The sequence below is a fragment of the Pollicipes pollicipes genome, unplaced genomic scaffold (genome assembly GCF_011947565.3).
Source record: "Pollicipes pollicipes isolate AB1234 unplaced genomic scaffold, Ppol_2.1 Scaffold_4740;HRSCAF=5597_pilon_pilon_pilon, whole genome shotgun sequence".
NCBI lineage: Eukaryota > Metazoa > Arthropoda > Thecostraca > Pollicipedomorpha > Pollicipedidae > Pollicipes > Pollicipes pollicipes.
In genome coordinates, this window is record NW_023596545.1 from 968,321 (window position 1) to 1,037,968 (window position 69,648).

At 53.3% G+C, this 69,648-nt stretch overlaps 6 protein-coding genes and 1 long non-coding RNA gene across 7 annotated transcripts; 5 read left to right on the forward strand and 2 right to left on the reverse strand.

The window, feature by feature from the left end:
* Positions 1–171: 171 nt before the first annotated feature.
* On the forward strand, positions 172–3,898 carry LOC119098580 (endothelin-converting enzyme-like 1). The gene has a single exon (XM_037221546.1). The coding sequence runs from the start codon at positions 259–261 to the stop codon at positions 2,554–2,556; it is 2,298 nt and encodes a 765-aa protein (XP_037077441.1). The 5' UTR covers positions 172–258; the 3' UTR covers positions 2,557–3,898.
* A 9,649-nt stretch (positions 3,899–13,547) lies between these two features.
* Positions 13,548–15,078, forward strand: LOC119098584 (tubulin beta-4B chain-like). Its single transcript, XM_037221550.1, has one exon. It carries the CDS (start codon positions 13,614–13,616, stop codon positions 14,955–14,957), a length of 1,344 nt encoding a protein of 447 aa, XP_037077445.1. The 5' UTR covers positions 13,548–13,613; the 3' UTR covers positions 14,958–15,078.
* A 15,319-nt stretch (positions 15,079–30,397) lies between these two features.
* LOC119098590 (chorion protein S38) lies at positions 30,398–34,300 on the forward strand. The gene is made up of 3 exons (XM_037221557.1): positions 30,398–30,413; positions 33,203–33,881; positions 34,203–34,300. Exons 1-2 carry the CDS (start codon positions 30,408–30,410, stop codon positions 33,854–33,856), a joined length of 660 nt encoding a protein of 219 aa, XP_037077452.1. The 5' UTR covers positions 30,398–30,407; the 3' UTR covers positions 33,857–33,881; positions 34,203–34,300.
* Positions 34,301–35,343: 1,043 nt separating this feature from the next.
* Positions 35,344–37,048, reverse strand: LOC119098844 (gastrula zinc finger protein XlCGF71.1). Its single transcript, XM_037221891.1, has 2 exons — positions 36,233–37,048; positions 35,344–35,371 (listed from the first exon to the last, which is right to left on the reverse strand). Exons 1-2 carry the CDS (start codon positions 36,919–36,921, stop codon positions 35,344–35,346), a joined length of 717 nt encoding a protein of 238 aa, XP_037077786.1. The 5' UTR covers positions 36,922–37,048.
* A 1,741-nt stretch (positions 37,049–38,789) lies between these two features.
* On the reverse strand, positions 38,790–40,769 carry LOC119098594 (uncharacterized). Its single transcript, XR_005094267.1, has 3 exons — positions 40,668–40,769; positions 39,468–39,573; positions 38,790–38,945 (listed from the first exon to the last, which is right to left on the reverse strand). It is a non-coding gene; the product is annotated as an uncharacterized LOC119098594 (long non-coding RNA).
* Positions 40,770–41,814: 1,045 nt separating this feature from the next.
* fh (frataxin) lies at positions 41,815–44,886 on the forward strand. The gene is made up of 4 exons (XM_037221893.1): positions 41,815–41,822; positions 43,064–43,199; positions 43,610–43,716; positions 44,408–44,886. Exons 1-4 carry the CDS (start codon positions 41,815–41,817, stop codon positions 44,538–44,540), a joined length of 384 nt encoding a protein of 127 aa, XP_037077788.1. The 3' UTR covers positions 44,541–44,886.
* A 4,758-nt stretch (positions 44,887–49,644) lies between these two features.
* On the forward strand, positions 49,645–57,545 carry Dus2 (Dihydrouridine synthase 2). The gene is made up of 10 exons (XM_037221897.1): positions 49,645–49,974; positions 50,220–50,358; positions 50,722–50,873; positions 51,762–51,942; positions 52,559–52,732; positions 52,986–53,099; positions 53,600–53,741; positions 54,080–54,219; positions 56,682–56,980; positions 57,541–57,545. Exons 1-10 carry the CDS (start codon positions 49,824–49,826, stop codon positions 57,543–57,545), a joined length of 1,497 nt encoding a protein of 498 aa, XP_037077792.1. The 5' UTR covers positions 49,645–49,823.
* Positions 57,546–69,648: the final 12,103 nt, after the last annotated feature.

Sequence of the window (69,648 nt, forward strand, 5' to 3'; positions counted from 1 at the left end):
CGGAGGGTGGCAGTGCGCGACTCGGTCGGCGACAGGTGCTTACGGCGACCGTGCGCGCGCAGCGACTGGAGGCCGACCGGTGACTGGACAACAGTGACAGCAGTGACGGCAGTGACGGCAGTGATGGCGACAGCTGCCGCGGAGGACTCTATGGACGCCATCGAGACGGCAGCCAGTCCCAAGGCCGGGCCGGCGGCCGGGCCGGCGCCCGAGCCGGCACCCGAGCCGGCACCCGAACCGTCCGGCGAGAGGGAGCTGATGCTCGCCGAGCAGCCGGCGCAGCTTGGCGGCCCGGTCTGGATAGTGCGCGGACACCGCCTGTCGAAGCTGCTCATGTTCCGCTGGCTGTCAGCGGTGCTGTTCGCGGCCATGGCGATCTTGGTCATCTTGCTGTTCTCCCCGGATTTCCGTGGCCCTCCGTCGCCGCCCACATCAGAGGCGGCAGGACCGGGGGCGTCGGCGGCGGCCGGCGCGGAGCTCCAAGTCTGCCATCTCGCGGGCTGTGTGGAGCAGGCGGCACAGGCGGTCGCCTACATGAACCGCTCTGTCGACCCGTGTCAGGACTTCTTCCACTACGCGTGCGGCCGGTTCGATGAGGTGCATCCCACCGAAGTCCTGCGCGGTTTCGGCGTGGCAGAGGTGGTGCAGGAACGGAACCGACACCATCTGATGTCGCTGCTGCGCCGCGAGGAGTTTTTCAACAAGACGTCTGCAGCCAGCAAGGCACGCACGTTCTTCACCTCCTGCACGGTCAACTACCAGTACAACTCCAACTTCGTAGCCAGCCTGGTGGCACTACTCGACGAGTTTGGCGGCCTCGACCTGTTCGGCACCTGGAAGCCGGCCCGCTGGGACTTCAACCGCGTCTACCGCGAGGCCAGTGCCGCTCACCTGATGGAGGCGCTCTTCGAGCTGCGCTGGCGCCCGGACACGAACGAGCTGCGCATGGTGCTGCCGACGCTCGCTATTGACGCGCGTCTGGGCCTGCAGCAGGACGTCGACAAGTACAACAAAGTGCTGAACACCCTGCGCCAGTCGCTGCGCACCGCGCTGCAGCTGCTGGAGCGCGACGCGCGCGTGGTCGAGAGGAACGTGACGCGCACCTGCGGCCGGTCATGCGTGGACGAGCTGGCGGACGACGTGGTGGCGATGGAGGCGGCCATCGACGACGTGAAGCCAGTTCTGCCGCACAAATACAGCGCGGCGCTGAGTCGCATCTCGCTGGCCTCACTGCAGACGATGGCCGACCAGGTGGACTGGCGCCGCCTGCTGGACGCCCTGTACGGCGAGGGCAGCGTCCCAGACACCGTGCACGTGGTGCTGCCCAGCGCCGAGTTCGCCACCGGCGTCGGGCGCATCATCGCGAGCACGCCCGTCAAGCGGATGCATCACTACCTGATGTGGTCGCTCATCCGCCGCTATCTGGTGGCGCTGGGACCGACCTACAGCGTCCTGGACCAGGACTTCAGACACAAGTTCAACGAGCAGCTGTTCAAGACGCGGGAGGAGCAGTGCCTCGAGATTGTGAGCGAATACATGACTCCAGCAGTGCATGCCATCTTCGTCTCGGGCTACATCGGCAAGCAAACACTGGAGCAAGTGACTGGACTGGTGGGAGACTTGTTCCGCGAGGTCAATGACAGCTTTGGCTGGATGACTGACGCCTCCAGAAATCGATCACGCGATTTTCTCTCAAAGCTGCATGTAAGGTATGGCTCATCAGACCTGGTCACCGATCCAAGGAAGCTGGATGACCACTACCGCAACCTGACCATAACAAGGCAGAACTTTTTTGAGAACCTGAAGGCGGTGTACGGTTTCGGCACGCCAGGGCAGATTACCCGGGGCTTCGCTTCAGAGCCTACGGCTTCAACACCGGCAGACGTTCGGATCACGTACGACCTGCGCCGCAACTCGCTCAACATCCCCTATGCGATGCTCCAGGTGCCGTGGTACCACCCCGACCTACCACGGCACCTAAGCGTGGCGTCCTTCGGGTCGCTCATGTTCGCCGGCCTGGCCATGCCGCTGCTGTTTATCCACCGCCTGTCGAGCCTGGAGGACCTTTGGGATACCGAAACCGCTGGCCGCTACGACCAGTTCCACGACTGCACGCTGGAAGAGCTCAGCAGAACGCAGACCGTACAGCACAGTTACCAGGCATACGTGCAAGGTGACGAACTGTACGTCGCGCCGCGAAAATTTACCATCGACCCAGCCAACTCCATGCTTCACGTGGTGAGCCAGTACCTTGGCTACCACCTCTCCCACAGGCTGTACAAGAAGCTGCAGAGCAAGGCGCCCCACGTAGTCCTGCCTGGGATGCAAAACATCAGCTCTGAGCGGGCTTTCTTCCTGGCGTTCGCACACTCCCGGTGCAGCAACGACTTCATGTACTGGGGGGCCTTGAGAAGGGAGTCCTTCATCAGGGTTCCGGAGTCGGCGGTCATCAACAGGCTCGTCAACGGCGACCCCACCTTTCGCGAGGCGTTCGGCTGCGCCCCCGTGCCTGCTGAAGTGGCGGCCAAACAATGTTCGCTGCTCCGGTGGCCCTGAGCGCACAGTGCCCGTTGCTCCGGTGGCCCTGAGCGCACAGTGCTCATTGCTCCGGTGGCCTTGAGCGCACAGTGCTCATTGCTCCGGTGGCCCTGAGCGCACAGTGCCCGTTGCTCCGGTGGCCCTGAGCGCACAGTGCTCATTGCTCCGGTGGCCCTGAGCGCACAGTGCCCGTTGCTCCGGTGACCCTCAGCGTTGCCCCGGTGGCCCTGAGCGAGCAGTGTTCGTTGCTCCGACGGTCCTGAGTGGACAGTGCTCGCTGCTCCGACAGTCCTGAGCGGGCCACCTTTTTATGCCGGCCGGTAATCTGCCGGCTGTGCCGTTGGCTGTGGGTCAGCCATGAGCTGCGTGTACGTGTGTCCAGTGTCAACCGGCCGAGAGAGAGAGAAAGAGAGATGTATTTACGTCTGTATAAGGTCATCAGGCTTGTCATGCACGCGGTGGCCGGCGGCTGGACCGGGCGCGGTACGCTAGCATCTTTTGTCTCTTAGCGGGACATGCGGCTGCGGACCAGATGCTACCTTTGCGTGCTGATTCCTGGCCGGCTGCATGACTCTGGGGCTTTGCAGATGCTACCTTTGCGTGCTGATTCCTGGCCGGCTGCATGACTCTGGGGCTTTGGGTAATGTGGTAAGCTGGCGTGCTCTTGATGCATCTCCTATGGGCATGCGTGTCGCGCATGAATTGTGCGTAAGAAGCGCAGCTAGGCTTTTGCTCGACACAGGCGGTGGCCGGAGGGAAAGAAGGAATGGGAGTATTCGGGCTTGGGTTTAACTGTTGTCATTTGGCTGTGCTTGGGTTTGTCATGGTTGACGTGCACAAATTTCTTGCATAATAAAAGATCTGAAGAATAATTCTAGGCATGCGAGCAAATAATTGGCGAGACTGCTGAAAAGTGAGCGGGGTTTGTGTCTGTTGTGTGCCTGATGCTTTCCGAATTTCCCCGTCACGTGCTGCCCATCCGCGCCGGCGGCTGCTCGAGGCCCGTTCGGCTGCAGCTCGAGAGTTCTAGCCGCTCGCCCTGTCGCAGCATCTGCGTTTCATACCAACGGCTGTTTTTGATATTGCCGCGATTTTGGCCAGTTTTGCAGAACAGGGCCCACGCTGGGATTACAATTGCACGTGGACGAGGACTTTGTCTCGTGAAATTATGAACTTTCGTATTTGTTGCAAGGTGTCTTAATTCATCTTTTTGTATTTCTCGGCCAACACATATCCTGTGGTATTCCGTGATGCTCCGTGATATTTTAAAAGCTGTGGTTCAGACTGTCAATGATTTGGACGTAAAAATATGAGGGCAGTTGGAATGTCTTTGGTTTCGTTTGCGTAATACATAAAAATGTCTTCAGACTGAGTTTGTTCCCACAATGTTCAAACATGTGGAATGCATAGTAGTAAGTGCTGGACCATGTCTACGACGGCTCGGCCGAGCTGAACAACCGTTTGGATGCAATTTCACTCATGCGTCCAAGAGTTACGCCCTCTGTGTCAGCCCGAAAATGATTTCACGCATTCCTTAAATGTTAGCACGCGCAGATGTACATTGTAAGATAGCTGAGTTATGCCAGGTCAAAGTCAGACTATGCCTTCAGCGAAGGAAATTTCTAGGGAATCGTTCAATCTAACGTGCCGACGAAGTGTTAGACGAAGCCATACATCTCTGAAATGCTTTCTTAGGGTACAAAAATATTGAACAAGCAAATTGCGTTGACCTATGATCAGGTATAAAGGTCAGACTAAGGTCAAAACCAACCTGTTTTATCACTCTAGAGCTTGCTGTACGGGATAGTTTCTGGTGCTCATTTCGAATTCATTGACTGAAGGAACCACATAATACATCTTCTATTGATTTCTAAGAGGTCAGAATAGGTTATTGACCTAAAATGACTTGAGATCGACATTTTGCTATTAGAAAGATACTGCCAAGCGTACTCTTTGTTGCTTATGCAAATGCAAAACTCAGAGCAGTCTTGTATTATCTTGATCACCATGAACTTTAAAAGGTCAAACAAGACCACTGACCTTAAATGTGCTCGTGACCTTTTGCTTAGAAACAGTTACCTAGGTTCTGAGGGCACTCTGGAGACCAACCAGGAATTTGACCCGAAGGTCATGACCTAGGAACCTCACACTTTTGACCTAAGTGAAACGGTGTATTATTCGAGTACACCAAATTCCAAGAGCGAATTTGTTAAGGAGCAGTCCGTTGAGACCACGCACCCTCGGTTAGCGGATTGGTGGACCGTGCGGAAGGATATCGTGCATGATTTCGGATGGACGAAGCCTGGACGATTGGAACTTAGCCAAGCGCTTTGGGCGAAATCATCTGCGGCTCTGTTCAAGAATTTCTTCCGCGGCACACGGTGATATTCCGGCGACGGAAATGTGTGGTAAATATGTGCTTGGTGTGCCAGTCTCGAACAAATAGATGTGGTGTAGCATGATAAAGTATGTCACGGTGTGGTAGGACACACAACTGGTTCGACGCGTATCGTTAACTGCAATAGACACTACTGCTTGCGGAGACTTATATGTTCTGCCCCGTGTCCGTGCGTGGATCCGTGGGTTAAAAGAACGACGGGTCGCGAAAAGCAAGCTGGTGAGAAGTGATGGAAATTGCATGAATCAACCCATGACCGAAAAGCTGGGGAGAAAGGAGAGGATCGAAAGAAATAAAGGAGGGAAAGGAGAGGGGAGGAAGCAAATGAGAAAGGGGAGAAGGGGGGTGAGAGAAGAGGAGGAGAGGGAGAGAGCAGAGAGAGAAGAAGAGTGAGAGAAGGAGTGGGATAGAAGGAGGTGAGATAGGAAGAGAGAAAGAGAATAGGATAGGATAGATATATATACTAGAGATGACGAGATGCATATAGAGGCGAGATATAGAGAGAGAGAGCAGTATGAGTACTTAGATCTCTCTTCTCTCTCCTCCTCTCTCATCGCTCTCTTCTATCTCTCTCTCTCTATCTCTATCTCTCTCTCTCTCTCTCTCTCTCCTCTCTCTCTCTCCTCGCTATCTCTCTATCTCCTCTCTCTCTCTCTCTCTTCTCTCTCTCTTCTCTCTCTCTCCTCTCTCTCTCTCTCTCTCTCTCTTCCTCTCTCTCTATCTCTCTCTCTCTCTCTCTCTTTCCCTCATTCTTTTTTCCCTTTTTCCTTCCTCGCCCACCCTATTCATAACCAACGATGAACTGCAAGCTGATTCTTGCCTTAAGTTGAAAATGTTAATTATTGTGTAGCATAACGGGGTCAAGTCCCCAATTTATAGGTGATGACATTACCCTTCAAAAATTGTTTGCTGGCAATAACGCAGGCAGGGGCCACAGGGGACACATGCCCCCCCCGCCCTTAGGTTCCGTGGGGGCCGAAGGGCCCCTCGAAACTTTACGATTAGGGGCCCGATTCAAGGGCCCAAGGGGCCCGACAAGCCAGCCGTAGCTCTTATTCACGGTTCCCAGCCCGCAGGACCGGATTCTTCAATGCCAGCCAGAGGGCCCTGCGCGCTAATCAGGGGCCCATAGAGTCGATAATCGCCTATATTTCGGTCAGACACCACCAGTCACGCAGAGCCGGCCCCGTGGCAGCATGGGGCTTAGGTCCTGTTTCCCAAGCAGGGACAAAGTCGGAGCCAGCGATTTACCTTGCTTGGGGCCGCCACAGCGCCTAGCAGGAACCATGTGCTGTCAAGGGGGCCCGAGTCGGCCAGAGACAGTGTTGAATGAGGCCCGAGGAGCCCAAAGAGCCCGCCGGGTACGACGATCAGGGCTCAATTAGAGGGCCTAAGGCTTAAAGGGCTGGTCGGAGTCTTATTGAGTTGCCCAGACCTGCAAAGACGGACCCTCAAATAACGGTTAGAGGGCCCTTTGCGCCGATCGAGGACCCACTGGGTCGATATGGGCCTAAATGTCGGTCAGGTACCACCGTGCCACATAGTCGGTTCTGTGTCGGTATGGACCTGAATACCTACTTCCCAATCGGGTATAAAGCCGGGGTCAGTGATTGCCACTGGTGTGGGGAGGGGGGGGGGCCTTGTATATGATGGGGCTCACAGCACCTAACAGAGGGCCCTGTGCTCGCGAAGGCCCTGAGCCGACCAGGAAAGGTGTTTGATGAGACCCGAAGAGGGGCCCGGGAGGCCCACCGGAACCAACAATCAAGGCCCTTTTAGAGAGCATAAGGGCCCGGAGGACTAGCTGTAGGTCACATAAAGAATCTCGGCCCGAACGATCGTGACCTGAAATATCAGTCAGAGGTCCTTTTCCATCGTTTTAGGAACCCTCAGACAATGTGGGCGTCTAAATCGGTCACAGACCACGAACACCGAACAGCCGGCTCCACGTCCGTCTGAGCCGTTGAGACCTGAGACCTCTATTCTTATTGTGTTCCTCTATTTTGTCCAGAGATCACGACCAACGAACAGACGGCCCCGTATTGCTGCGAGCTCTGGGGGCCCATTGCCCAAGCAGGGACAAGGCCGGGCTCCTGTAACGTTCAGGGACTCACAGTACCCAACAGGGCATTTTGTATCAACAAGAGGCCTTGATTCGGTCAGGGAAAGATTTGTTCAGCAGGGGCGAGGACGAAGCCCGAATGGCAAAGGGTCTGTTGCGTCGGTTGGGGTCTCTGGCAATCGACGGAAACATGATAACTTATAATGAGTGTTCACGTTGAGGTGAAATAAGAGTCCTGAGTCAGTCAGGGTCCCCAGTACAGAACAGTGTGCTCTCCAGCTCATTTCCAGTGTGGGTCCGTTAAGCCCAACTGGAGTCTTTGTCCCAATTACTTGACTACCTGCGGCAAGCAGGGCTGTTGTGGCGTTAACAACGGTTCATGCGTCGATTCGGGGTCAACTGCGCGGGTCAGAAGGTTTCCCCCGTCAGGGAGAGACCCAATTTCACACGATGTATCCTTCTAGGGGCCTCCGGATCGGCCAGGGGATATCATCCTGTGTCGCCAGAATGACGGCCGGAAAACACACCTCGGTTGGACAGAATGGCCCTGCAGCCTTTGGCCGGGAACAACGTGTCCCGTAGTGTTGATCTGAAGAGGAACCCTTTACGGAAAAGAAATAAGGGATCTCATCAGTGTTACATGGCGTGGGGCAAAATTAGTTCAAAACGCACAAGGTCATCCCATGCTTGCCTGACAACGTTCTTGTTGTTGTTTATTGGAGTTTAGGGGCGCGCCGACTGCGGTGGTCATTTGGCGCCCATAACGAGTTTGGTTTTACCTATCTAATGAGCCGCATAAATGGTCCCAAAGTTGATGTGTTTGAGAAACAAAAAGATCTGTTGAAATTCCAGAAATGGTGATTTATCTCCTAACATATCACAGAGGGTAAGGGACAAGTCATGCTGTCCAAAATAGCGTTGGCGTTCTTCCGCGAGGCGCGGACAAGAAATAAGAATATGGCGAACGGTGAGGACGGCACCACATCGATGACAGATCGGTTTATCGGCTCCCCCCAACATATAGCCGTGGGTTGCGTATGTGTGCCCGATGCGCAATCTGCAGAGGATCACCTTCTCTCGCCGCATTTTCCGCGAGCAAGAGAACCACTGACCTAGCTTAGGTTTTATCTCTCTGAGCTTATCACTATCCATCCGATCCCAACAACGCTGCCACTTGTTGTGCAGGAATGTTTTTATTGCAGAGTAGAAGTCTCTGGCAGGAATAGAAAGAGAGTGAACACATGGAGCCAGCGCTGCTCGCCTGGCAGCCGCGTCAGCCAACTCGTTGCCCGCGATGCCGACATGACTAGGAACCCGACATAGCATGATTTTCTTTCCGGCCTCATCCAGTTGAGTCAAACGTATTAATATGTCCTGTATAAGGGGACATGACGGATAAAAAGACTTCACACTCAGAACGCTGCTCAGAGAGTCCGTCAAAATGAGATGCAAGGGTTCGTCACCGACTTCAATGAAACATAGTGCCTTAATGATTGCTATAAGCCCTGATGTAAACACCGAAGTGTTTGGGGGCAATGAAAACGACCGGGTGACGCCACCGCTCACAAACGCACAGCCTACACCATCAGAAGTTTTAGAGCCGTCCGTGAAAGTGTGTGTGTAACCCTCATATAACGCAATACGCTCAAACGCTTTGGACCTCATTATATCTGGCAGCGAGACACCTTTTTCATTTCAGTCAGAGATGTGTCTGTGAAGGGTGAGATCAAATGCCAGGGAGGAGTGCACAGGTGACGTGATCGCTTCACCTTTCGAATGGGAATTTCGGTTTCCCGCAGTAAGGCTTGTTTCCGGGAGCCAAAGGTCACTGCATGCCCCCGAGGTGCATTGCGAACAAACGGCACAGCAGGCCGCGGAAAGACTGCGTGATGTGCGGGGTGACACGGAAACTGTCGTAGCTTAAGTGCATAACGCATGCCAAGCATTTTCCTCCTCGCTGACAACGGCGGCTCGTGCGATTCTACCAAGAGGCTTTGGGTAGGAGATGTACGGAACGCCCCTGTGATGGCACGTAAAGCAGTGTGATGGATGGTGTCAATGATCCGTTTCGTGGACTCACATGCGCTGTCATAAATAAAACATGCATAGTCCAGCTTAGAGCGTATGATTGCCCGATACAGCAGCAAAAGTGTGCTCCGATCTCTGCCATACGACGTGCGCGAAACACATTTTAATACGTTCAAAGATTTAAAACAGCGTTCACGTAGCGTTTTAAGATGTGCCTTATATGTAAGTCGGCGGTCAAAGTATACCCCAAGGTATCTAGCCACAGGCTCAGTTGGGATGCATTGTCCATACATACGGATAAAAGGTCACCGCATTGCCGGCTACGGCAAAAATGCATGGCTACAGTCTTGCTACGTGAAAACCTGAACCCGTTCATGGTACCCCACTTCTCAACGCGGTCAACAGCTAACTGGAGTTGGCGTTCCATCGATGGTGGTCTTGCTGCGCTAGTCCAAATGGTAAAATCATCAACAAAAAGCGCACGACCTACAGACTGCGGAAGCCGCATCCCGATGTCGTTGATCATAACGGCGAACAAAGCTACGCTGAGAACGCCGCCTTGGGGCACACCGTTAACCTGAACATGCCTCTCAGAGAGCGCGTCTCCAACACGGACACGGAAAGAACGGTCAACTAGAAAGTTTTGAAGAAAGGTGCCCATATTGCCACGTATACCATACCTGTGTAGCTTGAGAAGGATTCCTTGACGCCATGTGGTGTCATAGGCGCCCTCTATGTCAAAGAACACTGCGCCTATGTGTCGGCTTGCTTTAAATCCCATACGAATCGCAGTGTCAAGAACTAAAAGATTGTCAACTGTGCTGCGATTCTTTCTAAAGCCACACTGGGCGTTTGTAAAAACGCCTTGGTGTTCTAAAAACCAAGTTAAACGGACATTAACCATCTTTTCCATCAACTTAGAGAGCGATGAAGTGAGAGAAATAGGTCTATAGTGTAAAGGATCCAGTCCACTTTTATCCGGTTTCAAAATAGGAACGACTATAGCTTCTCGCCAAGAGGCTGGAAAGTCTCCACTGGCCCAAAGCGCATTAAATACCGCTAAAAGAGCACGAAGCACGCAACGCGGCAAATGCTTGAGCATGTCGTTGTGTACAGTGTCCGGACCATCTGACACGCTGCGAAGCTTGGCAATCGCCCATTCCAACTCGACCAGGGTGAATGGATCATTATAGGAGTGCGGCTTACTCGTTGAAAAATCCACTGCGGATTGTTCACATTGCGCTCGGTGCCGCACAAACTGTGGGTTAGTGTTGCCACCTTCGCTGCGGCAGGCCAGCGCCCGGGCAATCTCGTTCTCAACTTCCAACGGGCGCGTCACGGCCTGTCCGTTCCCACATAGTACCGGAAGAGCCATGGGTGAAAACTGCCCAGATATACGCTTAATTCGAGACCAAACCTGCGATGTTGGCGTGAAGCGTTTCAGCGTACTCACGTAAGCATGCCAGGAAGTACGCTTCCCCTCCCGTACGGTGCGCCGAGCAAAAGCTCTCGCTTTCTTAAAGGCTATGAGGTTTTCTGCACTGCTCCTGGCGTCAAAGGCCCGAAATGCACGTTTACGCGCCCGGATGGCGCTCCGACACTCCTCCGTCCACCATGGAACAGGAGTACGTCGGGGAGCGCCAGACGTGCGTGGGATACAACTGTTGACGCACTCTAAAAGTCTGTGGGTAAAATCCTCAATAGAGGGTACAGTCCTCACAGCCTCAGTTACAAACGATTCGTCGAGCCGAGTCTCAAATTCGCGCCAGTCCGCTTTCTTAAAATTCCAGCGTTGTAGTCTAACATTCAACGCTCCACCTCTCTTAAACCGGACCCACACTGGGGAGTGGTCACTTCCCATCATCATCTCCGACACTCCACTCAAGGTGTTGGACAAGCTGGGGACTGGAGAGGCTTAAGTCTAGCGCGGATGTCTGACCGGACGGCATTGTAAAATGCGTACGAGTTCCTGTGTTTAAAATACATAGTGAAGCACCGTGGATAAAATTCTCGCACAGCCTCCCACGAGCATTGGTGACGTCACACCCCCATGCGGTGTGATGCGCATTAAAATCGCCTAGAAGAAGAAGTGGTGGAGGCAGTTCGGCCAGCAGACATCTAAGGTGCGCCAACGGAAAAGCGATGCCTGGTGGAAGGTAAAGCGAACAAACAGTGATGTGACGATGGTTGAAATAAAGCCGCACGGCCACAGCCTGAAGTGTGGACCGCAAGCTTAACCTCCTCGCTGGCACGCTATGGTGAACTGCCAGGAGGACGCCACCGTGAGCGATGCTATCCGTCAACACGTCGTTGCGAAACATCGCATATCCTTTCAAGGAGCAGAAATGTTCAGGGGCTAGCTTGGTCTCTTGCAGCGCCACGGCTGCAGGAGAGACCCTGTTGACGACAGCCTCGAGATCGAGGGCGTTCGCCCTTACTCCTCTACAGTTCCATTGTAAAAACGCCTGTAAAAGGGCGCATTAAAAAAGCGGTAAGACGTGAACGGCTAAAACAGGTCCAGGCTTAAAAGAATTCGGCTGCGCCAGTAAGAGTCATGGAGGAAGCCCTTCAATCACTGCGCAGCTGGTTCGCATGCAACAGTATGAACGACAGCCTATTGAAGACCCAGGTAATAACTATTTACTTCAAACATGTCAGCACATCAGAGGCACTTGAACCCGGGCAGATTAACTTTGATCGACTCATCGCCGCAGTGAGTGAGGTGAAATGACCTGGGTGCTATTTTCACGAAACGCTGTTTTGAGCATCACGCCGTCATGCGATCCAGTCATTATTGCTGCCGAAAGTTTTGTGCTGCATCGCTGTTGTAGGCGCGGCGAGAGCTGCACATGCGCTGATGCTCTTCAATCAGTGATATCAAACCTTCAAACGTATCATCATTGCCCATACTGCCCGGAGGTAGTTAAGCCGACTTAGCGTGGGTGAGCTCTCTGAGCACCGAGTATGTGTACATAGGTACACACACACACACACACACACACAACACACACACACACACACACACACACACACACACACACACACACACACACACACACACATATATATATATATATATATATATATATATATATATATATATATAACTGAAGACCCAGACCCACTAGCAACGTGTTCACAATCAGCCTGCGTTGCGCGTGACACTGGCACGAGAGGCGCTTCGTTCGTTACACGTTTGGACTTAAGCGGCCAAGGGTTGCTTTTCGTTCAGAGGCACAACAGTTTAACGCTGTCCCCTGAAATGCAGCAGGCTTGCGATGCATGCTCGTTGAAACGAGTGGCGAAAAAGTATTCTCAACAGGAGGGCATCTGCCGAAGGGTATTTGGTGAAAAGTCGGGTGCGATTGTTCCGAATGGGTTGAATAAGTGTTTTTAACTGGTTTTATCTTAACTTAAGCACATATGCTTTTCCGACGAAATTCTGAGGCTACCGAGAGCGTGCGTATGAGCGGGCATTAGCGATAGCTACACACGCCTCGAAAATCCGCCATTGTGAATTCGTAGAAAACTACCTTATAAGTCACCGAAGCACATCATGGTAAATTAAACCAAGATCTCATATCTAAATAGGCAAGAGAACAGCGCAACTACATCGACCCAGATCCACAACGCTGGTGCGTAGATGCCTTCATTGGTACGCTTTCTTTCACCCGATCCACCCGCTACACATGACACTTTATCCATACCCATCTGTTACCCATTCCTAATTATTTGTAATCACCCATCCACCGTCATTTTTCTAAAATTTTAAATAGTTTATGAAGGAGTTTTAGGAACCTTTACACCCAAACTTGCTCTTTTACGTTCAAAAATGCAGGAGAAGTGAATGAAGCAACTTGTGACTAAAGGAAACGCAAGCAATCACACTATGTGAGACCGCGTTAAACATTTACCCGGTATTTCACAAACGTGTTACCCACACCCTTAACCATACTCGTAATCTTTAAGGACTCTTAACCCAACCCAGCCCGCTACCTACTTGTCCTCTATCTGTACGTCTAGCAAGAGCAAGCCGTAGATACACACATGGTGATGTGCATCCTGCAGATATGCTATGGGTCTTTACAAAATGTTCTGAAAGTACATATGTATACATGTATATATATATATATATATATATATATATATATATATATACATATATGTACATAGATATATTCAAGATGCACTTTTTGTGGTTGAAGATAGACTGGACAAAGAAGGACGAAATACGCCAAGTGTTTTGTACCTGCCCTTTTTAGTGATGTCCACAACTCATTATAATAACTAATGGTTTTTAACTCCAATGCACCATTGGGTCAACTTCGTCAGAAAGACCGCGGGTGCACTGCAGCGCAAGGCAGCTCAATACTGATTTAGATCCCAGCTGCAGACGGTGGGGAAAACAAATACTGCGCTGAGGAGTATCTTCTTGCGAGTGGTGCCAAGATAGCGAAGCGCGTGCTGCCACGCGAGGACTTAAAAATATGTAGCAACGGAAAAATGAGCTGATTTCAAACTCAAGGGACCGGGGCGGTTTGCAGGTAGCTTTGTTCTTGTCTTCACAGCGTAGGCAACAGCTTCAAGATGAGAGAAATTGTTCACTTACAGGCTGGCCAATGCGGTAACCAAATTGGTGCCAAGTTTTGGGAGGTTATCTCCGATGAACATGGTATCGACCCCACAGGAACTTACCACGGTGACTCGGACTTGCAATTGGAACGAATCAACGTCTACTACAATGAAGCTAGCGGCGGAAAGTACGTTCCTCGGGCCGTCTTGGTGGACCTCGAGCCGGGAACAATGGACTCAGTGCGAGCTGGACCGTTCGGGCAGATCTTCCGACCGGACAACTTTGTTTTTGGACAGAGCGGAGCGGGCAACAACTGGGCAAAAGGACATTACACAGAAGGTGCCGAGCTTGTCGATTCAGTTCTTGACGTGGTGAGGAAAGAGGCCGAAAGCTGCGATTGCCTACAAGGGTTTCAAATGACCCATTCTTTGGGCGGCGGTACTGGCTCTGGTATGGGGACGCTACTCATTTCCAAGATCCGAGAAGAATATCCGGACCGTATTATGAACACCTTTAGTGTCGTACCGTCTCCAAAGGTATCTGATACCGTTGTAGAGCCATATAACGCCACGCTTTCCGTGCATCAACTCGTGGAAAATACAGACGAAACTTTCTGCATTGATAATGAAGCCCTGTATGACATCTGCTTTAGAACTCTGAAGCTGACGACTCCAACGTATGGAGATCTGAACCATCTCGTGTCCGCCACCATGTCTGGTGTCACCACCTGCCTACGGTTCCCCGGCCAGCTGAACGCTGACCTCAGGAAGCTGGCTGTGAACATGGTACCATTCCCTCGACTCCACTTCTTCATTCCCGGTTTCGCTCCGTTGACGTCCCGCGGCAGCCAGCAGTACCGAGCTCTTACCGTGCCTGAGCTGACGCAACAGATGTTCGACGCCAAGAACATGATGGCGGCCTGCGACCCCCGGCATGGTCGCTACCTCACTGTCGCCGCCATCTTCCGAGGTCGCATGTCCATGAAGGAGGTGGATGAACAGATGTTGAATATCCAGAACAAGAACAGCAGCTATTTTGTTGAATGGATTCCGAACAACGTCAAGACGGCAGTTTGCGATATTCCGCCTCGCGGTCTCAAGATGTCTGCCACATTCATCGGCAACAGCACTGCCATCCAGGAGTTGTTCAAGCGCGTCTCGGAGCAGTTTACCGCCATGTTCCGGCGCAAGGCCTTCCTCCACTGGTACACCGGCGAGGGCATGGACGAGATGGAGTTCACCGAGGCTGAGAGCAACATGAATGATCTGGTGTCAGAATACCAGCAGTACCAGGATGCCACTGCCGAAGAGGAAGGGGAGTTTGATGAAGAGGAGGAGGAGGAAGGGGCTGAACAGTAACAAATAGTTCAAAACAGCTGTCGCCCATGTCAGTCCCTTGAGAACAAATTACCAGTGAATGTTTAGTCAATGGCATAAATTGTGGAATCATGGACACCGAAATAAAACTTCCCTGTCCGCATCATGTGTTTTAGACCAAGTCATGAGTTTTTACGATAATCAGTACGGCGTAGAAATCATACCTGACACGGGTGCAGATGGACACACGGCTGCAGGAAGCATCGCTGGTGTTAGCTAGGCTTTAGGACTTGGGCAATAACGTCGCTTCGGAAAATGAGGGTAGAGACGTCGCCCCTGACGAAGATCCCCTACCATGACCCCCATCAGCGGGAGCTCCGCGTCGCTGCAGATCACGTGACTGACGCCGGTGCCGTCGGGCCTAAGGTCACCTTTGAGGGTGGGTGGAGGCGAGGGCAACACTAAATCACACTTAGGCGTTCAACTGAGAACAATCTGATCTAAGCCCGCATACCAAGTCGAAATCCAACCCAGCCGTAGATCTGTTTATCCAGAGTCTATGTTGCATCGACCAAAATATTCCTCTACACTAAACCGTGGCAATCCATCAAATTGGGATAGAATGAAGGGACGAATGATTATACCTGTCCACGATGTCAAAACGCAACATTTCCATTGTATATGCTAATTGAGTTTTCCCTAAACTACCCATCAAAATCTACAATCGCTCCAATGATTTTGACACGAAAGCTTTTTGTTAAAAATGGTCCTAAACGGTGCGTGTCTTAAGCAGTTGAAAGTCAAGACCAGTTCAATGTATGGATTAATCCAAAATAACCATGCTGAACTCTCGGGATATGCAAGTATGATTGTGCCACTAGTATCAGTTGTTATTTGTTTCAGGGTCTTGAGTTGTTGGACGCTGATTTATTTTTCGCAGATCTCACGCAAGAAAATCAGGGAATTTCGAATAATGTCTCGCGCGTTTCTAGTGCCACGCCTGGCCCAGTAATGTGTCAAATGTTAACAAAAAGCTTTCCGAAACAAACAAATTAATGAAGAGGTTCCAGAAACAAGACCCATATGTGCACGTAATTTGACCTGTTAAGGTTATCCTGCGACGCTGGTCTGACGCTAGCACGATAAACGAATACATGTGTTAGCAACCCTGTTGGTGTTATGCAAGTCAATGTGCCTTGCTTTGTTAGCTCGTTTTAAAACGCATCATTTGGACTGATACGTGGCCCAAACCATGTCAGTATAGAGCCAACTAAAGCTGATATTTTCAATCTTGCCAACCACGGGAACGCGCAATTTTTTTGAAGACATTGTTTTATAACGCTTTTTAAGAAATCGTTTTCGGAATACATACCTATTAATACGTGGCGTTATCTAATTGGCTATGCTGTGTTATTTCTTCTCAGGGTTCATTTTGTACAGTACGTCATATTACTTATCATCTGTACATATGGTTGGTGTATTCGGGGTATCGACGGTGCAGTGATTAAACAGCGCGTCTGCGAAAGCAGAGGTACGGGGTTCGATTGCTCGCGGTACTCGGCGATCCTGCCACGAACAGCTGTCTCTCCACGCATGGTTGTCCGCCCTCAACCACGAGATCCCACCTCCATCGTTTGACTGGTCATAGACAGTATTTAATCTGTTTGTACTATTTCGGTTGAGGATACACGGCAGCTGAGCGCGTCGTAATGCCCAAATGACGACGTCGACGATTTATACGTGGAGTATGAGCTATGAGTATGTTCAATAGGGTGTGTCATCGAGGGGGTGATCTCTTGGAATCAGCTGATACAAAGGTTTTCCTTGGCGCACGGATTAACAATAAACTTTCAGGTGTGTGGCACCGCACCAATGTTGATATTCGTGAGGCGAGAGCAGTTTTTTTCTTTGATAGGCACAAGAAAACCGTATTCGATGCTAGCGCCACCTATTTTACGCACTGGGATAATCCTCCAACAAACCTTAACAGCTGTCACTTTTCACACTATTGGTACTTGGTGGATTAAGTATGAAATATATAACATGAAGAGCACCAGAACATTGCCAAACAGCTTTTAAGCTGACTTTTTAGTAAATAACATTAATTTTGGTAAAACCCAAAGCTGTGCAGTTATGAAAATGCTCCATCACACCGGGTTAGGTTCAAGTTTGTTATTGCTGACACATTTTTGTGATGTTCATTTACAATTCATGTGCTTTTTGCGTCAGAGAGATGGGTTTATTAGTTTAGTTTTGCCCGTACTGGAATATTCATTTCGAGCAATTAATTGCATAAGTATGCCGAAGGCTGCACGGTCGCACACAAAACGTTTTGTGATAGGCCACCCGGCTCTTCTGTCCCACCACCAACTGCCGACCACAGGAAAGCATTGAGCTACATCAGGTGGCTGAGCGAATCGAAGAGGAATCTCACTGATACGATCTTCAAGACCGCGACGGTAGAAATCAGGGTACTGTGGACCAACAAAGCGATCCCTGTTCATGATCTGCAATATGTGACAAAATTAATTGAGAGGAATTGATATCATCCCAACAGAGCTGTCGACAAGAAATCAAAGAAAGAAAGAGAGTGACACAGAAACGCTGCCACCGCGAAATTCAACAAGCTTCTTGATGTTGCGAAATGCAAGTGCAAGCCTCAGTGCATCTTTCCATGCCCAGTTGCCTGCACAGTGTATCAGGAGGAGGTCGCCATGAAGGACCAGTGCAGGCACCGGAAGCTTCCCTGGGGTCATATGACCTGGATACGATTGTGGCTAGGAAGGCTCGCGAGGTGCGGAGGATGGTCAGACAACTCCAGGGGCGTCGTGGCTCGGCCGTCAGTGCGGCGGTGTCTGCTGCTGAACCTGAGTCGCCTTCCCCGCCGGATGCTGAGCCCGCGCCGCCTGCTGAGCCAGCGCTGGCTACTAGTGCTGACCCTGAACCTGCTCCGGGACCAAGTGGTTTCAGCGCTGGCGAGTCAGCCGAGAGCACGGATTCTTGCACGTTTCCGTACGTGGTAGAAGGTGACGACGACGCCGATTGTTCGTTCCGGATGAGACCACTGTCACTGCAGGTTATAACGTGAAAGATCTGACTAACACCGCTCTGGCGGTTGCCAGCTACGATGACTCGAACCGGGCCGCTGCTGCTATCATCATCGCCATTCGACAAGACAGCAGAGACGGACTGGCTACTCATGAAATCAAATATCGTAGGTCCTAAGAAGATCCGCTGCGCAAGAGACAGGGCGAGAAAGGAGACGGCATCGTTAAAATTTTGAAGCAATCCATGAGTCAGGTTCGACATCTTCTACTCTGATGGCCGCGAAGGCAGGAGCTATATGAGCCACAAGGAGCCAGACGAACGCCGTCGAAAAGCACGTGGTTGTCATCACTGAGCCAAGCAGCCGCTAGGTGACTTATTTTACGTCCGAGTTCGGCCGCGCCCTGTACTTGTTCAACGAGCTACACTCCGTGAACCCGCGGTGCGACGGTCACATCAATATGCTCGGCTGCGACGGCACGACCGTCAACATCGAAACGACAGGCGACGTGTTCTGCCACGTGTTGAGCGTGTTGAGCTGGTCACTGAGTCACCCGTACACCGGTTTATCTGCCAGCTGCATGGCAACGAGCTGAACCTCCCCCATCTGCTGCTGAGATTGGACGGCACAACCACGGGATCGATTTTTTTCTGGACCCACCGGCAAGACCTGTGCCGGAGAGGTCTGGGAGAGAACGTTGTGGCATTCAAGCTTAGGTCGGGGCAAGTGCCAAACCTGCCGGTCGACCTGATTCTGCATCTGAGCACCAACCAGCAGCTGCTGTACCTTTTGGTCTCCGGCATTCAAAATGGCTCTGTCCGAAACGTGGCAGCCCAGCGGCGAATCGGACCATGGAACCAAGTCAGGTAAATATGAATGCGCATTATCTTCGAATTTATGCAATGAGTGTTCAAAGTATCAACTGATATTTCATGTGCTCACAGCTAAGCATTTCCATATTATCATGCTTCGTGTCGTAGTATGCATATCATTTGTTGGTTGGTTCATGCTTATTAGCACGTTTGTTGATATCTGTTCCGTCACATTTAAGGACTCTGGATATCGGCATAATTACATGCACTAAAGAGGCGCAACAACTTGTGTATGATCAAATGTTCAGTTCGTAGCGAATTGTTCTAATATTTTCGCTTTTGTTTTCAGATGATTGACACCGGCCGCTCGCCTCTAGTTTACATCTCTACCGAGACCGCCAGCATCGTTCTGAAGGACCTCGTCCAGTGCCTGGTCGACCGCTACGTACCGGTATTGTCCTCCATCCGGCAGAACAGCAGCTGCGACTTTGGCTTACGCAACTTGTTCCGGAGCATCGCGCTGCTTTGCGAGCTGCCGGAGCACTTACAGGACACGGTGCAGCCAGTCCTCCAGCGTAACGGGTACTGGGTCCATCCGGGACAGCTGCTGCTGGACTTGGTGTGGGATGAGAACCACATGGTCCGCGAACAAGCGGTTTCGATCGTCGCGCTGTTCGTGTGCGGTAAACCGAAGGTCTTCTTCAGCCCAGGGTCTTCACTATCTCAGCGGCCGTGAGGTCATCATCGTGAGGCTCAGCTGTCATCTCATCTTCGAGGCTGTGAGGTGCACCGAACTGATCTCCTGGCATGGACCAGTCACACAGCCTCCACTACGAAGCCTCACCGACTGCGAGCTGCGGAACAAAGTGCAGGCACCGCTGGCCATCATGCCCTTTCTGGTGCACGCTAGGGGTGCGACGCAGCACCGCTCTGCCGAGAACGTCTGCGGCTGGAGCTGAAGCTTCGGCAATATGTGAAGCCCAGCTGCGACGGTATTTCTGCTACCGTGCGATATCCTCCAACACGCGTTTTGGGTTTCCAGTCTGTGGGCAGTTGCTGTTTGGATCAGTGCATCGAGTTTACGGGCTCGACAAGGAGCAAAATGTACATGGGGTCGCCCTACCGCCCCTCCCCCCTTATCTACGTTCTTGGTGCAGGCTGCAGAACTTGCTGTATGCATTAAGTTGTACACCAGACAATATATTCTGAGTCATATGCTATACATAGTTTTGTTTGCATCACATGAGCTGTCTTAGGGAGGTGAAAGTCTAAAGCAATATTAACCAGCATACTCGTGCAACAAATTATTCGGACAATGTCTGATCCCCATATTAGACCTTAGACGGGGGCATTCTCGTACGACGGCTCAAGGAGCGCTCGGTAGCATCGTTTCTATACGCAAAGGTATTTTGTGTCGCTTGCCGCCCACGGCTTGGTGTTACCTGCGGCGGCGGACGCCGCCCATCATGGGGTGACTGCAACGCCGGCGTTGGCTTACGGCGATATTTCGATCGACTCGCGTCTCACGAGTTTAAGTTTTTGGGAAGAGCTTCTCCTAGGTCGGGTACTTTTGGACTCATACGCCAAATAACGTCTTTGTCTCACTTGGTTTTGTTACTGACGACACACCCTAATGTTCAACCTTCTGCAACGCGTTAGCTACTACATGATACACTGCTGACATCGCGATTTTATCATGCAAAAAACCCACAGAACTTCGAAATTTTATTCATTTGTGGTGTACTATGACTAATTCACGTTACTTTTTCAATCGAAACTTTAAACGCACGTCAGGCAGGCTGTCCGAAACCTGCGCGGCTAACGGCATATCCACACAAACTGATAAGTCTTGCCCTGTCCGAGGCAGCGGTAGGCTGAAAGAGTCGACTGTTTTCAACGTAATCGGTAAGAATAGCAATCTCGCGCATAATTTGCCGCAGCTGTGCTGGCCGTCTACACCATCCCTTGTTGAGAATACGACGCCAGGGAATAGCAAGCCAAGCCCAGTCACGCGGCTCCGCACCATCACATGCGAAGTGTCGTTAACCTAAAAGAGCGAAGAGCAAAATCCTCGGTCCTATATTGAGTACTATGTTGCACCTCCATGCGTACACTCTGCCGCCCATCACGCACCATTCGCCTACCGGCTAGCTCCACGTCTCCAGTTGGCGAGCCCGGTGTCTCCAATCGGCCATTCCCAGGGCAGCAGAACACTGCTACTCCCGGGTCTCCGGCCTGGAATTCTGCGTCTCTAACCGTTATAGCCCAGGTCTGCAGTCGTCAAGCCCCGGACCTCCAGCCGGTGAGTGCCAGGCCGCCACGCGGCGAGACCTGGGCCTCCAGCCGGTGAGTGCCGGGCCGCCACGCGGCGAGACCTGGGCCTCCAGCTGGTGAGTGCCGGGCCGCCACGCGGCGAGACCTGGGCCTTCAGCCGGTGAGTGCCGGGTCGCCACGCAGCGAGACCTGGGCCTCCAGCTGGTGAGTTCATGGTTACCATGGCATAGAGTCTTGCGCGCTGGCGATGATGAGCAGGCTCAATCGCGTTTTCATGCCCTAAGGCTTCCGCCATTTGAGTGAGGTTAGAGTCAGCAGAAGCTGAGGGGTCTTCCAGGCGTACGGCCGAACACACGTGCACATGCAAACGAATTCAGGCCAATAGGCATCATGCATTACGCTTCATTAGAACATGCGAGCGAGTTGAATTAAACATGTATCACACATCTCGCATTAATTATGCATGCAAGCGATTTCAATTGAACAGGCATTGCACATCACGCGTCAGGCACTACTTACACATGTAGGCGATTTTAAGCTAGCACACATCACACATAAAGGCACGCATCACGTTCGCATAATCAGCTATCATGAGCCCTGTATGTTAAGATTTGGTCGCCGACTTTTTATAAGAATGGATTCACTTATTTTCCTGTTTGGGTAGTCCTGTAATCTGAAGATGACATTGACGGAGCACAGGACCACCCAGACATGAAAATAAGTGGATCTTTTCTTATAAAAAGTCGGCGACTAAATTTTAGCATACAGTGTTCATCGTTGCCGATCATGCGAACGTGATATGTGCCTTTATGTGTGATGTGTGCTAGCTTAAAATCGTTTACATATGTAAGTCATGCCTGATGCGTGATGGGCGATGCCTGTACAATTGAAATCGCTTGAATGTGTACTTGGTGCGCAATGTGTGATGCCTGTTTACTTTCAACTCGCTCGCATGTTTGAATGAGGCGTGATGCGTGATGCCTATTTGTTTGGTTTCGTTTGCATGTGCACGTAGTTCGCTCATTCTAATTCTTAGATAGGAGCTGTATCGTGGTAATGACTGGCGATCGCTCTTTGTGTAATCCCCTTAATGCTGGTGTCCTGAAAAACTGTAGCTTTTTGTTAAAAAAAGAACCGAAAAATCGAGTAGGATCACAGGTAGGCAATTTTGAATTTCACTTCTGCTCCTTTTTCGATAAAGGCATGTTGCTGAAATATCAACCCAATTATACTTCCATTCTTCTGGTTTTTCTCCGAGGAATAAGGTTCTTACTACTGTCTTATTTGTGTGAATAATGCTCCTCGCTAGTACACTGAACGGCTTACGTAATTTGGAAGCCCATCTTACTGTGCGCATCACTAAAAAGCTATATGCGCTATATATGCACATACCTAGAACTTATTCATTTTCTCCGGATCATGGATAATCCTGTCATTTCGAGGCCAAGTTTTTCGGAAAAAACTAGCACAGTAAGCTAAGTTGCCTGCTAAATGCCATTTAAATGAAGTACGAACTCGATTCCTAGCATATTTACAGCTAGCCGGCTGGTCGATGTGATCAGCTGATGGCTGATGACTACCGCAAATTTAGCTTTTTTGGTCATGAATGCGCACAAGATATCCTAGCATTAAAATGTTTTACATAAAATAGATACGAATGCGTTGCGCAAGCATAAAAGGTGTTACAAATTTGAAAACCAACCGAAATGCCACATGCGACGCCGGCGGCACGTAAAATCATGTTCGACAATGGCGCGTAGAAATTTGTCGGCGCATATCCTGCAGTTGCTGCAAGGCACAGACACCAAAGCCAACAACGACGAAATATGTGCGTTCATATGTGCCGCCGCAGGCCAATAAGAAGGCTTCCGTCACCAGGTATGGGGTCCTTAGAGGGAGCGAGAAGCGCCCAAGACCAACGTGATAGGCCTCTGAACGACCGGGCATGCCCCGGAAGGCTGACATAGGACCTCGGTTAGATCATAGAGCCCTTTGAGCAAAGGGGCAAATGTGCTTGTGCGCACCCAAGACCATTGTGCGTAAATGAACGCCCCTGCGCGATCAAGAGTGCTTGGGCAGACTAACGAAAAGGGCCGCGATGAGAGTGAAGGGTCATCCGCAAACGAGATCAAAGAGAAAAGCCCCTAGATCTATGTAGATGGCCCCTGAGGATCTAGTGACTCAGTGCCATACCTTATAGTTACCCCATCAACAGCAAGTGGAGAGAACCCGGGACCGATAGACCAATATGAAGGGCCCCTGAGCAACTGAGAGCACCCCGGCGTATGGGCCCCTACAAAAGCATATAGAGCCTTTCGGGCAAATAGGAAGAAACCATGGAGGGCCCCTGATCGATCAGAAGCGCCCAGGCATGTTGGCAGATAGTGCCACATTAGGAGCGCAGGGCCCTACGATAAAATGCAAAAAGATCAAGGGCGCCGCAGAAGGCTGCTCAGCGATCGGATTGACCCGGCAAGTAGACATATAGGGCCCGGCAACAGAGTAACGTCCCTAGACAGCGTAGCGAGTTGATCTACTAACGGGCGTTACTTTCGCTTGTGGATGTTCTTGGTTGTCTGGAGGCTCACGGACGCCCTATCTTGTTGTGTTTATTGTTTGAAAACTGGGTCCGTTCGCCTGGTCATGTACCTCTTCAGAGTCTATAGGTTCACGTAGCACGGTTCCGTGTCCCCCCCCCCCTCCCCTCTGAGTCCGCCGTTGGCCTGGCAGTTTGATAGACGGGGCGCCGGCAAGAACAGAGGGCCATCCGCTCAAATAAAAAGTACCCAGGACACAACGTGGAGGGCCCAGGAATGATCGAATGTGTGAGACGAGCGTGGGACGCTCCATTCAAGTAATAAATACCCACGTCACAATGAGAAGGGGCCAGCGATCGAGTGCGCACGAGCACGTTAACACTTAGGGTCCTCGACAAGGGCGTAGGACCCTCTATTCAAATAGGAGGTACTCAACATCCGATGTAGATGACTCCCGAACGATCAAATGTGCCAGAGCAGATTATCAGACGGGGCACCGACAGAGCGTACGGCCCTCCATTCAAATAAAAAGCATCCAAGACGCAGTGTGAGGCCCCCGAAAGATCGAGTGTACCCGTGCAGGATGTTAGATGGTCCCTGAGAGGGGCGCAGGGCCTTCCATTCAAATAGGCGGTACCCAAGACCCAATTTGGAGGGCCCCGAACGAATGAGTAAGCCCAAGTAGGTTAACAAATGGACCCCAGATAAGAGCGTAGGGCCCTAAGCAACGGGCAGGAAATTGGAAGGGCCCTAGACTAATGCAGAGGGCCAATGGGCTTATCGTGAATGTGCCGGTGGGTTAAGTGTGACCAACGGAAAGGGTGCCTGAGTGGGGGAGAAATACAACGGGATGTAAACATATGCCCCCCCCCCCCCCGGCTCTAGAGTGTAGAACATTTCGGGCGAATGGAAGGAATCCGTGAAAGGCCCATGATTGGCGAAGAGTGACCCGGCACGCTGGCAGGAAGGGCCCAGCAACAGCACAGGGCCCTCCGAGCCGATGCGGTGAAATCAAGGGCAACATAGAAGGCTCCGTAACGATCAGGTTGACCCCGCAGGTGGACATATAGGTCACCTGGAAACAGCACAGGGGCTTCTGGACGGCGTAAGCAATCTAAAGCCTTTCAGACATCACCCTCTCAATCAGTGAAGAATAATGTGTGGCTAATCGTGGGCTCTTCACTCCTCACTGCTACTGCTATTGGACGTCTGTAAGCCTAAAGACGTTCATTGTTGCTTGTGTTGTGTGCGAAAAAAAGAACACTGCGTCTGTTCGGCCGGTTATGGCCCCCTCGGAGCCCATGGGCCCCTTCGGGACCCAAGGGGCTCCATAACTCCGTGCCCCCTCCCCCTCTGGATCCGCCCCTGATACTGACGCAATTGATGCATGGATGGTGCAGGACATGCGCAATCGCGTTCATTTTGCATTCACAATACCCGACGCCGCGCAGTGCTTCCCTCCTTAGCTGCATCTTGATGAACGGGCTAGGGGTAATTTGGAAACACGGAAGTGCGCCGTAAGTTCTAAGCATCAACTGCACAGACACGCCGCCTATCTGGGAAGATGGCAGCTTGCGACAGCGGGTGCACGCCCTTTGGAATGCCGCATTTCATCAGCTCAACGTGCCGGTTGGAGCCGGATGAGACTGGCTGGTGTCTGTGGGACAAACCTCATTGTCATGCACCCCGGTGTCTAAATACTGTCGCTGCAGTGCAGGCCCCTGTGATGCACATCTCGCCACGCCACGCAGCTCCGCCGTATTAGAGCATCGGCGGGCGAAAGTGGCGCCGACGCCGGCGTCCGAGCGGGCAGCAGCGCGTGCAGCGCGTGATGGATGGACACCGCGCGCTGCTGACGGGGCGGCGCAGCGGCGTGACGCGACCCTTTCCGCCGGAGCCGGGCGCCTGCGGGACAGGCCGTTGACGAGGACGCGGACACTTTGGTCCTCAGCGCGGCCGCTCCTCCCAGGGGGGGGGGGGGGTCGCCCCGGGAGGGATGACGGCGCTGCGCTCGCGCCTGGCGTGGCGAGGGCGGTCACTGACCGGGCGCGTGCAGCGGGCGACAGTCAGCACACATCTCTCGGTGCGGTGCTCTTATTGGTGGACCGGCCGGATGAAGTGGAAGGACAGTTGCTTTCGAACACGGAAAGGAATTGTTTTTTGCTTTTATGAAATATTATTAATTTAAGCTGCAATGCGAATTGCTGAGAACGTTGCATTGCGTAATTTATTACGCATGATTCAGTTTAGCTTTGAAGAAATACTATCTGAACTTTTGCGCTGGAGTGAGTTCAGAAAGCAGTGCCCACGCCAAGCAGCATTTGTTGAGTGAACCCTTGACCCCGCCATTCAATCGTGAAATTCCGGGTCAACGACAGAATTTTGCAACGAAGCTTATGGCGCGCCGCGATGCCCGGCACGGCTTGTCTCCGGGCATCACCTGGCCTTTACCTAACGCGGTCGCTGCCACCGGCCGCAGGGCATTCTACTCAAGGGAGGAGCGGGCGCCTGAAGCGACTAGAGCTCACGCTGCCAGGGCCTTGTGAACAGCCGCAGGGCACGCGCTCCAGCCGGACTGTCAGGACGGACAAGCATGAAATGGCTGTGGGGGGCCGTAAAGCTAGCACAACTAGCACAAAAACTAGCACAACTGTTCAGCAGGCTTGAAAAATGGAGCAGTTACATCCACGTCGACCAGAGCGGTCGTCCATCCTTTAGTAGCGGCCATTGACCAGCTGAATTATCGTATGCCCCCCCTCCCCACATACGTGCGCTGCTCGGGACTGCCAGCAGCGTCGCAGGCGGGAGGGCGCCCAAGGCTACAGCTCCGCGATCAAGTGTGTGCCGAGAGTGTGCCCGAGGCTGAAGCTCCGCGATCAAGTGTGTGCCGAGAGGGCGCCCGAGGCTACAGCTCCGCGATCGAGTGTGTGCAGAGAGGGCGCCCGAGGCTACAGTCCCGCGATCAAGTGTGTGCCGAGAGGGTGCTCGAGGCTACAGCCCCGCGATCGAGTGTGTGCAGAGAGGGTGCACGAGGCTACAGCCCCGCGATCGAGTGTGTGCCGAGAGGGTGCCCGAGGCTACAGTCCCGCGATCAAGTGTGTGCCGAGAGGGTGCACGAGGCTACAGCCCCGCGATCGAGTGTGTGCCGTCCGTATCCGGGCCACCCGCACCGCACGACTAGGCTTGTCTTACCGCACTACGGGTCGTTGGGTCACTCATTGCCCAGCCTTTGTCAGGGCTGCTGAGGCGTCAGATTACAACGCATGCAGGCAAACATTTGTGATCGCTCGTACAACCGGCATCTCCCGGAAGATGGTCTGCCGTGGTCATTGGGGCGTTGTGGCATCGCAGTGTGCGTCGTCATCATTGGAACTTAACGGCATACTCAGCTGCCGAGACAACATGACGTCGCCTGCCTCTCACCCTGGGAAAAAGGGCGGGCGCTGCGGGGAATCGAACCCGTACCCCGGCTTCCCAGACACGCAGCGGTTAACGCAGACACGTTGGTGCAAGCGTATCCTTCCCACTGAATCATCCGACCGCACTGGCCGGCTGAAGTCTTGCCGCCCCATTGAATTGGAGCATCCTCCAACATCTGGTCGGTTGAATATGTTTCGTTTGTCGGGAAAGGAAACTGCACAAACATTCCGACGCTACGCTTTTTGTTTAGTGCAGGCCGTCGCCACATGTACGAACAAGTTTGTAAAATGGCCCGCCCTGCCACACGTTGCAATGCAGCTGGGAGGGGGGGGGGGGATGGTAGCACACCATAACATCCCAAGCCACAGCTGCTGCATCCAGATGTCATGAGACCCAGTGGTCAGCTTTAAGGTTTCTATTTTACATAGTAAACCCCTTAAATTATTCACGCAAATTCATGCCGGCCAGCTAGCAAGGCAGATCACCACACAACGCCCTTCGGCAAGATGAAGACCCTCAGACCAGTAGGTGACAGATTATGTCGGCTTTAAACGTTCAGGGGTTGTGCAGATTTGAGCCTACGAAGGAAAGGCGTTTTGCTGCATTTTTCAGCTCACGAAGAGTTATTTTCATAAATCATGTGAACTCACGGGTCGACGTAACCACTGACCGGCATACCAACGGGTCGTTACGGCTGGTTTCGGTGAGTTTGCTTGGTGGTTGACACTACCTGTAGCAGGGGTGTCAATTTCTGTAAATTATTGGGAGGGCCGAGGCGAAGGTCCGACAACCTACCCCCCCCCCCCCCCTCCCCCATGTTGTTCTCACCTGACGGGAGAAAAGCACTCTCATGGCCCAAGTCCCATGAGGGACTCGGGCCATCCCATATTTAAGAGCTTTTCACTTTAACCTTATAAACCGATGCGTGTCTTATAACCCCAGGTATGTGAAGTTTATTGCATTGTTTATCCACTCAGCTGTCATGATTTGTATCTGGTGGTGAGAGCAGCCATGACTTTTGTTATGAGAGCAGTACATGACCCCACTTCACGGAAAGGTCAAAGAAGGAAGTCTTTTTGCTGTGGTCATCTTCTACCTATGTTTTTTCTGGCATTCCAGTCAAAAACATTGGGGGGGGGGGGGGCTCAAGCCAACAGGGGGGGGGGGGGGGCGACTCAACATGGGGAGGCCAGGGCCCTTACAAAAGAATGCTGATCGACACCCGTGACCTGTAGGACGTACACGGTACGTGTCTGTAGGACGTACGCAGTACGTGCATGCAGGGTCTGCTTTATGAGGGCTTAAGCGATGCTTATGAGGTGATGTCCACGAATAACGGCCAACGTCTCAAAAGCCCACTCGACGACCATTTCCCAAAGCGCTCTAAATTACCAGATTGTGAAAGCTTCAGCAGTGAGACCGGCCGTCCGTCGATGCACTGCAGCGAAACTGTGACCCGCGGCCCGGCTCGGGCCGCGACTACGCGCCGTGTCACCGCATGCATAATGCGCCCCGCCGGCCCTGCGCCGGAGCGGACACCGCCGACCAGCGGCCAGGACTGACTGCAGAGGGGGTGCTCGGCGCCCGGCTCCCAGCTTTCTCCGGCGGAGCTCTGGCCTGTCGGCCCGGCACACGTCCGGCCGCCCGGAAAGGGTAAGGCGCCATGACTCGGTAGCCCCGCCGCCACCGGTCCAGTCTTGTTATCTCCGAGCCGGTGTTTGAGCACGTGGGCTGGTCCCGGTATGTCCCGGTATGGTGCCGTCACCAGGGTCCAGCGGTGGGGCACCGACTGGAGGGGATCGGGGCACTGTCGCTCTGCTACTGCACGGGGACGCCATGGTGATGGAGGCGTCTTCAGAAGACGACGTCCGGGGGCAGTGGGACGACTGCCGCGGGCGTGGTTTGTACCCCTCGGAGAGGCAAAGTTGAAGTCCGGTAGCGATGTTCACAAGCTTTTCAGTTGTTCCCAACACCTAGATTCGGACATATGCATGTTTGTTTATTTATTGTTGAATCTGCATTTTTGTTTGTTTGCTGTTGAACATGTATGAATACATAAATGAAGACATGTCACGTGTCTCTCGAGCTCCAGCACAAAAAAGCACGCCTTTAGCAAAACGTCATCTTGATTGCTTTTCGGCAATGTCGGCGCATGCCTTTCGCTTCCTATTCCGTTAAACATCGCAAACATAATATTTTTTAAAGTTTCAACGCCCACGAGCAAATGTTGCCTGTGATTGCACGTCCCGATATTGCACGTGTCTGGAAGATTGCCCAAGAATTGCCCAGCGCCGGGGATCAGCAAACGCTAAATTGCGCGAACCAAATTAATTCTGACACCAAATCATAAGTTGCGCGCACTGCACAGTTGAACAGCAAGAGCTAACGCACAAGCACGCAACAGCACCGCTGACCGCAGCTAGTATATTCGTAAGGAGCGCGCGCTTGACACTTGCTGCGCGACGGCGACGGCTGCGGCGCGTCTCAGCCGCCGGGAGAAAGGATCGGAGCGAGCTTGCCTCCGGTACTGATCGTTATATGCGGTAGCCATCGTGTCGAGGCGCTGAGCCAGCCATTGCACACCACCACCGCTTGCAAAGTGAGCCGGTGTACCAATCCCTTTTGGGATGGCGTGAACTGCGGTGCGTGCAGACAGATGTTTGGACCGGTGTTCCTGCCCCTGACGCTGACCTCTGGCTAGGTATTCCGTTTCCTGATTTCCCCGAAAGGTGCTCCAGTAGTGGTGCTGATGTCCGGACAGGTGTTCCGGTCGTGGTGGCGGATGTCTGCGCTGGCGTTCTGACCCTCTGTCGCTGAATGTCTAGACCACGTGCCCAGCCCTGGCATAGGGTGTGTGAAGCGCCGCTCCGCCACAGCGCCTGGTGTCTGGGCGGCCGATAAGCCGGCCCTGGCGCTGATTGTCTCCGCAGGTGTCTAGCTCCTGGTGCTGGCCGCCTCGACAGACACCCGGTCTGATGCCGGATGTTCGGCCAGATGCGCGCCGGATGTCCGGCCAGGTGCGTGCCGGATGTCAGGGCAGGTGTCCAGGCGCTGGTGCAGTGTGCTCGCGCTGTGCTACCGGCTGCGTCGGCAGTGTCCCGGCCCCCGGTGCCGGATGTCCGCGCAAGCACTCCGACGGCAGGCGTGTCGTCTCGATGGGTACCACAGAAGCTGGCGCGCGCCTTCTGTGCGGGGAACGTAACCGTGCCCCTAATTCGCGACCTAGGCAGGTATCCGAGCCCATGGTTCCGGATGTCCCTGCAGAGATTCTGGTCCGGCCCCCTCACCGCGACCTGTGCCCCACCTGCACGGCAGTGAAAGTGCAGCACCCCGCCAGTATGGTAATGCTGGCTATATATCGGCCGACCGAGCTTCGCCCGTCGTCAGTGCCTCCCTCTGCAAGATGAAGGTGCGTTGTCGGTTCACCCGACCGCGCGCGTGCGGTCCCAGCAGCGCGTGACCTCCCCTGACCTCTGCTGTGGTGTACCGCTCCGGCGCGCGCAGGTGTACCCGTACCAAGCTCCGTGACATTCGCACCTCGTGATTTGCCGGTGTATATTAAGGTCGTGCAGCATCCGAGTGTAGTGTTATGTCTGTCCGAGACCAAATCATTACTTCTAAGTGTCAACGCGCCGGCAAGTTCGGGAGAGTAAGCAGCTTCTTGAACTTCCCTCATTCCCTGTTTAGTCTCTTTTGAACTTCCTTTATAATCGAAGCTGATAAACGTCCCGGGATCCTGTCTTCTCACACTGATTACGCCATGCAAGGGTCCATTGAACCATAGGCGTAGAAACAGGAACGGTGGGTGGGAAAGAAAGGGTAGGATTGGGGAAGGGAAGGATGTTACGTCCGCCCCTTCCCAAAAAAAGTTTAGCATCGACTCTATGGTGATGCACGCAGACCATTCACTCAAACGGGCTCTGTCCTTACCCTCCCCCCCCCCACACACACACTTTCTGGGCCGCGTCTCCGTTCGTGCAGCGATTACGTTGAGTTACGGCCATCCGTCTGAGAACGTCTTTGATAAAAAGGCATCTCAAACCCATAAATTCCACAGCGAAGAGCTTCTACCCAATTGGTCTGTGATTTATTTGTAGATGCCTCGCCGCATGGCCACTTCCTTAAGCCGTGCTGAGATCAGTAACCTCGCTGAGCAGGGCCGTCGCAAGAACCCTGACCAAGCAGCATCCCCCCTCCCCCCCCCCCCCCCCCGGTACAGTCACACGGCCGCCGGTGGTCCTCATCTTATGGCCAGCGGACCTCGTTTTGGTAAACGCAACAGGCTTTGGTTTTCCCCAAATAAACTTTTCCACATCCACTGACCGTCCCAAAAATCCACCATTGTATCTGCCTCCTTTGCACACTGACCGTATCCAGTGCTCTGGGTTCCCTGTTACGTCATGTTGTTTGGTTTTGATAATTGATTTTTCAGCTCGATATCATTGAATTTAACAAGTGAAAAAAACAACCCGTACGAACTCTTCTCAGAAAGTGCCGAAATTCGGACAAAACGCGCGTCGATTTCCCAAAGATCGCAATGCAGTCCATGGGGGGGGGGACCGGCCCGGTCGGGGCCGGGACGTGCCAGCCCTTAGCCGGCGCGCACACCGGCCAGTGGGGCTGGCCGGCCGCGCTGCAACACGGCCTCTATCCAAGTGAAGGAGCTGCATTATGGCCCAAGGAGAAACTTACTTGCTGTCCCATTGACAGACGTCAGTGCGAGCTGGCATCGGGAAACCATGCAAGCCATTAATTTAAACACACATACTAACATGTACTCGACACACTATTTCGAAACACACCGCAATGTTTTCGTTAACCTCACACCTCCACGAGCGCTGCTTTTGTCATCATTTTGTGGGTATCTTGGACAGACAAGAAATGCTATTGGTCCGTATTTGTTTCATAGAAAGATATACAGCACGACCGGATGTGCGGTTTCCTTCTCAGTTGGCGCAGGAACTTCAGGCTCCTCAACTTTGTGAAGAAAACTTCAACCCCGTGGTTTCGGGAAAAACGTGAGCCAAATCTGGTGAAACGTGCTTTTTGGCACATTTTGGTGGTAGGTTGGGCCATTTTTCACTGTCCATTCCGCCAACTCATCTTGTGAAACTATGCCGCTGGGCACTGCTATGAAAACACTGCGCTGTATCCCAACATTGCGAAACAGGATGCCCTGAAATAATAATTTACTTGTTAATTATTACAGCTTCGCTGTAAGTACTGTGCATGTGCAGTGCCAGAGGAACCAAATTATTTTTCCCAGTGCATTGGAAAAAAACCGTGGGTACAGGCAAAGTCAAAGTGCCCCTCTCCCCACTGCCGCGTGAGGGTTGAAAAATTGACCCGGGAGGTTTCGTTTTCAGCACCAGCAGTAAGGTCCTGGAAGTATGAATATTCCTACGCACACTTTCAGCACAGGCCTCAAGCTAGTGGTTCACTGAAGACCAGAACTACCCGGCTTGGCGCAGCTTGCGCGCTGGTGTAGACAGCAGCGTGCAAAATATCCAAATACAATTTCCGACTGGAATTATATTAATTTGTGACAGGTTTCTGGTGAACGTTAGCGCTACATGCTCTGCGTCACATCTTCCAGCTGCTCCGCAACACACCATCCCTTTGAGTCGCTGTCCTCACTAGTTCTCAGCATCCGCTGCGTGCTGGCTGTTGAGCTTTGTGATCATCATGGCACGCCGACGACGCCATCATATGAAAGAGAAAGCGTTGGGCCCGAGGCCAGGCTGGACCATGGTGGCGAATCAGTCCAGTTGCATGCCGCTATACGGATGCAGCGACCCACGCTACGTTCCGGTGCCAGGCCTCGCTCAAGTCAGTAGCGTTTCACTCCGTTGTAAGCTTCTGGATCAGATCAGCAGACACGTTAGAAAAGCTTATGCGTCCAACTCTCCGCAGGCAAGCGCGCTTCGTCAAAGACAAGGCCATTCATGGATGAGTATGAACACGGGCTGCCAGACGTGAACCCGAACCGTGGGGCCATTGCTGCAGGTCTCTCATCATTCAGCGGTCCACCTTCACCTGGCAGCGTGGGCAAATGTACCACAATGCTTTACGAGCATCCAGTGGGCTGCCCATTGCAGGTGTTCGGTCTCTGATGCGTTCCTGCAAGTGCCAGTCCGTTTCGGTGACGTTTGCTGCGCGTTTTCCGCTACGCTGACCGTTGTTTGTACTTTGTGACAGGTGTTCGTGCTTCTAGTGATGGTGGCGGCTGCCCTCGCCGATACCGGCGGCGGCTACGGCAGCCACCACGGCGGCGGCTACGGCGGCCACCACGGCGGCGGCTACGGCGGCCACCATGCCAAGGGTCATAGCTACAAGCCCTCGTACTCAATTGTGCCTAAGATCCGATACCTGCCGATCTGGCTTCCCAAGCTCAAGTTCTTCACCAAGACGGTGGTACTGCCGATCCCGAAGCCAAAGCCCGTGGTGGTGCCGATCAAGGTGGCAAAGCCGTACCCCGTGCCGAAGCCGTACCCGGTGCCAAAGCCCATCCGTATACCCGTGCCCGTGCACTACGAGGTGCCTGTGTTCAAGCAGAAGGGCTACGGCGGGCACAAGGGCCACGGCGGGCACAAGGGCCACGGCGGGCATACTAAGGGCCACGGCGGGCATGGGGGATATAGCCAGCCGGAGAGCTACGGCGCGCCGGAGAGCTACGGCCAACCGAAGGGATACAGCCAGCCAGAGAGCTTCGGCGAGCAGGAGAGCTACGGCCAGCAGGAGAGCTACGACGAGCCGGAGAGCTACGGCGAGTCGGAGGGCTACAGCGGGCAGGACGGCTACGGCAGTGGCGGACATCAAGAGACCCACCAGTCCTCCTACACCAGCTACTGAGCCGACAGTCGCCCGCCATCGCACAGTACGTCAGGCTCTCCCCAGTCACCGACACCATCGTTAAATGCCGCCATACGATAGCGTATCGCTCGGACCTTTGGCTTCATGCGAGAGCACTAGTCAGACACGCTTATTCGAAAGGAACGTCAGGGGACTCGAAATCCACAGGGGCCGAGAGCAGGCTGCCGTCGAGACACAGGAAGTTCAGGTCGCAGTGTACTGCTGCAGCCATCTGCTGTTATCCTGACGCACTGACGTCTGTAGAGGCATCGATATCGCACCGTCGGCTGCCATCCAGTGTGGCACTGAACCGCTCACTAACAGCCGTTGTTCTCCTGACATGCAGGCGCAGCAGTCCGCGGTCCGGGCGCCCGCCTCCTCGTGCGCCGGCCGAGCCTCCGAGGGCGGTCTGCACGCAATCCTCGCAGTGAGGACGAGCGGATCGATCGAGGATCGACCGCAGTGTGACGTCGCCGTGCCCCCTTTCCAGTGTACCGTGTATTGCGCGCCCGCTGCTGGCGCGGTCGTGACGTCACGCGGGTCACGCCCCACTCGCCGAGTACAATCACAGCCGCACCTCTCAACAAGCTGAGCCAATCCCCTAGTCGTGCGGCGGCGGACGCACCGCCCGTCATTTCTGCCGGGTCGCCAGCGCCCCCTGCACACACCACAGCCTATCCATAACCCCGCAAACGGTGCGAGACGCGTGGCTCGCGCGTCCCCATCAAGTAAAACACAGGCCAAACGCCGTCCACATCCTCGCAAACGGTCACAAGCATGAGCCGCTGCTCGCAAAAAAAAAAAAAAAACAAAAAACAGGGGGCCGTCGAGCGAGGTCCGTGCACACGACTAGCGCGTTATTTCTTGTTGAGCCACAAAGGCGATGCCGTTGCGAGTAATTGTTGTTTGATGCTTGGATGCGCTTGACTGCCGGCGCTCACGCCACATGTCGTGGCCGCTCGCACACTCCATCGTTCACGGTCACAGCTGCGGGCTGACGTACGGGTTGTTCCATGTTATATCATGTCATGCTGCATGCCCATTACCCAGCGGTTGTTCGGCCAGTGCAAATACATGTGAGACGAAAACTGCCGACAGCGTCTTCATAATGCGGAACGGTTCTGACCACCAAAAAACCTGCCGCTAAAAAAAACCAAGAGTTCAGAGGGCATGTCATCAGCTGCCCGATGTGACCATGAAACAGTGAAATGCAGATGGACCAGCCCCTGTGCGCCAACTTACTGAAGGAGGACGTAAGTGAGCTTAGTGAGTCACCTTGCGGCCGAAGATCTGCCCTACCGGTGCCTCGTGAGCCGCCTCGCTAGCCGCGAGGAGTGGCGCCAGCGAGCGCCCGCCGGCGGACGCTCGTTCTAGTGCGCCACCTTCGCCGCCGCGGACGAGCCGGGTCCCGGGCCGCGCGCCCGGCCAGTCTTGGTCTTCCCCAGGGCTGGCGGCGAACCGACCGGCTGCAACGGCGACATCACCCGTCAGATGCAGCTGTTGCACGCTGCAGCTCTGACAGGAACGCCGGCGCCACAGGCTGGGGTCGCACACAGGCTCACTGAGGCCACACAGGCTACGCAGCAGCCCGCTGAGGTCACACAGCAGCTCACTGGGGCTAGATGGTAGTTCACTGAGGCCACAGAGCAGCTCACTGGGGCTATACCGTAGTTCACTCGAGGCCACACAGCAGCTCACTGGGGCTACACAGTGGTCCACTGAGGCCACACAACAACTCACTGGGGCCACACAGCAGCCCACTGGGGCTACACAGTAGTTCACTGAGGCTACACAGCAGCCCACTGGGGCTACACAGTGGATCACTGGAGCCCCACATTAGTTCACTGAGGCCACATGGCAGCCCACTGAGGCTACACATCAGTTAACTGGGACTACACAGTAGTTCACTGCGGCTACACAGCAGCTCTGGGGCAGCACTAGAGTCAGACAGCAGCTCTGGAAGCAGCACTAGAGTCAGACAGCAGCTCTGGGGGCAGCACTGGGGTCAGATGGCAGCTCTGGGAGCAGCACTGAGGTCAGACAGCGGCTCTGGGAGTGATACTGAGGCAAGACGGCAGCTGTCGGGCAAAATGCGGGGTCACGCAGCCATGTGCGGTCATTGCCAATGCACCCAGGGGCTCTGGGGTGTGCGCACACGTGCAATGGCGCCAGCTGGTCACCTGCAGCTGGTGAGGCGGCCGCGCTGGCTCGGCCGGCACCAGCTGATAGACGGCGGCCGACAGCCGCGACGAGCCCGAGCTGACATCGGGCGCCGAGTCCCGGCCGGCGGCGCCCTCCGCGGACAGCACCGCCTCCCCCGGCAGCAGCGACTCGTGCACGCGCACCACGTGCTGCTGCGGCTCGGCCGGCGGGGACGGAGCCGAGGCCGGCGCCGGCGCCGGCGCCGGCCGGTCGTCGTGCTCCTGCATGTGGCGCGTGTATGCAGAGCGCTGGATCGTCTTGAAGATGCAGTGCTGGCAGGAGAAGACGAGGTCGGCCGCCGCGTTCGGGTGCTTGGTGCGCAAGTGCTTCTTGTACGTGGTCGACTGGATGCAGGAGTAGCTGCAGTGCGGGCACTTGTAGGGCCGCTCTCCCGTGTGCCGCATCCGGTGGCGGCGCAGCGTGTTGTGGTCAGTCGTCGCGTAGTCGCACTGCTCGCAGGCGAACGGCTTCTGGCCCGTGTGCTGGCGCGCGTGCATGACCAGCGAGGAGCGACAGCTGAAGAGGCGGCCGCACGTGTTGCACTGGAAGCCACGGCGCTTCTCGTGCACCATCTCGCGGTGCAGCTGCAGGGCGCGCCGGTCGGAGAGCACCAGACCGCACAGCGGACAGCGGCACGACTCGACGAACGACGGGTCGTCGCGCCGCTTGTGCTTGGCGCGGTGGTTCTGCAGCTGCTTGCTGCTTTTGAAGGCCTTCTGGCACGTCTCGCAGACGTGCTCGCGCAGCTGGCTGTGCGTCGGCAGGTGCTGGCTCACCAGCTGCGAGTAGCGCGTCGTCTTGTAGTCGCACAGGTCGCAGTGGTAGAGGTCGCAGTCGATCCGGTGCGCGCGCCACAGGTGCATGGAGAGCGTGCGCCACTGAGCCGCCAGCTGGCCGCACTCGGGGCACGCGAAGTCGCTCGGCCGCTCCGGCAGGTGGCAGCGCTGATGCAGCTCCAGCTTGGCGCGGTCGCGCAGCCGCAGGCCGCAGTCAGCCACCTCGCAGGCGAACAGGCCCAGCGCGCGCTCCGCCAGCCGCTGCGGCCGACGCGCGCCGCGGCCCAATCCGCTGACGCCGAGCGAGCGCGAGTCGCGCGGCCGGCCCTTTTTCTTGAGTGCCGCCAGCTGGCGCTGCTGCGCCGGCTTCAGTGCCGACACGCGCCCCAGCAGCCGGCGACTCTCGCTCGCCGTGGACTCGGTCGCGGCCGCCCCCGCCGTCACCGCCGGCGGAGGCGGCGGGGGCGGCGGCGGCGGCAACGACGGCGCAGGCGGCGGCGGTGGGGACGCAGCAGTGGCAGTCATCACCGAGCCGCGCATCCACACCACCTCGACGCCATCGGCCGGCGCCGCGGTGCCGAACCCGGCCGGCGCGTCCACACAGTTGTCGTCCACTGTGTCCACGTTGATCTCCGGACTGGCGGCGGTGCGCTCCACCGGCGCCGGCAGCGGCTGCACGCGCACCTTGCCGTGCACGTTCACCACGCACTGGGCCTGGCTTGTGGCGCTGACGACGCGCGCAGCCGGCGGCGAGCGGACGCGCCGCGCCGCCGGCCGGCGCCGCTCCAGCTCGGCTGCGTGCGCCGCCACCAGGTGCGCTGTCACGTCGCGCTCCGTCAGCGACACGTGGCTGCAGAGCCGGCACATGTGCGCCACGACGCGCTCGGTCAGCTGCTGGCAGAGCATCGAAAGGCGGGCGGCTGACGCGGCGCGGCCGCCGCTGCTGCTGTTGCTGCTGCTACCGCCGCCGCCGCCGCCGCCCGGCCGCGGGACGATGCGGTGGGGCTGCGAATAGGGCGGCGGCAGCTTGGCGGCCGGCCCGGCCGGCGGCGAGCCGTTCGAGAACGCGGGCGCGGCGCCCAGCAGCTCCAGCTTGGGCGGCGAGACGAGCTTCTCGGCGAGCGTCGAGATGCTGTCCGATGAGTCCGAGTTGACGAAGCCGCTGACGTCGAGCGTGCCGTGCGAGACGGGCAGCGGCAGCACCTCAAGGTCGGCCGTGTTCAGCTGCACTAGCGGCAGGTTGCGCAGATATGGCGACATGATGACGTCGTAGTGCGGCTCGGCCACCCGCCGCTCGCCCGCCGCCAGCGTGACGGGCGAGGCCGCCAGCGTGACGGGCGTCACCGTCAGGTGGTCTGTCCGCCGCAGCGTCTCCATAGGCGGCAGCGCGCGGCGGCCGGCACCGCGGTACGCCGCCGCCGGCTCGTCGCCAGGCAGCTCGAGCGAGCCGACGGCCGGCAGCGGCGCCCCCTCCGGCGGCGAGCTCAGGTCGACGTCCACCACGATCACCTCCTCCCCGGCCGCGGCGGAGGGCGGCGTCAGCGGCCGCGCCGCGCCGCCGCCGCCGACAGACACTGACACCTGACGGCCGGCAGAGGGCGCCCATGTCAGCTCAAGCACCGGCGGCGCAGGCAACCGACGGCAGACAGGGCGCCCATTCAAGCAAACTTATCAATGGACAATCATCACCCAGCGACCGCAGCCATCGCACTAACATCTCCCTTGGCCCGGCAACAGAGCACGCCATCTCGCCTGCCGCGCCACGGCGCCGGACGAGCGCCGGCCGCCGCGGGGCCGGTCCCGTCGCGCCGCGTACGCACCTGCTCAATGACCAGGTCAGGGTCACGGGCCGCCTGCTGGCCGCCGCAGAAGAGCAGCGCCGGGTCGGGCGGGCGCCGGTGCGGCTCTGGGTGGTGGTGGAGCCGGTCGGCTGGGCCTGACGCCTCCAGGCCGGCCGGTGGCGGGTGTGGCGCCAGCGGGTGCGGCCGGCACTCGGCCAGAGCGTCCACCTCGTGCCGCGCCGACTCCGAGCTCAGGCTCGCCGATAGGTGGTGGGAAGTGATGGGACCACCCAGTGGGCCCTGGCTGCTGGCCAGCGGCACAGACACTGGCTGAAACAACATGAGCAGACCAGTCATGACCCAGTCCTGGTGCCCCATATTTGTCTCAGCACTTCTACAACATAAGCAGACCAGTTATGACCCAGTCCTGGTACCCCATATTTGTCTCAGCACTTCCACAACATGAGCAGACCAGTTATGACCCAGTCCTGGTACCCCATATTTGTCTCAGCACTTCTACAACATAAGCAGACCAGTTATGACCCAGTCCTGGTACCCCATATTTGTCTCAGCACTTCTACAACATGAGCAGACCAGTTATGACCCAGTCCTGGTACCCTGTATTTGTCTCAGCACTTCTACGATGTGAGCAGACCAGTTATGACACAGTAATGGTACCTCGTGTTTGTCTCAGCACTTCTACAACACAAGCAGACCAGTTATGACCCAGTCCTGGTATCCCGCATTTGTCTCAGCACTTCTATAAAAATCCATAGTACGACAAATGCATGCTATATTTACACAAAATATGCAATATCAAAAATATTTGACAATAACGCAAAAGTTACATACCATGTGCTCCACTTCACGTCCCGGCAAATGCAGGCCCTGCACTGCTGTATCAGGGTCATGGTTGTTGGCTTGGTTTACCTCCATGCTTTCCAAGCATGCATCAGTCCTGCAAAGCATGGTATAATTGTTGGTTTGAAATCATGAGGCAAATGCAAAACATGTTTTGAGATTTGCATGAAATATGTATTATGTGATAAGACAATACTTTTGATGGGCACAGACTGGATACACATTATTCACTTCTCACCCTTATCAATGACCTTGCCATTTTATTTTGCAAGATTAACCTCACATGGATTGATGATGGTGGTAAGCAAACAGATACTAGAGAGAACTGAATGGACCCTAAAACCAGAGACCAAAATTTGCATCCATGGATATATCATAGTATAACCTGTGCCAATGATAAGCAGGCATTAGGTAAAAGGTGACATGTGGTTACAAAACCACTGCAGCCAGTGACCATACAGGACAGCATTTCTGGCACTTTTAATGACCAGCTAACAGTTAATCATCACCAATATCACAAAGATGGCCTTAGTTCCATGATATTTAAGCTTGTGGACAACTGAGCATGGCACTACCTATACCATAAACCAGATGTACCTGTGTAATCTGTCAGTGAGGAATGTATGAAAGGTAAAAAAATACAGAATACAAAATAAAATACAGGAACATGGGACTCTTAGCCCAGAGGTAAAGCCTAATTTTAGGCCAGAGCTGGTCCTACCCCCCCCCCCCCCAAAGGTCACTCACTTAGGAAATCAATCCCAATGACTGAATCCAACAACAGCAGTTCCAACTTCTGTAATGATGAGGGTTAATAAAACCTGTGTGACACCTATTTTTCCACATAGGCTCAGCAATATTTCCACATGAGACTCCTCCATTTAATGGTGTTGAAAGTGAAACTGTGTTGAGTATAGAAGGGGGGGGGGGGCAGAGGTAGGTAAGCCTCCCCCAAACATGCCGATAATATTAGCATTGGCCTTAGCCTCCATAGGTATGGATGACCACACAAACTGGCATCTGATATTTTCACAAATTTCGCAATTACAGGTTCATTTGTAGCACAGAAACGTTAACAACCGTGAACTCTGTAGACGGGAGTGTTGTCGATCTCGTTTCGACTCGAACACAAAAATTGTTGATCTCGTTTCGACCTTAACAAACACAAAAATACGTCCCAAACTGACCCACCGCAAATCCCAGCGACTATAAATTCGACTTCCTGATGGCCTTTTTCACAGATACCACGTCCCATACTGATACACGAATAATCCCAGCCAGCCAAGAGAAGTACAATACCCACCACCATCAACTCGCACCACTTTCGGTGTGAAACTCGGCATATGTTCGTATAAATGATCACCAGATAGTTTTAAAAAATAGTGTTCTACCACCGTGAATGCGTGCAGCTTGCATCATCATGTGAGAGTATTACCTTCAATTTTTGCTAAAATCTCTATAGATAACTCAAGGAGAGAAGTGGGATGCAGTTAATGTAATTTTTGAATTTTGAAGTATGATACACCTTGGCCGAGCGCAGCCTCAGCCTCAATGATGTATTTTTGTGTAAAGTAATATGGCAGTAATAAACTTACTGCCATATTTCTCAACATAGCGCGAGGCTGACGATAGCGCCATTGCTGCATATTGTGCATTGTGAACATTGCCAGTGTGTATCGCCTGGGCATTGTCTGATGTGTTCAGTTAGCATATATTGGTAGGTAGTTTGTATAACCTACAGGGCAGACAATAATTTAAAAACTGTGTTTGTGATCGATCTGGAAAGAAGGCTTAGAGGAATGCTGAATTGGTTAGTTTCATGCTGAATACAGCTTTTATTGGATAATCCCTGCCGCTATTCGTATCGGGTTTGAAGTACTGGTAATAAATGAAATATTTTTTGCGAAGTGCTTATCTTTTGGACAGTTATAGAATATACATATTAACTTAGTGAAAAATTACTGATGTCTCATTGATCTCTCCTGTTGTTTTTTTGTCTCAAGTCGGTATTTGAGTTGTGTTTACTTGTTCTGCCCCCCCCCCCCCCCCCCCCCACCCCCACCCATTACCCCCACCCCACTAATGTGTGTGCAATATCATTTCAGAAACTACCACATACAGTACTAGAAGCCCTATTCCACTCTGAGACATGTTGAGATGCATGTGCTTGAGATCATTTCAAACCTTCCGGCTCATCTCTCATGGACGGCATAGCTTGAGAAGACTGCATTTGTTGGACCAACCCAGAACACTACAGCAGGGGATTTCTTATAGCAGCACAAAAATACAGTGACAGGTAATGTTGTGTATTTGTCCATAGCTTACCATATCTTGAACCATGGCAGGGTAGCAAAGATTGCTGGTTGGGCAAGGGATCATTACTGATCACCTCAGAAGCTCATCCAGTGGGAGTGAGATGATGATGCCTCCCTATGGCCCTGGATTCTCTGTTGGTGGCAGATATGATCTCACTGTTAGAACATGTTGAACCAGAAGTGCTTGATTCCCCTCTCAGAATACCCATTTGCGCCTGCCTGGTGGTCTGTTAGACCTAGTAGGTGTGAAATACATGGTGTAAATTTCTGATGTATATGTGTCTTGTGCTGGGTGGAGTTTAAAATGCAGGATTTCACTGCTATGGTTCTAAAAAACAAGGAGTTTAATTCAACTGATTGTTTCCACTATGGCTTAAAGGCATGGTATATTCTCTAGTACTACTCAGCTACACAGTGCTCAAGGTTAAATTGCCCAAGTCATTCCCCAGCTCATTCTGTCATTCAAGTTGGTCACAAGTAAATTTCAAGTAAATCACAGCATGCACAGACTGTTCAAGGTTGCAACCTTTTAGTTAACTTTTAAATTTTTAACTGTGTTCTCTTGCATAGATCAGTGATGATATGAATAAGGCACCTGGGCACAGCAAAACATGGTGACTTGATCACAATATTTAGTAAAGAGAAGGGGAAGGAGCATGACTCAGAGTTCAAGATTTGGTAAAGATCTGTTTTGTATGACCCTGGAAAGCCTAGTACTTTACCAGCCTATCCACTCCAATGAGATGTTAGGGTTGCATAGTTGATGGTTGACAGGAGTGTCAGCACTAACAGATTTTGACCAGAGTCTTTTGCAACCCTCTTGAATTAGAACAATCCTTTACAAGTGTTGACTCACCATCCTTGAATAACATATGACAAAACGTACAAAAACAGTAACTTTTGTCAGCTCATAGTCTTAAGCTTTCTGTCATTCCCAAGCAAAGGCAACAGAAAATATATCCAACTTCTCAGCTAGTCCCCTCATGTCTACCTACATCAGAATAACCATAGTCACATCTTTCACAACTTGTCTCCAAATTTCCATATCTGACACCTTGGTGCCTGATGCAGGTTGTCAGCAGCCACCCAGTTGTTCTTGTGTAGCCCAATGTTCCTTGGCACATGCTTGACATACTGGCCTGTGTTGTATGCTGATATCAATAGTCTTGAATGAGTTCTGATGAGTCCTGCAGGAGTTCTGATGAGTCCTGATGAGTTCTGGATGCCACCCAGCTGTGCTGTCCCCTAACCCGACCTGACCTGACCTCCCAGTGCCAGGCCCCAGGAGCCCCTGACGCCAGCGGCATACGAGGCGGTCTGTGAGGAGACCCTGGAGTCGCTGTGCTCCTATCTGGAGGAGCTGCTGGAGGTGGCCTCAGCCCAGCCCGGCGTCGACGTTGAGCTCAGTGTCAGTCGCCGCCGCCCCAGAGTGCGGACACGGTCGTCCCGAACGTGTAACGCCTACAATGAGGTTCTTTGAAATGGGGTGGATTATGATGTCCAGTTTTTCTTTTTGTGCCATTGTCATTTAGACTTGAACCGAACAAAACCAGAAACATGTGCTTGCCATTTGCTCTTTCTTTAGATGACGTGATGCATCTATTGTCGCGGCACCACAGTTGCCGTCTATTGTAGCATTGTAATTGCCAGGAGGAAAGGGAGCACAGCCAGAAAAGATAACTGGAACTATGTCATTTTCCACGAAGTCCATATCTTGATGGACCGAAGCCACAACCCTGAGCCTGTTCGTGCTATATTCGTCACGTCGTCCCCCCCCCCCCCCCTCCACCCTCACGTCGTCTTCCGTCCTGCCCTCAGAGTGGTGTGCTGACTGTGAAGCTGGGCGAGGCGGGCACTTACGTCATCAACAAGCAGTCTCCGAACAAGCAGATCTGGCTCTCGTCGCCCGTCAGCGGCCCCAAGCGGTCAGTCCTGTTGGGCCCTTGTCAGTGCAGTGTGGTATCATAGTGTGGGGTGGGGTGGCGCCACGACTAGCACAGATCGTGTGCTGGTCGCGGTGTCAGCTTGGGAATGTGCGATTGCCGCTACAGAGGTGGCTCTGGATCGTCGGTATTCGTATGGTGGGAGTGGGCCTCGCGCCGGCCGTTTACAGACCGCGGCGTTATTCTGAAAAAAAACAATAAAGGAAATTGGACAAAGGTAGCCTTATTCTGGGTCGTATGGATGCGAGTTGGAAAACGCATCCTTTGCCTGAATCCGCTTGGCTCGTCAGCACTGCGCTGGTCGCTTCAGAACCATGAGGTTGGCGTTATTGCAGAGTAGACGTGAAAACGAAGCGTAGTATCGTTTCCGTTAAAAAAGGTGCTAGGCGGGTGCTGCTTGTACGTGTTCTGTATGTATACTCCTCCAGCTGTCATAATAGTTTCAAAAAGAAAGCATGCTGGATGACAGCAAACATTGCGTGTTTTGTGCTCTTGATCAGCTCGTTACAATGCTTCACTTGGGACTTTGTTGGTGACATTCCCATTCCCGGTTCTGCTGTGCTGCCGGTCCGTCCACCTTACTGTCGTGTTGCCAGACCACTGCCGGACGCGTCATTACAGCACTGATGTGTTGCCAGATTGTCGCTAGCCGCTGCCGCTTTGTCGCCGCCAGGTACGACTTCGTGGATGACGGCTGGGTGTACCGTCACGACCAGCAGCGGCTACACGAGCTACTGTCTCTGGAGCTCAGCCGCCTGCTCGGCACCAGTGTCGATCTCACCTCGTGTGCTCACGCCGGCCGGTAGCCCCGGCCGCGCAGGGGCCGCCCCAGCCGGGCGGCGCGGCGCGCTGCTGTTACTGAAGAGGGGGACCGGGCCGGTGATTGACAGTTCTGGTAAACGTGAGCGGTGCTAAGTGGGCGGACGATTTGGAGGCGTCCGCCTGTTAGTTTATGGGGAGTTGGCTATTTAAACAGGGTCGTGTTGTTGCACTGCTTGTTTGGCACGGCAGTTATTTTGCAAGCAGCGATGGATGCGTGGCGTTCTACGAACTTCGAAGTGCAATGATGCCACTGGCGAGTACAGTGGCGGCTGCTGCTGGTGTACTGAAACCTGTTGTGATTTTAATGGAAATACACCCATGAGAACAATTTTTCTGCCGTGAAACCAACCCGTGGGTCAGAAATGGCAGGACGAAAAACGAAACAGAAATCCACCTCATCAACCTACACGTGCCACGGGTTATTCACAACTTGGTGTGTACATCGGCGTCAGCTAGCTAGGTGTTTCGTGCTTGTCTCGGCACGTCTTTTAGACGGTATGTAAAGATAACGTGTCATATCGTTCATATGTAACATGTCCATGTTCGGTTCCTTTTTCGTACATGTCGGTGGCAGCATCCCTGTACCTTGCGATGTTTCAATTGCCATTGGCGCCTGGCAATTTTGCTTTTGAAGATGAGGCCAGTATTTGTCCTGTCGGCAGCAAGTTGAGGATGTTCAATCGTACGCTCTGATTGCCGCGGTTGCCCAAGCCCTGTCAGAAATCGTGAACGGCGCCGGTTTTATATTGCTTTCACATGGGTATGTTCTACAGGCTGCAGTGCCATTGAGCGTTACGATTGAATGCCTCAAGGACACTTATATCGTTGACTGCAATCTTCCTTGGGGGGAAAGAGCGTCTCAGGAAATGGGAGCGCCCATGACAATTCTGGAGTTGGTCCGTTCCTCCACTCACAACAGGGTTAATGTTCAGCATTCGGAAAGTGGGTGGCCATGACCCCCCTCACCCCGCCTTCCCCTCCACCGAAAGGCCTATGTCATCCGTTCCAATGCTTATTATTACAGGGCCTTGCCAGGCGCGCAGCGAGAGTCCTGGCAAGGGAAGGCACAGAGCTGACAAAGAGTCGCTTGGCAGGAAAAGGGCCTCCCTCCCTCCCCCCCCCAAAAAAGTCGAATATGACCCATTTATTAGTAAGAGCAAGTTTGCTTTGATGCTTTTCACTTTTTATATATTCATTTTTACCTTCTTTAACTGGGATAGAAGCTGCCGGGAGATCAATTCTGGATAAATTTTGCGGTCAATCAATATTTATCATATCAATGTAGCTACAGTTGCAGTCGATCAAAATATAGACGGAAGAAAACATGCGTTTCACGATTGCACGATAAATCACCGCCGGTCTTTACTGTAGAATGGTCCAGTAGACTCTTTCTAAGCCGATAGAACTCAGAAGCGTTGTCAGTTTCGTTGTCTGGGCTGTACTGATATATTAAGGGCCTCGCGAATATAGATCGGAATGGGTCAACAATTTGTATCAACATGGCCAACCCGTGTTTATCAGAAAATGCTCACATTCAATCAGAATTGATGAGTGATACAGATTAGGTAACGCAGTATTTAGAATGCGCGTTCGCAAATCTTAGCAACAAAATCCTCGATGTCAGGCGTTGCAGTCTCCGTTATCAGCGCAGCGTCGGCTTCATGGTTAACACTAAGCCGTGGCCAACGGGTGAACGAAAATGATGACCCATTTGAATATTATACGCATAGTAGCCTATCCGTTTACCTAACCTATTTAATAGTAACCTATTTAATAATTGAACGAGATGGTGGAACTAAAGGAGTAAATACAGAATATCTATTTTGTTGTGTCTCTATTACTGTTAATCTGTCCAGCGGAGAACCTCAAAGCCGCAAAAAAGATACGCGCAGCCTAATCTTCGAGTGGCAAAACTCATCTTTTTAAGGCATTCGGAAGCATCATCCCACGACGGTCGCTCTCGCTGGCGCGGCACCCGCCCCGCCTGGCGGTGCTCGCATCGGCCAACGTCGTTCGGTTTTACGGAAACTGCAACCCAGGCCATCGCTGTCCCAGCTTCCGACGTTGTGACCGCGCAGGCTCAAGCCTTTTGATACTTTGTTTCACTGGTCAATTCCGCAAAAGTGAATAGACGTTCTCAGGCAAACATGGAATGGCCTTGGTCGTGTTGGAACTCATCTCAACCCACTCTTTTCAACACTGATGAGACCCCTAATCTCTTTCCGGGGAAGGGGTTCCCTTAAGTAGGACACTAGGGGAATTGTTCCCGGTCAAGAGCTGGAGGGTCATTCCGTCCCACCGTAAGGTGTCCTCCGGCTGCTATTCTGGCGACACTGGTCGGAATCCCCTAGCCGATCTAGAGGCCATAGAGGGATACAATGTCACGCACGTCACTGTCTTGCGCGACGAAAAAGAAAAGGTGGCAGTAGTTGCCCTTTGTTTTCTTCAGTACAACAACCCGAGCCCCCGTGCGGTGCGACACCAGCGTAATCACCCGCACCTCAGGACTCGGCTGTCAACCGGCTGGTTGCGGCCGAGTGGCCGGGACTAGCACTTCTACATTGGTCGTGCTGTCCGGTTTGAAACTTCGGTGCCGGCATCGAGGTGATGCCGGCCCGGACTGACAGACAGGGAAACGCGTCCAGAGAGGGACGGATCACGAAGAGCAGAGAACACTGCGCAGTCAGGTTGCACAAAAGTATATTATCGATATGGTGGGTTTTGGATTAGGACCCTTTCTACCAGACATGATCATTTCAGGGCTATGGGATGAAAGAAAATGGTTGACGATGGGACAGACGTGCATGCACTTGGGGGAAGGGGGGATGGGCAACCGCCGAGCTTTAACCCGCGCATGTGCGTGTGCCCGGCCGGGGTCCCCCTTCCCACGGGGCTCTCGGCCCACTCGTGGCTGACGCATGCAGCCTGCCCCGGACAAGCGGGGTGTTGCGAGGATGCAGGATGACGCAAGATAGAGGATAAGAGGGACGGATGTATATATTAGCGATACGGCTCGGTTCGACCACCGCACTTGACAGCAGCAAACACCTGCCCAGTTCCGGCAGTCAATATGCCAATAGCGGCCAAACAATGGTCATACTGTCAACCGTTCTGTGGTAGGCATATCACTAATATACACCTATACACCTAATATTAACAGAACAGCGAAGCTGTGGGGACGCACACCTTTTTCGCCCGACGCACAATGCCGCACACACAATAACAACACCCGTTGGCGCCACCTATTGGTGACCCACACGACCAAGTGTTGACCTCGTGCCGCTACGACATCATATCATATTGGTCCTCTCTCTGAGGTGAAAGGCCTTCTGGTCCTCACAGCTGACCCCGGATCGATGCATGAACCGTCATTAACGCAGCAACATTCGTGCTCACCGCGGGTGGTGAAATGCTTGGCACACAGACCCCCGTTTGGCATACTGGATCCACGCTGCAATTGGGTTGAAAGGCCCACCGTTCGGTACTGTGGACCCCTGGCGTCGGGGCCCTGCATAATAGGGATAGCGACCCTTCATAACATCCCTCCCCCCATAAAAGCCCTCCGGCTGACATTTCATGCCACAGCACTACGGATGGGGTCCGGACCCGGTTCCAGTCGGGTCCTTGATCTTTGATCCCGGGGGCGCTCCGGTCTCTCTTCGAACCCCCTCAAACGAAGGCAGTGACCGACTAGAGGCCACTAGCCGAAACGTGATTTCCCTGTTATGACCTGTGGACCCCTGACCGACACAAGAGCCCAGCCACTTTTTCAGGAACCCAGACCAGTGCAAATCGTGACCCCCCGGTCTTGCTCCTGCTGGGGAAACGAGCTCCCAGGATTCAGACTGACAGGGTGCCGACTGTTCGGTGTTTATGGTCTCTGTCCGACTGGGACACCCGCATTGTCTCAGGGGTTCGTTAAATGATGCAAGAGGACTTCTGGATGATATTTCAAGTCACGACCCTACGACCCTATTCTTTATGTGACCTACAGCCAGACCCCCGAGCCCTCATGCCCTCCAGCCAGGGATTTAAAAGTCGATCCCGTTGGACCGCCCGGGCCCCTCTTCGGGCCTCTTCGAACACTACCCTTTGTCATCTTGGGGCTCTTTGCCAGCACAGGACCCTCTGTTAGGTGCTGTATGCCCCTAACAAACACAGTAACCCCGGCCAGTGTAATAAATCACTGGCCCTGGCTTTATAGCTGATAGAAAAGTGGGCCCTCGGGCCTGTGTCGACACAAATCCGGCCGTGCGTTACTGGTGTTACCTGACCGACATAAAGGCCCATATCGACATAGGTGATCCCCGATCGGTGCAAGGGATCCCCTGACTGTCATGTGAGGGTCCGTCCCCGCCGGCCAGGACCCCCTGAGTGGGGCTCCGAGCAGCCCTTCGTGCCCTTAGACCCTCCAATCGAGCCTTAGATCGTCGGACCCGGTGTGCCCTCCGGGCTCTTCGGGCCTCCTTGAACACTGCCTCCGGCCGACCTGAGACCCCTTGCCAGCGCAGGCCACCGTTAGGCACTGCGGGGCCCCGACCAAAGTAGCTCACTGGTTCCAGCTTGGCCCCTGCTTGGGAAATGGACCATGAGGCACATGGCGCCACGGAGCCGACTGGGCGTTACTGATGATGTCTGACCGACGTTTAAGCCCTTATCGACTTAAGGGCCCCTGACCAGCGCGCAGTGCCCTCCGTCTGGCATTGGAGTGCCCGGCCCTGCGGGCTGGGCCCCTGAATACGACCACCGGCCGGCCTTTCGGGACCTTCGGCCCCTCAAATTGGTCCCTTAATTGTAGATCTCGAGTGTCCCTTTGGGTCCCTCGGAACCTAAGAAGGGTACGTGCGCCCTTAACCTCCCCCCCCCCCCCCTCTGCCTGCGCTATTGGGCCTTGCCTATGTCAATGGTGCTGGGCCCAACGTCCCTTTGTCAACGCCCCTCTCCAAATTCACTCAGAGGGCACTTTTATTTTATTCCTGCTGTATCTGGAAGCTCAGATAGGTTGCAATCTGTGCGCATCTGCTTCGTTCAAGCGTGCATTTGCTACAGGTTGTGCTTGCGGCATATGTCGCTTTGGTGCTCACCGCTCGTTCCATTACAGTCCATGGCAGCTTCGGCCGTGCGGTGTTGACGTTTTTAATGTCTTTTGGTCACATGTTATGGATTAGACAGATATCGAGATCAGAGGTCAGCCTCACTCGGGGTTTTGGGCCCCTCGGCAGTCGGGCAATATAACTTGAGGCCGTGCTGTTTTTAGGTTCGCTGAAATGGATTATAGCAATAAAATGATATTGGCACCAATGGTGCGGGTGTCTACTTTACCTGTTCGCCTGCTGGCCTTGCAATATGGGGCTGACATTGTATTTACTGAGGAGTTGGTGGACTGGAAGCTTCTTTCATCTGTTCGACAGTGGAATGGTGAGTTCATGAATTTTGTTTTGCTGTCAGCATATGTGATGACAGTTTGAAAAGGGAAATGATGTGGCTACACTGTCCGAGCTATAAATGAAATGCGCCATTTTACTATAGTGGTTCTTTGCTTGTTTTTGCTAAAAATGAGTTCAGGATTGTTTAGTGAGATATGCCACTCTGTTTTCTGTGATGGGAATATTTGCTTGAACATATGATATAATTGCCCATTGAAAGCCTGTTTCTTCCCCCAGATAAACTTGGAACTGTGGACTATGTGGACCCAGCAGACGGTACTGTTACATTACGCACTTGTGTGGAAGAAAAGGATCATGTCATACTTCAGATGGGCACCTGTGATCCTGATCGTGCACTGAAGGTTGCCCAAAAATAGTAGGTTTCCTTTGGTGGTTTTGGAATGCCTTGGGTGCTTTTATTAGGATAGAAAATGCTGCTCACTTAATCTCACATGCTGATAGAGGTTTTAACAATGAATGATATGGTTGTTTAATTTTGCTTCAGCACATGCAAAAATTGTGTGTAATATAAGTAACCGCTGAGGCAGGGAATACTAGCAATAGCAGTCATCCATTTGTTTCCATTGATGAAAAGTGTGAATGTAACCTGCTCTTTCATTCTTTACTTTGATTGTTTTACACAGAGGTATCCAAATATTGTATACAAATGTGAAAAGCCATGCCTATATTTACCTAACTTTTCAAGATAGAAACCACATATTTTGTCCTGCTTTTTCAGTGAGCAAGATATTGCTGGCATAGACATCAACATGGGCTGTCCAAAGGAGTTTTCAATTAAGGGAGGAATGGGGGCAGCACTGCTTCAACAGCCAGAGAAAGTGAAGAGTATCTTAACAACTCTTGTCAAGGGGGCCAACATCCCTGTGACATGTAAGTATCTTATCTGTGTACTAATCTGAAAATAAAAATGATTTAATTTTTTTCTTCTATGCTAGCAATAAAATTTGTCTTGCATGCATCTTCCATTCATATTATGTCAACTTTAATGATGTGGATACTCATGCAGGTAAACCATTGACATGCAAGGTTATGTGATCCACTAGCTGGCATCTCATCATCAGGTTTGTCAAACCTGATGGGAATATTGGTGAAAGAGTGCAGACCAGCATTAAAAAACACAAGGATGGCTCATATGATCACTCAAGACTCCACACCATTGTCTGTAAATATGTGTGACCCTAAGTATCTTTCTCTTTTTGGGGGAATGCAAGCAAATTTTGAGTCAAGCTGCTGAGACTCAGATGATGTTTAGTGAAGACCTGTGCATTTTTTGTCATTTTTGGTGATGCTAAATTAAGAGGATGCATCACATGCTCATGTGTTATGAGCCTTTACCTGCATCTAAGGTGAGACCAATTGAAGGCAAGGCTGCTACATCAACAGTTAAATGCAAAAATACTGCCCAAAATGCAAAAAATGCTACCAGAAGGGGATGCAGTTCTCTCATGTTTATCATCCCAAAACTACTATTCAGTCCAGTGGGGCTGCTTCTTGCCTTTCAATGATTTGATGATGCATAAGAGGTAGCTGCCCAGTGGCGACAGGTAAGGCGAAAACCGCCACTGCCAGCCTCACGCCCACGCCCTTACATTTACTTCATGGGCGCAGTATTCAGCCACCGCACTTTGAAGCCTAGCATCCAAGTCGGGCCCATTGTGACAGCACATGCCCGATCCGTGTATCTGCCGTGGGTGTGCCAGTGCCAGACCAGATCCGTTGACCCCGCCTGGACCCGGCGTGACCGTCCGCCGGGCGCAGGCAAGATCCGGCTGCTGTCGTCGGACGAGCGGACGCTGCAGTTCTGCCGGATGGTGGAGTCGTGCGGCGTGGCGGCGCTCTCCGTGCACGGCCGCACGCGCCACGAGCGGCCCCGCCACCCCGTGCACGAAGACGCCATCCGACGCGTGGCCGAGGCGCTCCGCATACCGGTCGTCGCCAAGTGAGTGGGGCGGGGCTGTGGTGGTCACCACCGCGCTGAGGCGGGGGTGACGGAGGGTTTGCCGCCAGGCTTGTCGCCGGCTGACCAAGTTTGTTGGACCCCGCACCATCGAACCATGTCCCGCACCATAATACCCCCTGGCAGAGGTGTCACCGGGCGGGGTGCCGGTAGTGTACTGGTTAATACGTCTGCGTTAACCGATGCGCGCCTGGGGAACCAGAGGTAAGGGGTTCCATTCCCCGCGGTGCCCGCCCTTCCTGCCAGGGTGAGAGGCAGGCGACGCCATATGGCCTCAGCAGCTGAGTGCGTCGTAAAGCCCCACTGACATGACAGGGTGTTACTGGGCGCGAACGAAGTTTGTGCACTTTTACTAGTTGATTACAAGATATAAGTTGTTATAATATGACACCTAGCATTGCAACTTAGTTGGTATGGTATGATGATTGTGACACGAAGATTGGTTTCAGTAGTTTTAGTTGTAGGTTTTCGATTAGATAGTATAACATATTAGAATAACACTACGAATTCATTGTCCGACATTGTGCACGGACTGCGCCCGAGCCTGCCGCGTCGTACCCTTACCCTCCTGCCCACTGAGCGGACCCGGCGTTGGCAGCGGCGGATCGCGGCGCGTGCAGTGCCGGGCGGACGCGGAGCAGTTCCGGCAGCGGTGCGGCGCCTCCAGCGTCATGTTGGCGCGCGCCGCCATGTGGAACCTGTCCGTGTTCCGGCCCGATGGCCCGCTGCCCCTGGACGAGGTCATCACCCGCCTGCTCCAGCTGTGTGTCAGGTCAGCTGGGGCGTGACGCGACGGCCGCGGTTCGGTGTCGGCTCGGTCGGGTCTGCACTCAGCAGCTGCAGCTCTTTCAGGCCATGTAAGGATGGCGGTACCCCATCTGGGAGGTGGCTTCTGAAGTAGTTGGTGTACTGGGCGTTGGCTGTGGCAAACTTTGTAAGGCTCTGGAAGACGATCACTCACTTTTACGACATGTCTGTGTCCGCCTAGTAAGAGCCCCTGCTCACCACGTGTCTGTGTCCGTCAGGTACGACCACCCATTCACACAGGCCAAGTACACGGTGCAGCAGATGCTGCGGGAGCTGCAGGAGACGCCGCGCGGCAAGCGCTTCCTGGCTGCGCAGACGCTCGAGGAGATATGGTGCGTTGACGTCTGCAGTGTGCATCCAAGTCACGATCAGCGGCCGGTTGTCTGCACCCGTTACCGTGACTTAGGGCCGAGCCAGGGACGTTGTGCACTGAGGGCGGCTTCTCCTGAGCTCGGGTCCCCCGTATTCTCTCCTGCTGCGCGACAACAGACTGGCATTGTTTTCTGTCCGACCGCGAACAAAATGTTTCGCCTTGATGTGTGATCAGTAGTGAAGGCCGAGTGGGGAAAACGAACAGGCCAGTAGCAGCGAAAGCTAGACGGATGAAACAAACGGGCCAGTGCATCTTCCTGTGTGTTTTGCTGCAGACGCCACTGTGGTTGGGGTTGGAACGGTCTTCTGTTCTCGCGTCGCTCCACGCACCACAGCTGCGGCCACCTGTTTGTATCCAGCGGCCGCACCGTGCCGCGCCACGGGGACGCGGGGTGTGGCGCGCCCCACGACCCGGCCACCCTTGACCCTGCCCCCTGACCTCCATCCGTGCGCCGTACAGCGACATCTGGGGCCTGGGCGGCGCGTGCCGGGCGGCGTTGGGCCCGCCGGCCAGCCCCGACAGCCGGCCGCTCTCCAAGCGGCCGCGGCTAGAGGACGGTGTCACCCCCGGTCACCGGCCCTTCGTGCGCGGACACTACAAGGTCAGCCAGGCCGCCGCCGCCCGCCCCCGCTGGGCTGACTGGTGTACGGTGATGTAGCGCCCGAGGGCATGGTTTTGTGCCGGTAGACGCTGTCGTCATAACATGCATCAGTGTGTTGATATTGGTATGCACGCATTAGCTTTACGTTGCCATTTAGGCGTTCATGTGCTCTGCCAATTGACTTTGCTCACTTCGTCGTTGTTAAGGTCTTGTTCGGGTTCGGCGATTGTTTATTGTGCTGAAAAGGGTCATGGCTAATTTTGCGAATGCCTGCCGTGTACAATGCACGTGCTGTCGTGCTGTTGCATGGCTGCTGACTGACCGTGCCGCCGCCGTAGCCGGAGGGGCTGCCGAAGACGCTGCTGCACGCCTGGTGTAGCCGACACGGCGAACCGGTACCGGCCTACCGGCTCGACTTCTCCGACAAGCTGTTCCGGGCTGTGGTCACCGTGCGCGGCCAGCGGTACGCGTCGCTCTGGTGAGTGGTTGTGAGTGGCTGTGGGGCGACCCGCCTCGCTCTGAGGAGTGGTGCCGGCATTACATCCACCCCGGTGAGCGGTGACGACGGCCTGCCCCGCCCTCACCCCCCCCCCCCCCCCCCGGCGAGCGGTGACGGCGGCCTGCCCCGCTCTGAAGAGTGGTGCCGGCATTACATCCACCCCGGTGAGCGGTGACGGCGGCCTGCCCCGCTCTGAGGAGTGGTGCCGGCATTACATCCACCCCGGTGGGCGGTGACGGCGGCATACCCCGCTCTGAGGAGTGGTGCCGGCATTACATCCAGCCCGGTGAGCGGTGACGGCGGCATACCCCGCTCTGAGGAGTGGTGCCGGCATTACATCCACCCCGGTGAGCGGTGACGGCGGCCTGCCCCGCTCTGAGGAGTGGTGCCGGCATTACATCCGCCCCGGTGGGCGGTGACGGCGGCATACCCCGCTCTGAGTAGTGGTGCCGGCATTACATCCACCCCGGTGGGCGGTGACGGCGGCATACCCCGCTCTGAGGAGTGGTGCCGGCATTACATCCACCCCGGTGAGCGGTGACGGCGGCCTGCCCCGCTCTGAGGAGTGGTGCCGGCATTACATCCACCCCGGTGAGCGGTGACGGCGGCCTGCCCCGCTCTGAGGAGTGGTGCCGGCATTACATCCACCCCGGTGAGTAGTGACGGCAGCACGTCCTGGTCTGTTCAGCGGTGTTTACAATACGACTTGCTCTGGTGGGTGGTACCGGGGGGGGGGGGGGGGGGGAGGGGGGAGGGGGCATCGCAATTCTCTCCATTATCCGGGAAAATGAACCCAAACGCGTTGGGAAACATTGGATCAGACGGCGGGAGTAGCGCCCGTTCAGACACAACTGCGCAGTTAGCACAAACGAGAGCGGCGCCGGCCGTGATCTGGCCGATAATTTCCGGGCGCCATCCACCCCACTAATCCCACCTCCACCGCGCGCCGCGTTACGCAAGCTGTTTGCACGGCGTGGCGCCGGTTGATGCCGATGCACATCTGTGACGAGCGAACTCGCCGACGGGCCCGACACGGGCGTAGTAAATGTACCCGGTGGAGCTTCACGGGGGGTTGAGGCGACGCATTGGTAATGCGGTGAACCGAGTGTTCGAACTGGTGCCCTCGTGTGGCGCGTTGTTATGCATAGAACGTATCGACCAGTTAATTATCCGGTCGTCGTTAGGTGTTGAGAAGGTCACCCGGTTGTTATGAGGCCCTTGTTACACTTGACCACCGCCGGAGAATCAACTGGTCAAAGCGTTGTGTACACTTGTACACGTTGAGTATATCCCAACACACCGCACGAGCACAATAGCCCGAATAACTTTGCCATCGGGAACATCCAATAGAATTCAACAAAAGGGCCGAAAGTTAACAATGACTTTTCTGTGTTAAACAAATCGCCTTGAATATTGGTTTCGTGCTGTCGAAGCATGCTATGTTTTTTTTTGAGCTGTGATAGACTACAGGCAGATTGGAATAACTGAACCGGGAGGCGCAAAAACAATGGTCAGTGGGCGCAGGACTGCGATTCAGTTTTGCATAGTTAATAGCATCTTGCCAATTACGTTGTGAGTCAGATCATGACCAGTGAGTCCACGGACTTCATTAAAGATAGGATGAGCGTCATGTCGTTTCCACGCCAAGAGTAATGTTAACAATTTTCGAGGCGTGCAAGCCCTACTTAAATGAATTTCGGGGTGGCGATCAAAGTGAAATACTCCATCTGATTTGCAACTGTTGTACTGCTTTTAATCGCTCCACTGTGCAACAATGCTGGCTTTGGTATCATGGCGTGCTAGATGTAATCCCAAGCAGAGCGCAAATGTTTGATTGAACTGACAAATTCCAGTAAAAAAGGACGCGGCAGGTTTCGGCTATCGCGCCTCCAAGGTCGCGTGCAGTTATGGCCCGCCATTTATCGAGCCCTGTAACGGGAGTTGACAACTGGACTGCTACTATTTGTTGACCCCATTTCTTTCGGGAATTTATCTATGCCAAATCTGAACTGGTTTCATAATTTCGACCGGGAATACTGCTATCCTCGTCTGGCGGGGCGGCGTGTCATCACTAGCGGTTTTGTTGCCGCGGTACTCTTCGCCATGGGCTTTTTCGGCCACGTTCGAAGAGACTGACACCTGTGGCTGCAGCCAGCAGCTCCTGTACGCCCCAGACTATTCCCGGTTTGGAAAGCGCAACGCAGATATGACTGATCCAAAGAGAACGGCGATTTTTAGGGATTGTGTTTGTGTGATGTGGTTTGATGTGACGTGCTGTGATGCGATTGCAATTGTGCTTTCTCTGAACTGTGCCCGTATCCGCTCCCTGACTTAGACAGTGTTACCACTGATCCGTCATACCGCCCGGCCTTCCTAGCTCCGTGCTGAAAACCACCCCCCTGCTGGCCACCGCCCTGCTGACTGCCTCCGCCATCCCGCAGGGAGAAAAACAAGAAGTTCGCCGAGCAGGGCGCGGCGCTGACCTGCGTCGCCTCCCTGGGCATCGGTGGAGGGCCGGCGACCCCGGCGAGCGCCGCCGGGTGTGCTGGGACGTTCCCGGTCGACGGGCTGCCCGCGCCGCCCTCAGACCGTCGACCTGAGGATGACGCGACGGCGGACGCGACCGGCGCACCTCCTGGACCGGGGGGCGCCCGCGCCGCCGCCGCCGCCGCGAACGGCGAGCACGCGCATGTGAACGGAGCGGCGCCGCAGGAGGAGCGGACCACGGCGCCGACTGGCGGTGCGTCGTGCGCGTCGGAGCCTGGCGGGCGGGCGGCCGCCGGGCAGGGCGGCGCTCGGTGCGGGGGAGGCGCGGCGAGCGGAGCGTCGGGCGCGGCCGGCGCGGGCGACGGCACCGCCGCCGCGAGCCGCACCGACCCGGCTGAGGGCGGACAGGCGGCCGCGCTGGCGCCCGACGTGTCGGTCAGCTGAGGGCACCGGCGGGGGCGGTCTGCTGGCCATACGCCCACCGTGCTCACCGAGGCGGCCCCGCTCACGCCGCTAACGGACGGAACAACGGGCCGGCTCGTTGCCTGTTTTGGGACTCGTGGGACGGCAGATTATGTTGAGAAATGGACACCTCCGGACGTCTTGTGTGTCGCGCCCCATTATATAACGATGTCTGTTGCAAGACATGCTGCTCAGATTCGATTCTTTGATGTAATCTTGTGGAAACAATAAGTCTTTTATAGCGTTATCAGCGCGGCATTAACGCCGACCCCACCGCTTGCCTTCTTTTCAATGGTCGACTGGTATGATATGGCCATTACGTCCGCCCGCCCACCCTGGACTGCCTGTCAGTGTGAAGGACGTCAAACGTGAGTTTGTTACATTACCACTATTGGATCTAGGCCAATCTACGAAATTTCCGTGGGTGCGAGATCACGCAATACATTGTTTCAAAGGATGGTCGCATTGCTTTGTGAAATGCAAAGGAATGGAATGACAGTTCGGACGTACGATGCATATATGTATACGTCGTCAATGTAGTGTTTTGGCGATAAATTATGCTTCCGGTAAGGCAGAGTTGCTGTAATCAGGGGATATTAAGAGGAATCCACTGGCTATGGGACACAAGCTCCTATCTTTGGCTCTCACGGATGTGTGAGCTTGATATTTTTGCCCCAGGGAGTCGAAACTGCTGCTCAACTTTTGGACGCAGCACGCTATTTTCAGGTCACAGTTGTTGGCTGCCGGTCAGCCGTCTAGATCCGGGACTTCGAAACTCCAGCGCCCCAATGGGGTCGTGATATGCATATTTGGCGGCCGTCCCATGATATTGGCCCAGATTTCGAACCTGTCCCTTTGTGGGCAGGCGGAGCACTGGTGCTGCTTACACGATAGACCCACGTGATTTCAACGGGGCGCTGCTGGAAGCTGTGACGTCAGCACGAAGCCCTCAGCGATGATAATTTCGTGACGTGCGATGGTGATGAGAGAGCGGTGTGTAGTCATGGTGATGTGTTGTGTGCGACGGCTGTATGCTGTCTCGATGACTGATGCGGGAACCTTGGCGGACATCTCGCATTTAGTTAAACACTTCTCTGGTTTGCAGGATAACCCGATTTCGTGCAGGTTAAATAACGTTGCGGACGCTGAGCGCAATTGATCGGTAAGCCTGCGGTAACAATCGGCCGACCCGGGCTCCGAGGCGGCAGTCTGGCTCGGCCCAGGGTCGGAGGAGGACGGCACGGTGTCCGGCTGGTCCAGACGACCTCGACTCTGCGCTCTGGCCGGCCGGCCGTGGCACGGGGTGGTCAGGCGGCCTCTCGGCCTGGACCGGGCAGGAACAACACGTCTCGGGCAGACAGGGACAGGAAACAATGACGGCCAATGCGTAGCTGGCCACGCAAATAACATGCTTACGGCCATGCCGGGGGGAGGGGGAGGGATGATTTAGAGTCATGTTTAAACTGAAAAGGCGCGATGTCTGCGCTTGAAACCGTCAAATCGCGTACCTTGTGGCCGTCCTGCAGAAGGCCGAGCTCGGCTGGCAGCAATGCTTTGGTCCGACACTGGGGGATCAGAGCCAGCGCCGTAGCCATGTGTCTGTGCTCCAAGGAAGGGGACATCTGGCCGACCGATGCGCCTCGGTTCAATTAACATGTCTGACAGAGGCCCGTGTATTTGTGGGCTATGACTCAAGCTGACTCGTGCTTTCTGTTGCGTCGATCGTTAATACATACACGCGCGCGCGCGCGCCTTCGCACACACGCACGCACGCACGCACGCACGCACAGCTGTAGGTTGAAACTTGGTAAGGGTCATTAGGTGACTGGGACTTCACAACGCAGCGCTGCCTGGCCGCTGCTGCCGGCGACGCAGGCACTGGAAGCGTGGCGCAGCAGCGTGATCAATGATTTTTTGCACATTTGTCATCCATCGATAGAGCAATGTAAGAAATTAATACGTTGCACTTACTTTAGTCAAATTCAGCTCAAAGCTCCTAAATTTTGCTCATATCACTTTTCTGATTCGGTATTTATGCATACCTTACGCTTTAGCTGTATTGACCCCAAGGTTTGTGATTGACAAATCTGACGCGGTAAAGTCAAACGAAAAGACCGCGCTCGACATGGACTGTTGTCTGCTGGAAGTGAGCCGGTCCCCAGGGGGGCGTTGTTTAGGTCTTGTGTGGTGTAAATAGGTTTTGTGCGCTCGGGCCGCGTTGGACGCCAAGTTACCTGTGTGGCGTGGCATGATGGCAGTTACACTTTGTAAATACGGCCTGGTTGTTGGTGTCCGGACTTGAAGTGAAAAGGTCGATATCCGCAGGCTGATATCAAGCGAGCAAATACCAACCGAGGAATCAGGTGCGTGCTGGTGGAAGACTTTTGCATGACTGCCGTGCTCATACTTCCCGCCAGAGTGCCAGGCAAACAAAGCCATGTAGTCTCAGCAGCTGAGTGCATCATAAGGCCCAAATGACACACTTGTGCTTGACTCTGAGCTGGGTTTACATTGACCCAGTGATCAAGTCTGGGTCCAGATAAGCTATCAACAGCTGATAAATGTAAAAACATCTGCAAAATTTATCACTTTTCAGCATGTTACAAGCAAAACATGTGTCAGATAACCATCCCAACCATGTTCTCAGTACATACCCCTGCCCACAACAGTCTTAAACCTCAATTCTGAGCACATTTTCCACCTATTAATGCATTGATATATTCTATAACATTCACTGCAAGACAGAATGAGCTTCATCTGGCTTGAGTTGTCAGAATTGAGTTGTCTGCATCAGAAGCAAGTACAAGATCAAGTGGTGGGTGCCTCAGTTGTGTGACAGGGAGTCTTGTCAGATATGTATAATACTCAAAAGGTTTGTTGACATTAGGCAAGATCCAGCAGACCCATTAGCCCCAAAGATCTCCAGGCTGCTCAATTCATTGTGCACTTAATGCATGCTAAGCTTGATTGCCATGCTATCACTAACCATACATACATCTCAGCAGCTTTGTTTCTAATTGGCTCATTGTTTTCCCTGGTATACATGACATATTTAGTAATGCCAGGTTTGATGCTACCTGAAATGATATCAGTTAGCTAACCTGTCAAATGAGTATTGCTATGCATCTAGGCATTGCTGTGTAAGGCAATAAGATATCAAGGAAAGCTTGCATTGAACTCATTTGGGGAAATGATCAAATGACGGATGCATGATAACACAAATTGGCAAATATATTAAGCAGTTAAGAAAGCATCACATCAGTTATTTTTTAAAATAATATTTTACAGCACTGGAATACATTTAATGAAGTTATTGCATGCACATTACACATCAGGCTTGTTTTAAAATGCCTTTAACTTCACTTAAGCCATTGCATATTGGTATCAAAATGAGAAAACATCAAAACTTAGATGATCTGACCTTTCCTTAGTCAATTAGTGGTTAACCTATTACTTGCATTACTTTTGCTGCTAAGCCCTTATATATATATATATATATATATATATATATATATATATATATATATGTGTGTGTGTGTGTATATATAAGCCCTAGTATACTTAAATCAATGAAGATTTTAATTTATCACCCAGGATTTGTATGAGAAAACAATTTTTTCTACACACTCCAGCAAGGGGAGAGCATTTGGGCTGTCATGTTGCGGCATGATGGTATGCTCGCCCTGCATGTGCTAGGCATCTGAGTCATTCCTGCAATGAACATCCTATATGCAGCACAACATGGCTGAGCCATGCAAAGCTTATCAGTAATTTGCTAGCAAAATATGTCAAAGACACCTATGTCAACAGACACCAGTCTTTGTGTCAGGGTCGCTGATGCAGCCGTTTTTGGAAACCGAATTGCACCGATTTTCCAATCCTAAATCGCTGTTTTTGCCAGCTTAAATTCGCCTCCGCTAACTGGAACTATGCAGATACGAACACACGCATGTCATGTCAATCATGACAAAACACTTATTATTATCGGCGAAAATTTTGAGACAAAACGCATATTTAGCCGGCGAAGGCATTCGTGTTTTTGTCGCGCGCGTGTAACGTTTTACGACTAAATGTGCGCTTAAAGGCTTTCACGTCTAGAAAAAGCCTAAAACAAAAACGCGGATGGAATCATTGTTTTGACTAGCATTCTCATCTGGTGCGTTAGTTTGCACACAACGTTTCGGCCAGTTAACTCTCTGGCTGTCATCAGGTATGATAAAATCCTGAGAAGGACTGGATAATGCCCGTCTGTCAGCCATGCATGCGTCACAACCCACAACCCATGCGCCTCATTGACATTGCAGGGTCTCGAACCAGATTCTTCTTGTCAGGGCCACTGACCAACGGAAGAAACTGGTAGGAAATCAATGCGTATTAGTAATTTGTCGTCTCAATCCTTTAGTAAAACTATGTAGTCAAAACAAGTGTCGAGAAGCAAAACAAGCAAACGAAACCTTCCTTTAACCTAGTTAAGTTGTTTATACCGCTTGGAGAAGGGGGCGGGGGGGAGGACCTAGCAGAACACTAACGACCTAGTTAAATAAGTGAAATCTGATTTAGGGTCACTGACCTATGGCGGGTGAAAGTCAGGCCATGTCTGTTGACAAAAGCAATCCTAAGGCAAGCTTCGTTAGGCCGGTTAATGCGACAGCCAATGTTAAAAACAGTCGCATGAGGTTGAGATAGCTTCCCAAAGAACGGGACAATGCAAATTAGGATCACAAATAATTCCATTGACTTTAAGCCACTTGCGCGAGTTTGAACCGAATCGAATAACAACTGCTTTTTGGCTTTAAAATTGTTCTGTGGAACGGTGATTTTGACGTTCTTTTCGAGTTTCTAGTCGTAACATCTCTGGCAGATCCCTTATGCGCAATCGACTGCGCATGACATGGCTCATGACATGACACGCAAATGAAAATCACGTATGACATGGCACGGTGTGACTCCAAACGGCACGCGGGGAGCCGCTCCGGTGGTGCGGTTGGAGCGTCCGCCTGTCTCAACAGCGAGTGGCGGACGCCGGGCCTCGAGGGGCAGCTTCGGGGTGTCGTGCTCTTGATAAGCTGCCCATCGCACTCGCTCTCTGGCGGGCTACATTGGCCCAACACCACACAATGTTCTGAGAAGAGAAGAGAACTTGGACCTTCTAGCGTCTTCGCGTGCCTGCTAAGTCAAGGATAAGGGCGTGTCTCGATCGCCCTCGCCGTCTTGTGCTGGCTCCACTTAATTGGTAACCACATCTCCAGCTTCCGAAAGAAGCGTTGCTTACGTGGCAGGGAACGCCGGGAACGTATGTTGCTTACCTGTAAGAGTGCGAGTGCTTCACTTTTGTCCGGAGAATGTGCTGTCGTGACACGGCTAAATTATTCAAACAAGGCAACGCCCCGGATGTTGGGTAATTACGTCTTGTGTGCACTAAGCTGCAAACGACCCGCCCTCCCGGCTGGCCAGGCTGGCTCCCGGCCGGTACCGACCCGCCCTCCCGGCTGACCGGGCTGGCTTCCGGCCGGTACCGACCCGCCCTCCCGTCTGGCCGGCTGGCTCCCGGCCGGTACCGACCCGCCCTCCCGGCTGGCCAGGCTGGCTTCCGGCCGGTACCGACCCGCCCTCCCGGCTGGCCGGCTGGCTCCCGGCCGGTACCGACCCGCCCTCCCGGCTAGCCGGGCTGGCTCCAGGCCGGTGCCGACCCGCCCTCCCGGCTGGCTGGGCTGACTCCCGGCCGGTACCGACCCGCCCTCCCGGCTGGCTGGGCTGACTCCCGGCCGGTACCGACCCGCCCTCCCGGCTGACCGGGCTGGCTCCCGGCCGCAGTTGCCGCTCACTGGCCAATGGGAGGCCCGGTGCCGACAGAGGCTTGGCTTCCGGCGCCAGCGTGTCGAGGCTCTGTAGTGGCTGCTGCCGTCCTGGCCTGGTGCACTGTCGGCCTCGGTCGTCTGCGCCTCGCCAGCTGCTCGCTTCTCGATCGGTAAATAGTGGTGTCGTGCGACATAGGACTCCAAACTTAGTCCGACGGCCCCGGCTTGAGAATGTGGTTGGACAGATGTGGCAGCTGCAGTGCCCACAGGTGACATTTTTGCACATTTTCTTTGTGAAGTTGTTTTCCAAAAACGCACGATTTTACGAGTGTAACGCTGCTTCCGTGGAAGCTGCTCGCTCTAGCAGCCTTGTGACATCCACTTTCCTTCACATTCTCCATATGAACGTTTCGGCTCAGGGCCGTCACGAGACACGACAGCTGATGACCCCGGGCCGGGACGTTAATTCCGTCCAATGTATGTTTTATGTTCATTGTGCTAACCAGAGTCTCGTGGGGGCCATGCTGCGAGCTGATTACCATCACGGATTGTGCCAGGAGCTACGACTGACTGTTGCATATTTTTTTAGTCTCAAAGGAAGTTGTGGCATGCCCGCGTACATTAGTTGGTGAAGCGTTGGATTCGCGAAGGGTGGCAGCTAGTTTTGATTCGCATCGTAAAAACTGCGCTTGCGTGACTTTTTTGACGTTCAGTTCACTAACTGGCCAAAAGAAACGGGTTAAAATGCGTGCCCGCGTCGCGGTACTGTCACGTTAAAGTCATTCGATAAAAGCATGTTGCTGCAATTTGTGGGGCTTTTCTTTGTGAGATCACTTTCAGGACCTTGCCATAAAATTATTCTTAAGGCTGGTCGCAAGGCCGTCTCTGCGCGACGTGAGCCATGCCTGTAAAAAATCGCCGATGGTATTTATGCACATCTTCATATATTTGTTTGCCCATACGGCGGCTTCGTTTGCCAGCCGTTCACGTCGTAGGCGTTACTATGTCTGCAAAGCTTTTTTGCGACTTGTGTTCCGACCACGACCCATTACAGGGCAACCGGGAGTGCCCCTCCCACTATTCCACGTGACATCAGAAAACAGCAGAGGAAGTCGCGGCACTTCCTGCCAAGAACTGAATCTTACTAAAAGAACGTAGGGAGCAAATCAGGGTCAGTGTTGGACATGCATGGAGGAGTATGAAGGAAGGCTGACATTAGTCAACTAAAATTAGCATTTGACTGTCCGTTAATGACTCCCCGGAGGTCCACTTGTTCATACATGCATTCAGGTAGTAAAGGACGCCATTGGCACGGAATGGAGAGACTACCTGTTCGAAACGTCTAAATCCTGTGCTGTCTCTTCAAGAAAGTCCACCTACCGAAGCAAAGGTTGCTGCTGGGTCGGTGGACACCATTTATATCATGGACTTTCATACTGAGATAGCACCAGCGTATGCCGGTATTGCCATGCTGTCATGCTGTAGCGGCCTGGTGCTGCGAGGTGGTCACAGGAGCGTGGGTGAATAAAGTCGCAAACCGTCTGCATTTGTCGGGGTTGGAGCAACCGTCTTGATTCTTCGACCACGTGTGTTCTGATTGGTCTAAGGAACCTTTAAATAGCCAGGCTGGAAACTTCATGATGCGGATGCTTGACACTTGCTCCTTTGAAGCTCTTGGTAATCTCATCGACGACTGGCTTTATTGATGGCGAGAGCGTCACGCCACCTGTCACCGTTGTGACACAATGCACGCGAGGGCGAGCTGTGACGCGTCCGGGCCGGCGTATGGGAGCAGACACTCCGCACTGGACGGTGGCACGGCCGGAGGAGTGCGCCCCGCTGGGCGGCGTCGCCGGCCGTCGGGCGGCACCGGCCGTGACGCCGCCAGTCCGGTCACGTCTGCCGGCCTCGGTCGACGACTGGTAGGCGGCCGGCGTCAGGGGCTAAATTGGGACGACTGTGTATGGCGCCAAGCTCATCACAGTCCAGCCCATGCAATGTTCCAGAATTGTGCAGACGTGGCGCCAAGGGCTGTGCGGCATGCACGTCGTGTTTGGCCTCGTGAAGCGCATATTACTTGGGTGAAGACCGAGGGCACTAAAACACCATCTCTTGTGCTTGGCATGTTGGTGAAGGCCGGCGCACACATATTCCAAGCCTACGTCTTTCACATGTGAATGTTTTCCGAAAAAAATAATTAACTTGAACGGTAACAGTTAACGGTAGTAACGGTAACGGTGCATTAACACGGATGGTTTCGAGCTTAGAATGTCTGCCAAGCACAGCTTGTTGCGTGTACACTGAACCCCCCTCACAAGTTGTGCCGTCCAGTTCAGCGAATTTGGCCTCTGCTCTTTCGTCGGGCAAGACTGCGGAGGGTTTTACGTGCCGCATAAGGCCGTGGCACTGATTTTTAGTGCTGCCTTTCCACATGCAGCAGCCTCAGCTACAACGATCCGGTGAGGCTCGGTGGACACAAGCCTCCGGAAGCGAATAAGCTTACGTTTTCTTACATGCGTTGGGACTGAACGGATTTTTTTTTCTCTAAAATCTTAGCTTTACCTCGTTTTACGTAAAATGAATTTATCATTGTCTGTGGCGCTTAATGCTTCCATTGCACATGTGAACTGGCCATGGCACATGTGGGCATCCCCGTTTGCCCTGTCCTCAGCGATGGAGGTATCACGGATACCACGTGATCGTTTTCGGTGGGTTTGCCGGTCGCGAAGGTCCACACCTGCTCGGGGCACCGCATACCCTTGGCATGTTAATGCCCTGACGTCTTCTGCCCGCCAGAGCCAGGGCAGTGGCGACCGCATGTGGCGGCGAGGGGCTATGTGGACCGGGAAAGGGCGTGGGCTGTCTCTGCTCCGCACAGCGTGGTCTGCTCCGCACAGCGTTGTCTGCCCCGCACAGCGTTGTCTGCTCCGCACAGCGTGGTTTGCCTGCCTGCCGTTGGCAGTGCCGGCACGCCGTCTTCCCCCGGGAACGTTCGATATTTGCCCCACACAGCGTGGGTTGGGACCAATTTTAACAGGTTGACTGGGGAGGAGGGGAGAACATATCCCCACCAGTGACCGCCAAATCCCCCTTCAATAACCAGTGCGTGATTGCCCCCCCCCCCCCCCCCAGTGAAAACGTTGCCCTGACAAGAGGTCGCGCCAGATCAGGTTGTTGTCACGCTTCAGGGAGAGTGCGAAGAGCATTGTCTGTTTTGAGGCAGCTATTTACCAACACAAAAGGAAGAAACGAGCAGGTAATGGGTGCATAGCTTTTTGAAATGTCTGACAGGTTTCAAGTCACGTCAACCGGAATTCAATTGGTCCAGATGGGTGCAACTGTTACGGTGAGGGATATCACCAATAAGGACTCTTCATCTTTGAAACAATTCCGCATGCTTCCGTTACGATTGCTTCAATTTCATTAACTGTTGCTCACGCAAGCGAAATAAAAGAGATTGCACAAAATTCCGCGAATCCGGCCGACTGACCCTTTAAAAAGGCAGGGCGGCGCAGCAGGGGTGGGGAGGGGCAAGAGCATGTATTTGCTTCCCCCTAATTCTTGGGAGACCCCTTTTCTCAACTAAGTGCACTTTATCTTCGGGCAGAATACCGAAATTAAGACAAAGACGGCCCAAAACTAAGGCAGCGATTAATAAGTCAAGCTCAAGATCCTTCGCCACATCAAGAGATCCGTTTTCTGGGTCCTGAGGTCACCTTTGTGAATAAGGTAGCCGGTGCTCTAGAGCAGGAGGCCGAATGTTGTGTTAAGGGGCAAGCATACCACCTTGTACATACCACGTTTGAGGCCTATTTAAATAGTATGCGTAAGTGGAACGTCCGAATTGGTTGTCTTATAATAGTAATGAGTAGTACCACTGCAGCATCGTCAAGACTTAGTAAGGATATGCATTTTATTTATTTTCAAATTACGCTGTCAACCCTTTGAAACAGTACTACGGTTTTTTCCCCCGCAGTTAGTATCACCGTCGTCATGACAACCACCTTGCCATCTCTTCTGGTGCGAATAAAAGAACGTTCGTGATTGGCCCATTGGGCAAGGGCCAGTTACCAAGAACTTGGTTGTTTACAGTTTTAACCAGTGCGTCACATGAATCATGTGATACTCGCATTCTCAAGCCAAAGTGCCCCCCGAAAATGGACACAGTGGTAAACGCCACAGGGGAGAGAGCAAACCCATGATACAAGGTGTCGTTGAACTCGCGGGATGAAAGCTTCGTATTCCCATATATTTTTGTCTAAACAGAGCGTTTCAAGCTCTCGCAGCACGTATTACATAGACAGGTTGACGTATCAGTGCGTGCAAACATAACAGAACGCAAACATTGGAAAAGCAAGGCAAATTCAATACATCACCTTTATAATGGTGAGTACGGAGTCAGATGAGATTTCTCCGCAGGGTCTGTGGATTTCGAGAAAGCTGGTACTACTGATTGAGTCGCACGCGTCTGATGCAACGATGCTTTAGACGCACAAAGAAGGCGGAGCTCTCTGCAAGAAGATACTTTTGCCCGGTCGGGAGGTCCCCGCTACAAACTGGGAGGCCCCTATGCCGGTTTGGGACCGTCCTCTGCTGGAACAGAAGGCCCTGTTTAGCCTAGCGGGACCCTTTGCTGGATTGTTAGAAAGCCTCTATTCTACATTTTTTAGTTGTCAACATTTTTTTCGGATATTATACTGGTAACAGTTTGGTAAGGGAGCACATGCCCTCGGTGCCCCTCCCGTTGAATACGACACCGCGCGGGAGGCCCCCGTGCAAGTGGACATAGTTGATCCGTGGGTGACGACGTTAATAAGCCACACGTTCCATGCGTGTGTACCTCTGGTGTGGAGATCACAATTGTTTGTGTTTGGCTTTGACTTGTTTCAAAATCACCACGCCTTTTGGAATGTTTTGGATTTTGTTGATGGGTGGTTGGAAACGTCCATAACCCATACGTTGCATGCCTTTTCCCCGGAATATCGACTACAGCGCTTCGATTCTTGTGCTTTTTATTAAGGTCCGAGTAACCAAAGGTGTTTTTGGCGTACCACCAGCTAACAATGAACAACTTTGAGGTCTGTGACCCGTCGGTCACAAAGCTCATGATCCTCACTTTCCGTTCTTGCTTGCCTCGGTAACTCCACTGAGCCGCGTCGAATTGTTAGCTCTTTGTTTTAAGCGCGCTTGAAAAGATGCAATTTTACCGTGGCAGCGGCCCAAAAGTTACCTTCGCAAAAATACCCTGGGTTACAGAATATAGATTCCACACGTTCCACGCTGGTCTGTCTCCCGTAAATCGACCTCAGACGGTTGATGGACTCACCTTTTAACTTGATCCAATGAAGGAGAGTGTTTTTAGCGTGTCAGCGGGCATACCTTGGCAGTTTTGATTGTTCCGACCCGTCGGCTCATGGCGTACATGCCCCATTCTTATTTACTTCCGGTAAATCTAAACCACGTTGCGTCAAAAAGTGTGCTTTTTGACGCGGTCGAACGGAATTTCCTCCTGTAGCACGTTTGCAGCCAATAATTATAAGCTTTTGACTTTCGTTGTCCATTGGATCAAGGAATATAAATTCCACAGCGTCTTTGCTATTCTGCCGCCGGTAAGTCATCTACGGTGCGTGCATTGGTGTGTTTCGTGTAAGGATCCAAGCGGATAAGTGTCAGCAGCCGAACATAAACAAACCTTAATTTTGTTGACCAATTCATGACAGCAGCCATGCTACGCAACCCACATGTTCCGTACTCGTTCTCCTCCGCCAAATCCAGTTCATCGCGTCAAATGATCTATTTTCTACAAACGTAGCAGGAAAGTATGGTATGAAATATGGTATGGTATGGTAGGTATGGTATGGTATGGTATGGTATGGTATGGTATAGTATAGTATAGTATAGTATATAGTAAAGTATATGGTATGGTATTTTACAAACGTAGCAGGAAAGTATGGCATGAAACATGGTATGGTATGGTAGGTATGGCATGGTATGGTATGGTGTGGTGTGACATGGTGTGGTATAGTATGGCGTTGTATGATGATGTATGGCATGACATGACATGATATAGTACCGTACAGTACGGTGCAGTACGACATGGTATGGTATGGTATAACATAGTATGGTATAGTATAGTATAGTATAGTATGGTATAGTATAGATAAGTATAGTATAGTTGAGTATAGTATAGTATAGTACAACAGTATAGTATAGTAGAGTATAGTAGAGTGTAGCATAGCATCGCATAGCATAGCATAGCATAGCATGGCATGGTATGGCATAGCATAGCATAGCATAGCATAGCATAGCATAGCATGGTATAACAAAGTATAGTATGGTATAGTATAGTTGAGTGTAGTATGGTAGAATGTGGCATAATATGGCATGGTATGGTATGGTATATTGATGACATGGTTTATGGTACGACATGGTATGGTAAATGTTATGCTACGGTATGGTGTATGGATGACATGACATCTGGTATGGCATGGTATGGTAAACGTTATGGCATGGTATGGTAAAAGCGAATCAGCATTCTGGCAGCTATCTAAGAGGGGCACTCGATCTCCAGCGATTTGTTCTTAAAAAAGGCCACGGCGTGGTCTGCCTGCCTGCGATGAGCGGTATCGACAGTGTGCCTTCACCCAGACAGCGTGGACTG

Bases quoted from the DNA above. Each gene is read 5' to 3' on its own strand.
- LOC119098580 (XM_037221546.1), top strand. From the start codon at position 259: ATGCTCGCCGAGCAGCCGGCGCAGCTTGGCGGCCCGGTCTGGATAGTG.
- LOC119098584 (XM_037221550.1), top strand. From the start codon at position 13,614: ATGAGAGAAATTGTTCACTTACAGGCTGGCCAATGCGGTAACCAAATT.
- LOC119098844 (XM_037221891.1), bottom strand. From the start codon at position 36,921: ATGCACCTGTGGCGCGCGCACCGGATCGACTGCGACCTCTACCACTGC. The intron at 35,372-36,232 runs GTCCCCGCCGGC...CGTTCCTGTCAG, and splicing joins CCGGCGCCGGCCTCGGCTCC to AGCTGCAGCGTGCAACAGCT.
- fh (XM_037221893.1), top strand. The intron at 43,200-43,609 runs GTCAGTCGCCGC...TCCTGCCCTCAG, and splicing joins GCGTCGACGTTGAGCTCAGT to AGTGGTGTGCTGACTGTGAA. The intron at 43,717-44,407 runs GTCAGTCCTGTT...TGTCGCCGCCAG, and splicing joins CCCGTCAGCGGCCCCAAGCG to GTACGACTTCGTGGATGACG.
- Dus2 (XM_037221897.1), top strand. From the start codon at position 49,824: ATGGATTATAGCAATAAAATGATATTGGCACCAATGGTGCGGGTGTCT. The intron at 50,359-50,721 runs GTAGGTTTCCTT...CTGCTTTTTCAG, and splicing joins CTGAAGGTTGCCCAAAAATA to TGAGCAAGATATTGCTGGCA. The intron at 52,733-52,985 runs GTCAGCTGGGGC...TGTGTCCGTCAG, and splicing joins CTGCTCCAGCTGTGTGTCAG to GTACGACCACCCATTCACAC.